Here is a 58,220-nt window from a genome sequence, read left to right on the forward strand (position 1 = left end):
TTAAAAAGCCCACTCCTAAGTGACCAGAAGCGCTAGAGAACAGGAGAATTTTGCAAGGGGGTTCTCCAGGTGAAGGAGGAGCAACTGCGTGACCCCTGGGCTGAGTGGCTGCAGTGTGTGTTTGTGGTGTACTTGCTGCTTGACTGAAGTATACCGTGTAGTCTGTTTGTTTGAGGGACTGTATGCCGAGCCTAGCGCTTGAGAGCTTCTTAAGGAAACTTTGATCCCTTTAGCACCCATCACCTTTGAACCAGGGGGTGGGGCTATGCAGGGAGAATAAAGCTTTAAAATGCCCCCTCTTAAGAAACCAGAGGAGCTAGAGAATACGCCAGAGAAATTATTTAAGGTTATTTAAGGCTCCGATTGAAAGAAACTATACAACAAATCAACCTTGCTAGAGAAATTAGTTTCTCTATTTTTTATAACCACAATGCTCTCCGAGGGGAGGTGCACCATTTCTGGAGGCACTGTATTCTCGGCCAATGGGAGCTGCTGTGGGCGCTGCCTCAAGCAACAGCAACACACAGCCGCTCTGCCCCCACCCCCACGTTCTAGCCCAGACGTGCACCAGGATAGGGCGCGGTGGCTGCAAGGGACTCACGGGCCGCAGATAATAACCCCACGGGCCGCATGTTTGAAACCCCTGGGTTAGCTGCTCCTGTTCTCTAGCTCTTCTGGTTGCTGAGGAGCAGGCTTTGTAAAGCCTTGTTCTCCCTGAGGAGCCCCACCCCCTGGTTAGGGGTTGATTAGGTGCTAAAGGGCTTGGCCATCACAGCCACCTTAAGAAGCTCTCAGCTTTTCTAGCAGGCCTTTAGGCGCAGCACAGGGTCCCTCAAAGGAACAGACCACACTGTATACTTCAGTCAAGCAGCAAGCACACACCAGACACAAGCTACAGCCCATAGGTGCTGACTCCCTGGGTGCTCAGGACCCAGGAGCCAGAGCTTGAGTGTGGAATGTGATGAGTTTGAGCAGGGGGTTGGACTAGATGACCTCCTGAGGTCCCTTCCAACCCAGATAGTCAATTATTCTATTCTATGAATTCTGTGCTGCTAACAACTTCTGCCCTTTGGGCAGGGAGTTTGTTTGTAAACAGAGACAGGGGGATTAAGATAACAAAAAGGCTTGTTATTAAATTAATGATCATTAGATCATGAAAGCATTACCAGGCACTCAAGTAAAAGATAGGAATAAATGGTCCATTTTCAGAATGGAGAGAAGTAAATAGTGGTGTCCCTGAGGGGCTTGTACTGGGACCAGTCCTAGCCAACCTATTCATAAGTGATCTGCAAAAAGGGGTAAACAGTGAGGTGGCAAAATTTGCAGATGAGAACTATCTTAAGTAGTTTTGTAAGTCCCAAGCAGACTGCAAAGAGCTACAAAAGGATCTCACAAAACTGGGTGACCTGGCAACAAAATGGCAGATGAAATTCAATGTTAAATGCCAAGTACAGGCGAGTTACATCATATGAGCATTTAACTTAAGTGAATTCAACTATACGCGCTCGGCAAAAAAAACGAACAAGATACCTGTAAATAGTGCGGGCGATTCCACCCAATGAGCTTTTATGCCCCGGAGTGAGCGTGAGGTGGGAGACGTGAATCTGCTGTTCCTCAATCGGTCTCAGTTCCCGCGTGCCTCTCATAGGGTGAGCGGCTCGCTGCACAGAGTGCGAGTCTAGTGTTTAAAGATACTTATTTTTTGTACAATGTGGCCCCTAAATGCAAGCCAACTACTTCATCTGGTGCTCAACCGAAGAAACCGCGATCTGTTTCAACGCTGAAGGAAAAACTGGCTGTGTTGGACTTCTTGAGAGACGGTATGTCGGTCTCCAACGCGGCGTGTAAATATGGCCGCAACGAATCTAGCATCCGTGTCATCAAGATTCGAGAGAGAAATTCGTCAAGCAGTGGCATCAAGTGCTCCAATAACGGCTAAGGTGACGAGCCAGGTGCGTGATAAGACTTTAGTGAAGACTGAACAGGTATAAAACTTATGACTGGAAGACCTGAATCTTAAACGTGTGCCTATTGATGGCAACACGTTGCGAGAAAAGGCTCTTAGCTTCTACGCGCTGTTCAAACCTCCTGCCAGAGAGGGACAGCCTTCTGATGAGAAGGAATTCAAAGCCAGCCAAGGTTGGCTTAACAGTTTTAGGAACCGCTTCAACCTCAAAAATGTGCAGACTACTGGTGAAGCTGCATCTGCCAATGAAGAGGCAGCAAAAGCCTATCCCGAACGATTAAAGAAAATCATAGAAGAAGAAAAGGGCTGTCTTCCGGAACAAGTTTTTAATGCTGACGAGACTGGGCTCTTCTGGAAAAAAATGCCCAACCGCACTTACATTTCGAAATCAGAAAAACAAGCCCCTGGCTTCAAAGCAGCTAAAGACCATGCGACTGTGTTGTTTTGTGGCAATGCGGCTGGGCATTTAATAAAGCCGGGCTTGCTCCACACGGGTGCAAATCCCCGTGCCCTAAAAGGCAAGAACAAAAATCTCCTGCTTGTGTTCTGGCAATCAAATAAAAAGGCTTGGGTGACGGCAGTATTATTTCTGGATTGGTTCCACAAGTGTTTCATTCCAGAAGTCAAACGGTACCTCGAAGAGAAAGGACTTGACTTTAAAGTGTTACTGATTGTAGACAATGCTCCTGGCCACCCTGCGGCACTCCGGTTTGCACGTAATGACGTTGAAGTCGTCTTCCTCCCCCCCAGGCCAATACCACCTCCATCCTCCAACCTCTCAACCAAGGCGTGATTCCCTGTTTCAAGGCCACCTACAGGAGGCTTACGTTATCATGGATACATAGCACTATGGATGCTGATCCCAATCTTAATGTGATGCAGTGTTGGAAGTCCTTCAACATTGCTGATTGCAACACTTATATTAAACAGGCAATGGATGCAATCAAGCCTGAAACAGTCAAAGCATGTTGGCGAAACCTATGGAAAGAATGTGTGAATGATTTTCAGGGTTTCTCGACCATTGACAAAGAAGTGAAACGCATTGTTCAGGTGACCAGGCAAGTGGGTGCTGATGGCTTCGTTGACATCCTTGAGGAAGAAATTGAAGAATTAATTGAGAGCCATAGAGAAGCATTAACTCTTCTGAAGAAGTGAGGTTTTTACCCAGGAAAGCTTATGCCCAAATAAATCTGTTAGTCCTTAAGGTGCCACCAGACTCCTTGTTGTTTTTATTGACTGTTTGTTAGTCAGAGGAACTGATAAAATAGTCTACAAAAGACTATGACGACGACTAACAGGAAGAGCCAGCAAGTTGGAATCTTCACAAATTTCCTGAGGAGTTCCAAGCAGCAAAACCCTTGAATGATTTAATTTCTGAATACGATCCCTCTATGGAACGAAGCTTCAAAAATCACACATAGTATTACGGACCATTTGAGACCGTATCAAGAAATGTTTGAGTAGCTCAAGAGACAACAGCGACCGTTACCGATCACCATGTTTTTCAAGGAAAAACAGCCAGCAGCAGATGAGCCTACGCAATCAACTTCTCGAGCTGAACCAGAGCCAACCACTTCGTCTACGACTCGCTCTCCGTCACCCAAGTTCAGTCACCTCCGTTTCCTGGATCAGCATCTAGCCCTGATGACCCCCTGTAATTAAAAAGACAGTACTGTAAACTTATTTTGCATATGTACTCATATACTGTACATTACTGTATACATATTACTGTACTGGGGTGTATACACAACCCTGTACAGTATACTGTACTTTATGGGGGATTTAAGGGTAATTTTGACTATACACGATTTTCGCCTTACGCGCTGACTTTAGAACCTAACCCCCGCATAAAATGTGACTCCACTGTAATGCACATGGCAAAATATAATCCCAACTATAATATATATATATACACACACACACACACACACACACACACACACACACACACACACACACACACAAAACGATGGTGCCTAAATTTAGCTGTTACCCATCAAGAAAGATCTTGGAGTCATTTGCAGTACTCGAAAAGCACTATGTTTCCAGCCTACTGCAAATGTGTAAAAAGCCTTCTCGCTATGCCTGTATCATCCTGAATTCATTCTTCAGCTTCAGAAGACTTAAAAATTATCTCCAGTCATCAATTGGACAGACAACGGAATAACGTAGCTGACCTTAACATACATCAAAACAATACCAAGGGACCTGGATGTAAAGAAGATTGCTGACAGTTTCATCCAGAAAGCTAGTGATATAGAATATCTCTAAACTGGGATGTTAGTGAAGACAGCTTTTAAGTAATTACAATGATTTTATTATACTGCCATTCATAATAATGTAATTGTCGTTCAAAACAATTTAACTTTTAAAATAGCAAAGATAACAATGATCAACACATTCAGTAATTAGAATATGAAAGAAGGGTGCCCTATAAATGCTGACAATTGCCTTCCTCCCAGGGACGGCTCCAGGAACCAGCACACAAAGCACATGCCTGGGGCAGCAAGCTGCGGGCGGGGGCGGCCTGCTGGTCACCGCAAGGGCAGCAGGCAGGCTGCCTTCCGCGGCTTGCCTGTGGGAGGTCTGCCGGTCCTGCGGTTTCGGTGGCAGGTACGCCGGAGCCACAGGACCGTGGACCTCCCTCAGGCCTGCCGCCGAAAGCAGCCTGCCCTCCGTGCTTCGGGGTGGCAAAATGCATAGAGCCGCCCCTACTCCCCCCAAACCTGGCAAAGGCAGTGCCCCCTTCATCCACCCCCATCCCCAAACACACCCCTCTTCGAAAGCACCCACCAGCAAAAAAAAAAAAAAAAAAAAAAAAAATCAGCACCTATGCTAAAGACAATAAACTCACCCAAAGGGTGCCGTATTCGCTCCTACTTCACCTGGAGAACTCCCTCGCAAAACTCTCCTGTTTGCTAGCTCCTCTGGTCACTTAAGAGCTGGCTTTTTAAAGCCTTGTTCTCCATGATTAGCTCCAACCCCTGGTTAAGGCTTGGGGATGAAAGCCTCCTCAACATGCTCTCAGCCTTGCATAGCAGGCCGCGAGGCTCAGCACACGGTCCCTCAAACAAACGGAGCGCACTATATACTTCAGTCAAGGAGTAAGCACACCACAACACACACACCACCCACGGGCTATGTTTTCTGTAAGCTGCGCAGCTGCATGGCCACGGAGCAGCCCATTTAGGGCCGCACAGGCACTCAGGGAACACTGGCCACAGAGCTGCCCAGGCCATGGCCTGGATCTGCGGGGGCTAGGCGCATATCCTGCACCTCAGCCCGAGAGCTGCTGTGATGGGGAGAGGTGTTTCTCCCCCCCGCTGCCCAGGTACTGCCGTAGCCCCCCCCTGCACCCTCAAACCCCTCATCCCCAGCCCTGAGCCCCCTCCCCCTCTCCAAACCCCTTGTCCCTACCCCCACCACATGAATTTTGTTATGTGCACTGATATGACATGTGTCATATCACCTCCATATTGGTGCACATAAAATTCATTCCACACATGGGTGAGAAATTAGAGAGAACACTGCTCACAGGTCACATAGTTGCTCTTCCTTCACCTGGAGCACTCCCTCACAAAACTCACGTTAGCAGCTCCTGTACCCTAGCATCTCTCAACCCTTAGCAGCGTACTTTTTAAAGCCTTGTTCTCCCTGAGTAGCCCCAAACCCTGCTACGGGTTGATGGGTGCTAAAGGGCTTGGCCTCCAAAGCCTCATTAAAAAGCTCTCAACTTGCCTGGCAGGCCACTAGGCTCAGCACAAGTCCCCTCAAACAAACAGACCATACTATATAATTCAGTCAAGCAGCAACCAAACTACACCACACACAACAAACTCACCCCAAGGCTCACAGAGTTGCTCCTTCACCTGGTTAACTGCCTCGCAAAACTCACATTAGCCACTCCTGTTCCCTAGCTTCTCTCTGTCCCTTAGGACAGTGGTCTCCAAACTTTTTTGATCACGCACCCCTGTCAGTACACAAGTTTTGAGCATGCACCCCCCTGCCCCGCCGCAGGGCTGGCTCTACCATTTTTGCTGCCCCAAGTCCCCCCCAAAAAAACATGCTCAGACCCCCACCCAAACTGGTGAACACCACTGCCTTAGAAGGGGCCTTTTTAAAGCCTTGTTCTCCCTCAGGAGCCCCAACCCCTGGCTAGGGGTTGATAGGTGCTAAAGGTCTTGGCCATCAAAGCCTCATTAAGAAGCTCTCAAGGTTCCTAGTAGGCCTCTAGGCTTAGCACGGAGTCCCTCAAAGGAACAGACAACATTGTATACTTCAGTTAAGTAACAAGCACACACCAGACAAGCTACAGACCATAGGTGCTGACTCTGTGCTAAAAATAAAACAGAAAAGGAAAGAGCTGCAGAAGTAAAGAGACTGCAGGCAGAAGTCCAGCACCAGAGTGGGGGCTATCCAGTTTATTGCACTGAATGCAGCATGCAGGATTAGCTGGCAGGTGACGTGTGTGTATTCGGTGCAAGGAGCTCCTGGCTCTCAGAGACCATGTACGGGCTTCAGAGACCAGAGTGGCTGAACTGGAGGAGCTAAGGGAGACAGAGGTACATTGATGCGACTTTCTGGGACACAGTTGAATGGTCCTACTCCCATTCTGACAGCCTAGGCACTCTTGAGGAGTTATGAATAAGTTTTGAAGGCAAGGTCAGAGTTTTACCAGCAGCAGCTGGCCCACAAAATGCTGCCTTAGGAGACTGATAGCACACTCATGCGTAGAAATACTCATTTTACAAGTGCAATTATCTTGATTTTTCTCAGCCCTGGCCTCCTGCCTATTGATAATGAACAATTAGTGAAGGGTAGAGGTAGGGTATGGGTATGCGTATTTGTGTAGCCAGATGTATATTTTTGTCATATTTGAATAAAAGTGTCTATATTTAGAGAGAATCTTCTTTTTCCTGTATCTCCTTTATTTATCAACCGATTTTGATAATATTTGAAATGGAGTCCGTTTTTTGGTTTGTTTGTTTGTTTGTTTTTTAAGAGACTCCTCAGAGTGCGAGGCCCCAACCTGTAGCTTAGTTAATATATGCCTTAATCCAATGATTCTCAAACTTCTGTACTGGTGACCCCTTTCACATAGAAAGCCTCTGAGTGCAACATCCCCCCCTCCCCCCCAATACATTAAAAACATTCTTTCAATATATTTAACACCATTATCAATGCTGGAGGCGAAGCGGGATTTGAGGTGGAGGCTGACAGCGCATGACCCCCCTGTAATTACCCTGCAACCCCCAGTTTGAGAGCCCCCGCCTTAATCCAACCCTCACCGCTGCGCTATACGGTAGCCCCAATGCTCTTTTCTGCTCTCACATAACTATCTCAAACACAGTCAATCATACATAAGGTACTTACAGTTTCTTGCAATACCAGTGTTACCCCTGCACAAACACCCTACCCAGACCTGACTCCCTACTCCAGTGCTCAACTCAGGCAAACAAGAATTAAGAGGTAAGCTGTGCAGGCAAATCATATTGAGGAGCCCCACCACCTGGTAAGGGTCATTGGGTGCTAAAGGGCTTGGCCACCAAAGCCTCATTAAAAAGCTCTCAGCTTGCCTGGCAGGCCACTAGGCTCAGCACAAGTTCCCTCCAAGGATCAAACCACACTGTATAATTCAGTCAAGCAGCAACCACACTACACCACACACAACAAACTCACCCCAAGGGTCACAGAGTTGCTCCTTCACCTGGTTAACTACCTCGTACAACTCACAGTAACCACTCCTGTTCCCTAGCTTCTCCCATCCCTTAGGAGAGGGCTTTTTAAAGCCTTGTTCTCCCTGAGTAGCCTCACCCCCTGGTTAGGGGTTGATGGGTGGTAAAGGGCTTGGGAATGAAAGCCTCCTTATGCAGCTCTCCACTTGCCTAGCAGGCTGCTAGCCTCAGCACAAGGTCCCTCAAACAGACCACACTATATACTTTAATCAAGTATCAGAGGGGTAGCCGTGTTAGTCTGAATCTGTAAAAAGCAACAGAGGGTCCTGTGGCACCTTTGAGACTAACAGAAGCATCTGAAGAAGTGAGGTTCTTACCCACGAAAGCTTATGCTACCAATACTTCTGTTAGTCTCAAAGGTGCCACAGGACCCTCTGTTGCTTTTTTCAATCAAGTAGTAAGCACACCACAAACACACAACAGGCTCACCCCAAAGGTCCCCTAGTTGTTTCTCCTTCACCTGGAGAATTCCTTCATAAAACTCTCCTGTTCTCTAGCTCCTCTGGTCACTTAGGAGCAGGCTTTTTAAAGCCATGTTCTACCTGAGTAGCCCCACCCTTAGGGTGACCAGACAGCAAGTGTGAAAAATCAGGACAGGGGGTGGGGGGTAATAGGAGCCTATATAAGACCCAAAAATCGGGACATCTGGTCACCCTACCCACCCTAGGGTTGCCAACTTTCTACTTGCATAAAACCGAACAGCTATGTCTGACCCAGTATGGCCAGTCTGCTGGTCTTATGAAAAGTTATACTAGGAGTAGCTTGTGAAAAGTAAATTACCCCTCAGTAATCAGGAATTTAGTCCCTGAATAAATACGGTCAATTAAAGAAGTATTTTGGTTACTTACCTGTCTTGGCTTCTCATTGAAACTGTAGCTCATTTCTCCTGGTATTGCCCATGTCTGGTGATACGTTCTAAATAAATGTCCCTTGACCACCTGATGAAATACCAGGAGAAATGAGCTACAGTGCCAATGGGACTGAAATTCTTCTCTAGTGGATCATATTTACTCACAGACAACCTACTTTCAATTCCCAGTTACTGAGGGACAACGTATTTATTCTCTGCACGTTGCCCCTAGTAGAACTTCCTGTGAGGGATGGATCTGAATATTTGAATCCTGATATTTAAATTGTACTATGAAATGTATTAACCCCAATTTGGAAGATTGGCATGATTTTTGAACTCTTGGCGAGTTTTGAGGTTGTCCTGGGCATCCTGCCCCAAGTGACTAGTGAGGAGACATTCCTGTACCCCAACTATTCCTTCCCCAATTTCCTCCTCTGGGCCCCCTCCTTCGTCTGCAGAACTCTGCCAGCTAACAACTGGGACAGTTTCCTTAATAACTGGACAACACCTCCACTCCACACATGGGTGAGAAATTAGAGGGAACACTGCTTACAGGTCACATAGTTGCTCTTCCTTCACCTGGAGCACTCCCTCACAAAACTCACAATAGCTGCTCCTGTACCCTAGCATCTCTCATCCCTTAGCAGCGTGCTTTTTAAAGCCTTGTTCTCCCTGAGTAGCCCCAAACCCTGCTATGGGTTGATGGGTGCTAAAGGGCTTGTCCACCAAAGCCCCATTAAAAAGCTCTCAACTTGCCTGGCAGGCCACTAGGCTCAGCACAAGTCCCCTCAAACGAACAGACCACACTATATAATTCAGTCAAGCAGCAACCACACTACACCACACACAACAAACTCACCCCAAGGGTCACGGATATGCTCCTGCACCTGGTTAACTGCCTCGCAAAACTCACATTAGCCAGTCCTGTTCCCTAGCTTCTCTCTGTCCCTTAGGACAGCGGTCTCCAAACTTTTTTCATCGCGCACCCCTATCAAACAATTTTTGAGCATGCACGCCCCTGCCATGCCGCAGGGCTGGCTCTACCATTTTTGCCGCCCCAGCCCCCCCCAAAAAAAAGCTCAGACCCCCACCCAAACTGGTGAAGACCAGTGCCTTAGCAGGGGCCTTTTTAAAGCCTTGTTCTCCCTGAATAGCCCCACCCCCTGGTTAGGGGTTGATGGTTGGTAAAGGGCTTGGGGATGAAAACCTCCTTATGCAGCTCTCCACTTGCATAGCAGGCCCCATCCATGCCCTGACGAGGTGTGAACTGCCTTTCTGTTCTTGGAGAAAGCAACAGAGGGTCCTGTGGCACCTTTGAGACTAACAGAAGTACTGGGAGCATAAGCTTTCGTGGGTAAGAACCTCACTTCTTGCATCTGCCACAGGACCCTCTGTTGCTTTTTACAGATTCAGACTAACACGACTACCCCTCTGATACTGTTCTTGGAGAGTTTTTGCATGGCCTGCTTTAAGCCATGAGGATACTAACCATTACAGTAACATCACCATAACAGCCATGCTCAGTGCATTACCAGCCTTCCAGAGACACCCAACATGACAAACTTTGCATTGGATACCACGCAATCATTTTATAAAGCCGAACATGGCGTGTAGGGTGTTCCCCTGAGGTACAGAGCGTCACACCTCCCCTCTTAGTTTACTGCAAGACGGTTAGTCACTGACTATCTCGAACTCAGTTTGTTGTTATAGTTCTCTTAGCATTCAGACATTAAGGCCATGAGGCTGCATGCCTCAGTTTCCCCATTCACACACACAATCCAGGGTTTTTTTATGGTTTCTCTGCTGTGATAAGGTTTAAACCTGTTTACAGGTATTAACTGAAAAGTAGCATTAGCATAAGATTTAACTTCTGTGTCGAAATTCTTATCCCCAAATCTTAACATTAATACCAATTTTTTTTTTTTAATCAAACATGGGTGTTGACAAGTATCGTTGATACCATGCCCTGTGTTCAATTAGTGTAGTTTGAGGTTAGTTTGTTCATTACCCATTGTGTCCTTTGACTCTCTCCCATTGTTAGCCAAATGGGCTCGTTTCCCCCTGGAGCTGCCCAATTACCCCAAGGAGGCACGGGAGTCTAGAAGACGGCTTCAAGTTCTTTATTGATCAGTCAGCTGAGCGGGTGTCCCCCTCGACTCATGCCAGAGGGAGGAACACACCTTACAAGCGTAGAGCAAGCCTTTTTATACCCAGTAACAAATGACTTAACGTGCATACATTCTGCTGACCTAAGGAATTTTTAAATTCCCTTCTAGGGGTATATAGGATACATCTGTTGGGGCCCCCTTGACTGATTGCTTTTCCAGGGGTAGGGGTAATGGGATACATCTGCTGGGCCTCCTTGCTGTTGGGCCTCTTTGATTGGTTGTCTTGCTATACATTTATATACGGGAAATGGAGCTGTGGCCTTGGGGAATAGCGAGTATTTGGCCTTTGTTCTAACAAGGTTCTCCCCCCTTAAAAGCATTTTGAGAGCCCTATGGCCCCCAATCCTCAACTTTAACCGGTTGATATAGTGCCATCATGCGTTGGCGTACAATTTGATTAGCCATTCGTCGAACTAATGCAACTACACAGGGAGCCACTCTTGAGCCCCCCACTTTTGGGAGCTTCCAGCAGTCAATGTGGAATCAACGGACCGCCTCTCCCTAATCAAGTCGTCATATACCTTAATTCCTAATTTATTTCCCTGGATTTGGGGTAGTAGAAAGAATAAGGGCCTAATGTACCCAACATAACAAATTCCTGACCAATTTGGAGGCAATCTTCGATAAGCATATTGCCCACATATCCAGTAATGGCCTTTTAGGGCCCATTGTCCATTTGCAAAAGGGCCATCCCAGGTTTCGGGATAGTCCTTGGGGCCCGGTTCTTCGTAATACAAAGAGTTACCCATCTCCAGGGGTCCCCCTAATACAATAGATGTACCGTCAGGATTACAATAGTCACATTTCCAAGCCCCAGCCCCTTCCTTCCAAGCGCAATTACAACCAAATTTAGGGCTATTGGTAGTAGACCAAAAATGATTAAAATGGGTTACCCGAGTTCCATTAGAATGTTGCCATGCCCACTGATACCAGCGTACCACGTGATCCTTACTGTTGGTATTATCTCGCTGGCAACTTAGAAAGAGGGCATCAAAGAACCCATCTTGTCCAACTGCCTTACAGCCTTCGCCAGTATGCTGTTGGTAGGAACATGGTACCCAGCTATGATTAGTGAGTTTTACGTGGGTATGGTTCCACCGTCCTTGATATTTAGAACAGTCATACGTATGGCAACTAGAGTGATCATAGCAGTCAAGTCCTAGAGATAGAGTCCAGTCACATTGGCTTTTGCCCACATACACCCCTTCTGGTTTTGTTCGGTTGAGACAAAGGATCCCTATTTCAGAGGAATAGAGTCGCCAAGGGCTACTATCCTCAGTCCAAACTTCGTTCCTTTGTGGACTATACTTAAATTACTAATCCACCATTTAGCTTGCACGGGCTGGGCTACCCAAGGCCATTCATCTAATTCCCCTGGGCCTCAGCATACCCAACAGTTACTGAGGTTAAAGGATCCTGCTATTGTCTCCCCTAGCTGTAAAAACCTATTCTCCCAACCATAATAGTGGTGGAAGCATATAAACAAGGATATTAGCAGCAATTTCATTATCTTTTTCTAAACAGTCCCTTTAATCCGTCCAAGTACTGGTACTCCCAGGTAGAGTCTTCACCTGTGCCACCCCGGGCGTCCGGAGCCGGGGCGGGCAGAGGGCCGGTGTCCTCTTCTGCTAGTTCAGTCTCCGGGCTAGGGCTCAGAAACCGCTTTACCCGTGTATGGTGTGTCCATTTGTCGCTCCCGAGAACTTTGACTGCAGTTTGGCTGATGAGCGAGACAGTGTGCGGGCCGTCCCACCGTGGTGTAAGGGGGTCACGCCTCCATTTCTTGACAAGGACCTGATCACCGATCTGGAACGGATGCACGGGCTGGTCCAGGGGAAGGGCTTGGAAAGGCACCGCGTACCGATGCAGCTGTAACAAAACAGATTGCAACCCGGAGACCTGCTTCCATAAGGAGTCCTTTCCCATTTCCCAGTTTACATCTTCCCGGAACCCTGGGATCAGGATTCGGGGAGGGAACCCAAAGACCAGTTCAAATGGTGAGAGCTTAAGACCCTTACGGGGGGCCCTTCGAATGCGGGTAAGGGCAAGTGGTAACGCATCAAGCCATTTTAGACTAGACTCTGTGCATAGTTTAGTGAGGGTATCCTTGAGAGTCCTATTCATTCTTTCCACCTGGCCTGAGCTCTGCGGCCTCCAGGGGGTATGCAACCTCCATTGTATACCGAGTGCCTGGGACACCTGTTGGACCACTTGTGAGGTAAAGTGGCTTCCCTGATCAGATTCAATCGTTTCGGGGAGATGGAATCGGGGAAGTATTTCATGCAACAGGGCCTTAGTAACCGCCCGGGCCTGGCAATGCCGGGTGGGGTAACACTCTACCCATCCCGTAAGCTGATCCACAAATACGAGCAGGTATTTATAGCCCCTGCAAGGGGGCATTTCTGCGAAGTCAACCTGCCATCTCTGAAAAGGGTACGTGGCCCAGGGCCGGCCTCCCATTGGGGCGGGAGGGCCACACCCCTTTTGGTTAGTTCGTTGGCAGACGGGGCAATTACTAACTATTCTCTGGGCTTCCATGTGCATACCCAGCCCCTTAAGGGATCGGGTGGCCAAATCAACCATTGCTCCTGACCCCATATGCCCTTCTTTATGCATGTGCTGGAGAATTTCCTGAAGTATCGGCCGGGGGACAAAAATTTCCCCCCCCGGTAATTTCCACCATCCCGGGGGAACCTGCCGGGCCCCCGCAGCCTGTGCGTGGCGTGCCTCCTCGGCTGTATATTGGGGAGGGGGGGTTTTAGCTTCTGTATCTTGGACCAAGAAGACCCATGAGGCCCCTTCCCGTGCGGCCTCCTTTGCGGCCTGATCGGCCAATTGATTATATTTACGTTGTTCAGCCTCCGGGGCCCTTCCATGGGCACGCACATGTATCACGGCAACCCGGAGGGGAAGCATCAAAGCCTCAAGGAGTGTCTTGATGAGACTCCCATGTGCAATTCTTTGGCCTGACGCTGTGATAAATCCCCTTTCTCTCCACAGGGCCCCGTGAGCATGTACCACCATATAGGCATAGCGGCTATCAGTATACAGGTTAATAGTTTTTCCAGCTCCCAACCGGAGAGCCTCGATAAGGGCCACTAACTCCGCCGCTTGAGCGGACAAATTAGGGCTGAGTTTAAACTTGTATATTCCTTTGTCCTTAATTACTACTGCGGCTCCGGTAAACCGCTTGCCATCTATCACATAGCTGGACCCGTCAACGTACCCCTCAATTTCAGGGTTGGATCACGGCAAGTCTGAGAGATCAGGGCGGGGTTTGGTTTCCTGTTGCAAAACTTCAATACAGTCATGAGTGGGGCTAGTCTCATGGGAAACCTCAGGATCGGGCAGCAGGGTAGCTGGGTTTATGGAGCTAACTGTCCTAAAGGTTAAGTTAGGGGCTAGCAAGAGCCCTACTTCATATCTGGTATGTCGACTGGGATTTAAATGCTTTTCCCCAGCACCTGTCCCCAGTATTTGAGGCACCCCGTGGGGAACCACAACCTCAGTGTCTCCTCCCAGGGTCAATTTCTCAGCCTCCTGTACGAGGAGAGCGGTCGCTGCAACGGCCCGTAAACAGGCAGGCCACCCCTTGGCGACAGGGTCCAACACCTTTGAGTAGTATCCAATGGGTCGCCAGGTTGGTCCCGACCTTTGGCATAGAACTCCAGCAGCCACCCCTCCCCTCTCATGAACGTATAAAGTGAACGGCCTCCGAGGGTCGGGGAGGGCTAGAGCGGGAGGCTGAACCAAGGCTTCTTTTAGCTCTCGAAATGCTTTTTCCATCTCTTTGGTCCACGTCCAATGGAGCAGACCCTCTTTAGTTAAGGATTCATATAATGGTTTGGCTCTTCCCCCGTAGTCAGGGATCCAGAGTCGACAAAACCCAGTCAACCCCAGGAAAGCCCTCAACTCTCGGGGGTTTTGAGGTCGAGGGTTATTGAGTATCACCTGGATTCTTTCTTTACCTAGACTACGACTTCCCTGGCACAAATGATACCCAAGAAAAGTGACCTGTCGCCTAACCAATTGTGCTTTTTCCTTTGAAACCTTATACCCCTGTGCCCCAAGGTAATTAAGGAGCTCTACAGTTTTCTCCTTGCAGACTGTCTCTGTTTCAGTACTCAAGAACAGATCATTACAGTACTGAACTATGTTACATGAAGGGTGTTTAGCCAGGAATGGGGTGAGGTCCCTTTTTAACTGGCTGCCAAAAATCTCGGGTGCACAGGTAAGTCCTTGTGGGACAACGGTCCAAAGGTATTGAGCTTTGTAGTGGGTATCTGGGTCCTCCCACTCAAAGGCAAACAGTCTCTGCTATTAACTTGTTAATTTGTCTTAGATCCTGGACCAACCAATACTGCCCATTAGGCTTAGGCACCCCCATTATTGGAGTATTGTATGGGGACGTGTCTTCCTTTAACCACCCGCACTGCAAGAACTTTTGAATCAGGGGTTTTAACCCGATCCGAGTGGTTAACTTAAGGGGGTATTGGCGAATTCGGACTGGGCTGCTTCCCTCCTTAAGGGAAATATGCACTGGTGTAGCATTCCTGGCTCGGGCCACGCCTCCTTCCTCCGCCCAGACCTTGGGATTTACCCCCCCTCTCTCCCCCCCCTCCCCCGGCAGCTGGCTTCCATCACTTCCCTTACATTCCAGGGAGTGATCTCTAGCATTTATGAGAGCCATCTGGTAATTAGAGGCTTGTTGCTTAGGGATTCTGACTTCCATTGTCCCGTTATCGAATGAGATCTCCGCCTGTAATTTAGTGAGGATATCTCGTCCGAGCAGCACTATGGGGCAGGAGGGACTGCAAACAAACTGATGGGAAATTTGACGGTCCCCTATTTTTTACTAGGAGAGGCAAAGTTTTTTTTTTTTTTTTTTTTTTTTTTCCCAAAGCTGTAGTTTGTCCCTCTATCCCCTGGACTATGGCACGTCCCCGAGCTCTATCTCGGGGGGCCTTATTAAGGGGGAGCAAACTAAGAGTGGCCCCAGTATCAATAAGGGCTTCAATTAGGCGGCCCTCCACTTTAATTTTTACCGTGGGATCCAGGCTGGCAGCTTGTGCTGTCAGGAGGGGCCGCTGGGTCCCTCGGCTTCTCTATGGGGAAGATCCCTCCCCTGAACGTCCCGTGTTGTTGTAAAGGAGGGGAAGGACCGGGGGCATTCATTCTTCCAGTGCCCCTCTTCCCTACAGATAGCGCACTGGTTTCGACCCAGGCGGGGGTCCCGTCCCCTCCCAGGTGGCCCTGGCTTCTCCTTAACCTTGTCCCCCCTTTCTGCATATCCTTCTCTCAGGGCCATGGCCAAAACGCGGGCCCCTTTCTTTCGCTCCTCATCATCCCTCCAATCATAAACCTTCATGGCTATTTCTAAAAGTTCCTCTATATTTTTGCCCGAAGCCCCTTCCAATTATATAGCTCACTAGTGGTAAAGGGAACATATACCATAGTGAGATTACCCTCAGGGGCTACAGTTTCCCGCAGTGGACACAAATAATTCTGTTGCAGGGGCCCTTGGAGTACCGGGCCACCCTTGCTCCTGGTGTGGTTAGACACCGTGGAGCTCAGAGAGATCGGAGGGGGCTCCCGTTTGGAAAAATCCTGGTTGCTTGGCTCACCCCTTTCAGCTGAGGCATTATCCTCAGAGATGTGGGGGGGGATTTCAATTGAGGGTACCGGAGCCGGGAGGCCAGGATACAAAGGGGGAGGGGGCATAGGATCAGGGGCAGAGGGAATCACAGCCCGCAGACAAGATTTCTTAACAGGGAAACAGGGTTTCCTAACAGGGGCACGGGCCATTAAGGTTTTAATAGTTTGTGATCTACATTTTTGCAACCATGGGGGATGATTGGCCACAAGGTCCTGCCAAATATCTATATAGGGATATTGGTCCCAATGCCCATCCCAGGTCACAATGCTATGTACTGCTTGTACAACCCCTGGTTTGAGCGTCCCTCCCTCGGGCCATTCCACCCCGAATGTCATCCATTCAAGAGTACAGAATTTTACAAGCTTGTCTTTACATAATACAATTCCATAATTAGCCTGGCGTCTAAATGCCTTCCAGTTATCCAGCATACATCCCAGGGGTGTCCAGGAGAAGGTGCTTTGTCCGGACCCCATTATGCTTTACCCAGAGTTTTCCGAGACAGAGATATCAAGAGGGGGAAGAGGTATAGATCTAGTTCTAACTCAGATATCCGCTGGGTCACGAGGTTCGGCTGACCCCCCTTGCAATCAAGATATCCTGGTCACCGGGTTTCCCCTCGCAGGAGTCTTGGGGCGGCTGAAGTCAGCTTAAGCCTCAGACCTGTCAGCAGCACTCATTCATCTTTCACACAGATCCTTTAATCAGTTACAATCTCGGTTTCCAACACACCATTAAGAGGAGAAACAAGATTACCCTTCCTATAAACAAGAGTAATCCCTGAGGTTGCTCCAAGTCCCAATAATTGATAAAAACGGCCCATGGACTTGTGGAGTTAGTTACGTTACTCATTGGCCGTTATTTGCTTACCCTTTAACCAAAAACACAACAAGACATTTACAAAGCTACAATAATGTTAACATACCTTCCCGTATACAGGCTGCCTAGGGGATTTCCACCGTCCAACCCACACCTCGGGGGCGTTATTCCTCAAACCCAGGAGGTAAACGCACTTACCGCCCGAAGTGGCCGCGTCCGGCAGTCAGACTTCCCCTTCTTCTGAAGCCATCTTGCTTCCGTGTCCTTCGGAGTTCTCTTTAGAGAGGACACAGCCGCCCCGGCCGATTGTGACGATCCGAGGCCCGAGCAAAGCAACAGCTCGAGGTGGCCACTCCTCGGAATCGCCCTCGGCCGTCGGTCAGTGCCCTCTACAGGGAGAGAAGTCCCTTCGTGGTCGCCATTTGTTAGCCAAATGGGCTCGTTTCCCCCTGGAGCTGCCCAATTACCCCAAGGAGGCACGGGAGTCTAGAAGACGGCTTCAAGTTCTTTATTGATCAGTCAGCTGAGCGGGTGTCCCCCTCGACTCATGCCAGAGGGAGGAACACACCTTACAAGCGTAGAGCAAGCCTTTTTATACCCAGTAACAAATGACTTAACGTGCATACATTCTGCTGACCTAAGGAATTTTTAAATTCCCTTCTAGGGGTATATAGGATACATCTGTTGGGGCCCCCTTGACTGATTGCTTTTCCAGGGGTAGGGGTAATGGGATACATCTGCTGGGCCTCCTTGCTGTTGGGCCTCTTTGATTGGTTGTCTTGCTATACATTTATATACGGGAAATGGAGCTGTGGCCTTGGGGAATAGCGAGTATTTGGCCTTTGTTCTAACACCATGTAATCATTCACATTTGTGGGCTCTTAATTTCATCCTATTTCTGGCATTTTGATAGGGTCTGGCAAGATAAGGGTCTAGGGGGATCCTGCACATTGGCTGGCCCTTTGGGGAGCCGTCTCCCAACTCCAGGACTGTACATGGATAGGAAATCCAATTCCCCTTTTGGGGTTACCCTGTGTTTCCCCCTCCCTGCACTGAGTCCTTCCCTGTCCCCTAGAGGGCTGTGAGCTGTGCTCTCTGGGATAGGTGTGCCCACCCTTTGATCAGCTGCACCTCTTCCCATCAGCTTTCCCAGAACTGCTCCCTGTCTCTCACCACCCTGGGGGAAAACACCCCCCTTCTCTGTCAGTTGGGTCATTTCTATTCGGACAGACTACCACCTGGCAATTTCCTGGTCTCAACTCCCCTGCTGTTACAGGGGTTGGAACTGCATCTTGATGTAAAGAGACAGAGTTACTTTCCAAAAACTTCTCAGAAATAGCATCCTGAAAAATTGGGACCTGGATTGGGGTACCCTCTGCCACCCCTTTCTCTGTCCCTGAGAAGTCAGCTGTGTGACTGCTCCCCTCCAGGAGGAGAATTTGCACGGTTCCTTCTCAAAACCTGGGTCACAGGCTGAGTGCCTGGGTGTAGAGATGCTGACCCAGCCATCCTCCTAGTGTCCTGGGCATCCTGCCCCAAGTGACTAGTGAGGAGACATTTCTGTACCCCAACTATTCCTTCCCCAGTTTCCTCCTCTGGGCCCCCTCCTTCAGCTGCAGAATTCTGCCAGCTAACAACTGGGACAGTTTCCTTAATCAATGGACAACACCCCTCCTGGCCCTGAGGGCATGTTGCCTTCTGCTGGAAAGGAGCTAGTCTCAGCCCCTCCCATACTTGGAAGCACTCTGCTTCCCTGTTCTAGGAGTCACAGGAATCCTCACCCACCTCAGTGGTTTCTGTGGGACATTTCACTCTGTTCCCTAGAGCCGGGTTTGTCTCTGGTTCAGCTGCGACCTGAACAGTTCTCTCCCTGGCAGGCATTACACCCTCATCCCTTCCTGATGTGGTGTTGCCTCCAGCTGCAGTGTAGGAGTTGGTCTCAACCACCCTCCCAGCTGGAAGCATGTGGCTTTCCCCCAGCTGCAGAAGAATCAAGGAGACTCTCTCCCATTCTCTCAGCAGTTCCTGAGACCTTACCCTTTCCCACAGGGGGTCCCAGCATAAAATTCGCTCCTGCTGCAGGCAAATGCTTTAACCTGAGCTAGACAGAAAAAATCATTACCCAAGAGCAGGTCAAATTACCCCCCCCGCCCCCCCCCCCCGAGAAAAAACACTTTCCAAACCACATGGATTTTAGCAAGCGGTATGAAGAATCTGCTTTCACCCACCCCCACAACCACTGCCATTTGGCCAGGCAACATATTGGCCTTTGGGACCACACTCTGCTTAACCAGAGAGACTTGGGGCAGAGAGATGCAGGGGCCCAGATATTACCCACCAGCAATTTAGACAGCCTTAACATGCTCCATATCTGATTCTGCAGAGGCTAACCTCACAGAACCAATGTGATCGGTTTCAATTGCTTGGGGGGGGGGGGGGTTTCTGTGTTGAGGACAGCAGAACTAAGGAGCTATTGTTTGCCTGCTTCCTCCTAGCACAGGGCATTTATTCCTCAGATGATCAGTGGAATTACACTGATAGCACCGTCTGGGCTCTAGGGTCCCAGCCCCCTTCTGTCTTCCCAGGGACCTTCCCTTCCCCCCAGTTTTAAACCCCTCTTTCTGTGGCCTGCCCTCAATAGATGCCTGATTCTGTTTGAAGGCATCAGCTAAAACAAGCCATCTCATCCACAGACTTGACATCTTTGTCCCATAGACACTGCTTCACATCAGCCTTACGTAGGCTTACATTGCACCACAAACACACACTACAGACACACTCACCCCAGGGGTCATGTCCTTGCTCCTGCTTCACCTGGAGAACCCCCTCACAGAACTCAGGTGAGCTGCTCCTGTTCTCTAGCTCCTCTGGCTGCTTAGGAACAGGCTTTTTAAAGCCTTGTTCTCCCTGAGGAGCCCCACCCCCTGGCTAGGGGTTGATAGGTGCTAAAGGGCTTGGCCATTAAAGCCTCATTAAGAAGCTCTCAAGGTTCCTAGCAGGCCTCTAGACTTAGCACAGAGTCCCTCAAAGGAACAGACAACACTGTATACTTCAGTTAAGTAACAAGCACACACCAGACACAAGCTACAGACCATAGGTGCTGACTCTGTGATAAAAATAAAACCACAAAAAAGGAAAGAGCTGCAGAAGTAAAGAGACTGCAGGCAGAAGTCCAGCACCAGAGTGGGGGCTATCCAGTTTATTGCACTGAATGCAGCATGCATGATTAGCTGGTCAAGGTGAGGTGTGTGAACTCGGTGCAAGGAGCTCCTGGTGCTCAGAGACCATGTACGGGCTTCGGAGACCAGAGTGGCTGAACTGGAGGAGCTAAGGGAGACAGAGGTACATTGATGCGACTTTCTGGGACACAGTTGAATGGTCCTACTCCCATTCTGACAGCCTAGGCACTCTTGAGGAGTTATGAGTAAGTTCTGAAGGCAAGGTCAGAATTTTACCAGCAGCAACTGGCCAACAAAATGATGCCTTAGGAGACCGATAGCACACTCATGCGTAGAAATACTCATTTTACAAGTGCAATTATCTTTTTTTTCCTCAGCCCTGGCCTCCCGCCTCTTGATAATGAACAATTAGTGAAGGGTAGAGGTAGGGCATGTGTATGGGTATTTCTGTAGCCAGATGTATATATTTTTGTCATATTTGAATAAAAATGTCTATATTTAGAGAGAATCTTCTTTCTCCTGTATCTCCTTTATTTATCAACCGCTTTTGATAATATTTGAAATGGAGTCCGTTTTTTGTTTGTTTTTTAAGAGACTCCTCATAGTGCAAGGCCCCAACCTGTAGCTTAGTTAGTATATGCCTTAATCCAATGATTCTCAAATTTATGTACTGCTGACCCCTTTCACATAGCAAGCCTCTGAGTGCGACACCCCCCCTTATAAATTAAAAACATGTTTTCAATATATTTAACACCCTTATAAATGCTGGAAGCAAAGCAGAGTTTGGGGTGGAGGCTGACAGCGCATGACCCCCATGTAATTACCTCACAACCCCCAGTTTGAGAGCCCCCACCTTAATCCAACCCTCACCCCTGCGCTATACGGTAGCCCCAATGCTCTTTTCTGCTCTCACATAACTATCTCAAACATAGTCAGTCACACATACTTACAGTTTCTTGCAATACCAGTCCAGTTCCTTGCATTACTGCTGCACAAACACCCTACCCAGACCTGACTCCCTACTCCAGTGCTCAACTCAAGCAAACAAGAATTAAGAGGTAAGCTGTGCAGGCAAATCATATTGAGGAGCCCCACCACCTGCTAAGGGTCATTGGGTGCTAAAGGGCTTGGCCACCAAAGCCTCATTAAAAAGCTCTCAGCTTGCCTGGCAGGCCACTAGGCTCAGCACAAGTTCCCTCCAAGGATAAGACCACACTGTATAATTCAGTCAAGCAGCAACAAACTCACCCCAAGGGTCACGGAGTTGCTCCTTCACCTGGTTAACGGCCTCGCAAAACTCACATTAACCACTCCTGTTCCCTAGCTTCTCTCATCCCTTAGGAGAGGGCTTTTTAAAGCCTTGTTCTCCCTGAGTAGCCTCACCCCCTGGTTGGGGTTGATGGGTGGTAAAGGGCTTGGGAATGAAAGCCTCCTTATGCAGCTCTCCACTTGCATAGCAGGCTGCTAGCCTCAGCACAAGGTCCCTCAAACAGACCACACTATATACTTCAATTAAGTAGTAAGCACACCACAAACACACTACAGACAATTGGCTCACCCCAAAGGTCACCTAGTTGTTTCTCCTTCACCTGGAGAATTCCCTCGTAAAACTCACCTGTTCTCTAGCTCCTCTGGTCTCTTAGGAGCAGGCTTTTCAAAGCCTTGTTCTTCCTGAGGAGCCCCACCCCCTCCATTTCTTCCCCAGTTTCCTCCTCTGGGCCCCCTCCTTCAGCTACAGAACTCTGCCAGCTAACAACTGGGACAGCTTCCTTAATCAATGGACAACACCTCTCCTGGCCCTGAGGGCATATTGCCTTCTGCTAGAAAGAAGCTAGTCTCAGCCCCTCCCATACTTGGAAGCACCCTGCTTCTCTGTGCTAGGAGTCACAGGAATCCTAACCCACCTCAGTGGTTTCTGAGATTCCCTGCCCCTTCTCTGGGCTCTCCTCTGGGACATTTCACTCTGTTCCCTAGAGCTGGGTTTGTCTCTGGTTCACCTGCAACCTGAACAGTTCTCTCCCTGGCAGGCATTACACCCCCCATCCCTTCCTGATGTGGTGTTGCCTCCAGCTGCAGTGTAGGAGTTGGTCTCAACCACCCTCCCACCTGGAAGCATGTGGCTTTCCCCCAGCTGCAGAAGAATCAAGGAGACTCTCTCCCATTCTCTCAGCAGTTCCTGAGACCTTACCCTTTCCCTCAGCGGGTCCCAGCATAAAATTGCCTCCTGCTGCAGGCAAATGCTTTAACCTGAGCTAGACGGAAAAAATCATTGACCCAGGAGCAGGTCAAATAGGAGGTGTTCCATTACCTCCCCCCCCGCCCCCAGTCAAAACACTTTCCAAACCACATAGATTTTAGCTAGTGGTATGAGGAATCTGCTTTCGCCCACCCCCACAACCATTGCCATTTGGCCAGGCAACATACTGGCCTTTGGGACCACACTCTGCTTAACCAGAGAGATCTGGGCCCCTGAATCCCTCTGCCCCAAGTATTAACCGCCATCAGTTTAGACAGCCTTAACATGCTCCATATCTGAGTCTGCAGAGGCTAACCTCATGGCTAAGATCATGCATAGTATGTGTTCTTATCAGTTTAATCTTTTTTATTTGATGAGCTGCTATACCAATACACTGTATCTACTACTCTACAAGAGCTAATGATACCCCGAGATGCATCCTGCTGCCCCTAAAACGCAGCACTGCCCCAAGACACTGACCACTGCCCCAGCACGCCCTACTGCTCTGCACAGGCTCCCAGTCAGAGCCACACCAAGCGCGTGCCTGGGGCGGCAAGTCTGCGGGAGGTCTGCCGGTCCTGCAGTTGTGGCAGTCGGTACGCCAGAGCCGCAGGACCGGCGGACCTCCCGTAGGCATGCCGCCGAAAGCGGCCTCCCTGCCGTTCTTGGGGGTGGCAAATTGCATAGAGCCGCCCCTGCTCCCCCCAAAACTGGCAGAGTATCCCTTCAGCCCCCCCCACCCATCCCCAAACACACACACACACACACACCCCTCTTCAAAAGCAACCACCGGCCAAAAAAAAAAGTCAGCACCTATGCTAAAGACAACTCACTCACCCAAAGGGTGCCGTAGTCGCTCCTCCTTCACTGGAGAACTCCCTTGCAAAACTCTCCTGTTTGCTAGCTCCTCTGGTCACTTAAGAGTGGGCTTTTTAAAGCCTTGTTCTCCATGATTAGGTCCAACCCCTGGTTAAGGCTTGGCAGGTCCTAAAGGGCTTGAGGATGAAAGCCTCCTCAACATGCTCTCAGCCTTGCATAGCAGGCCGCTAGGCTCAGCTCACGGTCCCTCAAACAAACGGAGCACACTATATACCTCACTCAAGGAGTAAGCACACCACAAACACACACACCACCCACGGGCTAAGTTTCCTGTAAACTGCACAGCTGCATGGCCACGGAGCAGCCCATTTAGGGCCGCACAGGCACTCAGGGAACACGGGCCACAGCGCTGCCCAAGCCATGGCCTGGACCTGCGGGGGCTAGGCGCATATCCTGCAGCCTCAGCCCCAGAGCTGCTGTGATGGGGAGAGGTGCTTCTCCCCCTGCTGCCCAGGTACTGCTGCAGGCAGACAGCAGGGGGAGTCCTCTCTCCCTGCTGTAGCCCCCCCTGCACTCCCAACCCCTCATCCCCAGCCCCACCCCAGAGCTCTCCCCCCACCCCCCAAACCCTCTGCCCCAGCCCTGAGCCCCGTCCCCCACTCCAAACCCCTTGGCCCTACCCCCACCACATGAATTTTGTTATGTGCAGTGATATGACATGTGTCATATCACCTCCATATCGGTGCACATAAAATTCATTCCACACATGGGTGAGAAAGTAGAGGAAACACTGCTCACGGGTCACATAGTTGCTCTTCCTTCACCTGGAGCACTCCCTCACAAAACTCACGTTAGCAGCTCCTGTACCCTAGCATCTCTCATCCCTTAGCAGCACGCTTTTTAAAGCCTTGTTCTCCCTGAGTAGCCCCAAACCCTACTACGGGTTGATGGGTGCTAAAGGGCTTGGCCTCCAAAGCCTCATTAAAAAGCTCTCAACTTGCCTGGCAGGCCACTAGGCTCAGCACAAGTCCCCTCAAACAAACAGACCATACTATATAATTCAGTCAAACAGCAACCAAACTACACCACACACAACAAACTCACCCCAAGGCTCACAGAGTTGCTCCTTCACCTGGTTAACTGCCTCGCAAAACTCACATTAGCCACTCCTGTTCCCTAGCTTCTCTCATCCCTTAGGACAGTGGTCTCCAAACTTTTTTGATCACGCACCCCTATCAGTACACAATTTTTGAGCATGCACCCCCCTGCCCCGCCGCAGAGCTGGCTCTACCATTTTTGCCACCCCAAGCCAAAGGAAAAAAATAAAATAAAGAAGGCACTCGGACCCCCACCCAAACTGCAGAAGACCACTGCCTTAGGAGGGGGCTTTGTAAAGCCTTGTTCTCCCTGAATAGCCCCACCCCCTGGTTAGGGGTTGATGGGTGGTAAAGGGCTTGGGGATGAAAGCCTCCTTATGCAGCTCTTCACTTGCATAGCAGGCCCCATCCATGCCCTGACGAGGTGTAAACTGCCTCTCTGTTCTTGGAGAGTTTTTGCATGGGCTTGCTTTAAGCCATGAGGATACATTTTCAGCCTCATAAATATAGACATGAAATTATAACCTATAACACTACTCTAACAATTACAGTAACATCACCATAACAGCCATGCTCAGTGCATTACGAGCCTTCCAGAGACACCCAACATGACAAACTTGGCATTGGATACCACACAATCATTTTCTAAGCCGAACATGGTGTGTAGGGTGTTCCCCTGAGGTACAGAGCGTCACACCTCCCCTCTTAGTCAGTGACTAACCCTCTTGCAGTAAACTATTTCGAAGGCAGTTTGTTGTTATAGTTCTCTTGGCATCCAGCCATTAAGGCCATGAGGCTGCGTGCCTCAGTTTCCCCATTCACACACAGCAATCCAGGGTTTTTTTTCTAATGGTTTCTCTGCTGTGATAAGGTTTAAACCTGTTTACAGGTGTTAACTGAAAAGTAGCATTTTCATAAGGTTTAACTTCTGTATCAAGATTCTTATCCCCAAATCTTAACATTAATACCAATTTTTTTTAACCAAATATGGGTGTTTACAAGTATCGTTGATACCATGCCCTGTGTTCAATTAGTGTAGTTTGAGGTTAGTTTGTTCATTACCCATGGTGTCCTTTGACTCTCTCCCATGTAATCAGTCACTTTGTGTGGGCTCTTAATTCCATCCTATTTCTGGCATTTTGATAGGGTCTGGCAAGATAAGGGTCTAGGGGGATCCTGCACATTGGCTGGCTCTTTGGGGAGCCGTCTCCCAACCCCAGAACTGTACATATGTAGGAAATCCTACTCCCCTTTCGGGGTTACCCTGTGTTTCCCCCTGCCTGCACTGAGTCCTTCCCTGCCCCCTAGAGGGCTGTGATCTGGGCTAGATGTGTTTACCCTTTGAAGATGTGTTTACCCTGCACTTCTTCCCAGCAGCTTTCCCAGAACTGCTCCCTGTCTTCCACGAGCATGGGGGAAAAACACCCCCCTTCTTGGTCAGTTGGGTCATTTCTATTCAGGCAGACTACCACCTGGCAATTTCCTGGTCTCAACTCCATCTTGATGTAAAGAAAGAGTTACTTTCCAAAAACTTCTCAGAAATAGCATCCTGAAAAATTGGGACCTGGATTGGGGTACCCTCTGCCACCCCTTTCTCTGTCCCTGAGAAGTCAGCTGTGTGACTGCTCCCCTCCAGGAGGAGAGTTGCACGGTTCCTTCTCAAAACCTGGGTCACAGGCTGAGTGCCTGGGTAAACAGATGCTGACCCAGCCATCCTCCTAGTGTCCTGGGCATCCTGCCCCAAGTGACTAGTGAGGAGACATTCCTGTACCCCGACTATTCCTTCCCCAGTTTCCTCCTCTGGGCCCCCTCCTTCAGCTGCAGAACTCTACCAGCTAACAACTGGGACAGTTTCCTTAATCAATGGACAACACCCCTCCTGGCCCTGAGGGCATGTTGCCTTCTGCTGGAAAGGAGCTAGTCTCAGCCCCTCCCATACTTGGAAGCACCCTGCTTCTCTGTGCTAGGAGTCACAGGAATCCTCACCCACCTCAGTGGTTTCTGAGATTCCCTGCCCCTTCTCTGGGATCTCCTCTGGGACATTTCACTCTGTTCCCTAGAGCCGGGTTTGTCTCTGGTTCAGCTGCAATCTGAACAGTTCTCTCCCTGGCAAGCATTACACCCCCATCCCTTCCTGATGTGCTGTTGCCTCCAGCTGCAGTGTAGGAGTTGGTCTCAACCACCCTCCCACCTGGAAGCATGTGGCTTTCCCCCAGCTGCAGAAGAATCAAGGAGACTCTCTCCCATTCTCTCAGCAGTTCCTAAGACCTTACCCTTTCCCACAGGGGGTCCCAGCATAAAATTGCCTCCTGCTGCAGGCAAATGCTTTAACCTGAGCTAGATGGAAAAAATCATTACCCAGGAGCAGATCAAATAGGAGGTGTTCCATTACCTCCCCCCCGCCCCCAGTCAAAACACTTTCCAAACCACATGGATTTTAGCAAGCGGTATGAGGAATCTGCTTTCACCCACCCCCACAACCACTGCCATTTGGCCAGGCAACATATTGGCCTTTGGGACCACAGTCTGCTTAACCAGAGAGACTTGGAGCAGAGAGATGCAGGGGCCCAGATATTACCCACCAGCAATTTAGACAGCCTTAACATGCTCCATATCCGATTCTACAGAGGCTAACCTCACAGAACCAATGTGATAGGTTTCAATTGGTTGTGGGGGTTCTGTGTTGAGGACAGCAGAACTAAGGAGCTATTGTTTGCCTGCTTCCTCCTAGCACAGGGCATTTATTCCTCAGGTGATCAGTGGAATTACACTGATAGCACCTTCTGGGCTCTAGGGTCCCAGCTCCCTTCTCTCTTCCCAGGGTCGAAATGGGATCCTCCCTTCCCCCCAGTTTTAAACCCCTCTTTCTGTGGCCTGCCCTCAATAGATGCCTGATTCTGTTTGAAGGCATCAGCTAAAAAAAGCTCTTTCATCCACAGACTTAACATCTTTGTCCCATAAACACTACTTCATATCAGCCTTACGTAGGCTTACATTGCACCACAAACACACACTACAGACACACTCACCCCAGGGGTCATGTCCTTGCTCCTGCTTCACCTGGAGAACCCCCTCACAGAACTCAGGTGAGCTGCTCCTGTTCTCTAGCTCCTCTGGCTGCTTAGGAACAGGCTTTTTTGAAGCCTTGTTCTCCCTGAGGAGCCCCACCCCCTGGCTAGGGGTTGATAGGTGCTAAAGGGCTTGGCCATTAAAGCCTCATTAAGCAGCTCTCAAGGTTCCTAGCAGGCCTCTAGGCTTAGCACAGTGTCCCTTAAAGTAACAGACAACATTGTATACTTCTGGTTTCAGAGTAGCAGCCGTGTTAGTCTGTATCCGCAAAAAGAACAGGAGTACTTGTGGCACCTTAGTCTCTAAGGTGCCACAAGTACTCCTGCTTTTTTATTGTATACTTCAGTTAATAGCAAACACACACCAGACACCAGCTACAGACCATAGGTGCTGACTCTCTGGAGCATTAGCTGTTCTCTAGCTCCAAGTTTTACAAGGGTTTCCTCCAGGTGAAGGAGGAGCAACTGGGGTCAGTTTGGTTTCTGTAGTGGGTGTTTGTGGTTTGCTTACTGTTCGACTAAAGTCTAGAGTGTGGTCTGTCTGTCTGATGGACCTTGTGCTCAGCTTGGGGCCTGCTAGGCATGGCTGAGAGCTTCTTAAGGAGGCTTTGATGGCCAAGTCCTTTAGCACTTAACCAGGGGGTGGGGGCTACTCAGGGAGAACCAGTATTTAAAACCCGGCTCCTAAGCCACCAGGGGAGCTAGGGAACAGGAGAGTTTTGAGGGAGATTATAGGTGGGAGTGTGGGGGGGAGACAGATAAACTTCCTTGATGTTCCTTAAACTTAAGGCAATAAAAAAAACCCTGATAAAAATAAAACCACAAGAAAGGAAAGAGCGGCAGGAGTAAAAAGAGACTGCAGGCAGAAGTCCAGCACCAGAGTGGGAGCTATCCAGTTTATTGCACTGAATGCAGCATGCATGATTAGCTGGCCTACGGGCAGGTGGCATATGTATGAATTCAGTACAAGGAGCTCCTGGCGCTCAGAGACCATGTACGGGCTTCGGAGACCAGGGTGGCTGAACTGGAGGAGCTAAGGGAAACAGAGAGGTACATTGATGAGACTTTCTGGGACACAGTTGAATGGTCCTACTCCCATTCTGACAGCCTAGGCACTCTTGAGGAGTTATGAATAAGTTCTGAAGGCAAGGTCAGAATTTTACCAGCAGCACCTGGCCCACAAAATGCTGCCTTAGGAGACTGATAGCACACTCATGCCTAGAAATACTCATTTTACAAGTACAATTATCTTGATTTTTCTCAGCCCTGGCCTCCTGCCTGTCAATAATGAACAATTAGTGAAGGGTAGAGGTAGGGTATGGGTATGGGTATTTGTGTAGTCAGATGTATATATTTGTCATATTTGAATAAAAATGTCTATATTTAGAGAGAATCTTCTTTTTCCTGTATCTCCTTTATTTATCAACCAATTTTGATAATATTTGAAATGGAGTCCGGTTTTTTGTTTGTTAGTTTTTTAAGAGACTCCTCAGAGTGCGAGGCCCCAACCTGTAGCTTAGTTAGTATATGCCTTAATCCAATGATTCTCAAACTTCTGTACTGGTGACCCCTTTCACTAGGGTTACCATTCGTCCGGATTTACCCGGACATGTCCTCCTTTTTGTACTAAAAATAGCGTCCGGGGGGAATTTGTAAATAACTCAAAATGTCCGGGATTTCCCCCCTCCCCCGGCAGAGCAGAGCGAGCGGCTGGGAGGGCTGCAGGAAAGTCCCGGGCTGGACTGGCTCAAAGGGTAGCTCCTCTGGTCTCAAAGGGTACGTCTTCACTTACCGGAGGGTCTGGCGGCAGGCAATAGATGTTCTGGGATCGATCCCGGAAGTGCTCGCCGTCGACGCCGGTACTCCAGCTCGGCGAGAGGAGTACGCGGCATCGACGGGGGAGCCTCCCTGCAGCGTCTGGACCTGCGGTAAGTTCGGACTAAGGTACTTCGAATTCAGCTACGTTATTAACGGAGCTGAATTTGCGTACCTTAGTCCGAAGTGGGGGCTTAGTGGGGACCAGGCCTTAGGAGCAGGCTTTTTAAAGCCTTGTTCTCCCTGAGTAGCCCCACCCTAGGGTTGCCAACTTTCTACTTGCATAAAACCGAACAGTTATGTCTTACCCAGTATGGCCAGTCTGCTGGTCTTATGAAAAGTTATACTAGGAGTAGCTTGTGAAAAGTAAATGTCATGAGTGTAAATTACCCCTCAGTAATCAGGAATTTAGTCCCTGAATAAATACGGTCAATTAAAGAAGTATTTTGGCTACTTACCTGTCTTGGCTTCTCATTGAAACTGTAGCTCATTTCTCCTGGTATTGCCCATGTCTGGTGATGCGTTCTAAATAAATGTCCCTTGACCACCACATGAAATACCAGGAGAAATGAGCTACAGTGCCCATAGGACTGAAATTCTTCTCTAGTGGATCATATTTACTCACAGACAACCTACTTTCAATTCCCAGTTACTGAGGGACAACGTATTTATTCTCTGCAAGTTGCCCCTAGTAGAACTTCCTGTGAGGGATGGATCTGAATCTTTGAATCCTGATATTTAAATTGTACTATGAAATGTATTAACCCCAATTTGGGAGATTCGCATGATTTTTGAACTCTTGGCGAGTTTTGAGGTTGGTGAGACTGTAGGAACCATGACAACAGCTCTGTGACCCTTGAGGCTCCTCTACTGGGTGAGTCTGTAAGGAACCAAATGGGGTCAAGAGGCCTAAGCAATTGCTCTGGCACACACAATACTCACTTTCTCACGCGCACACAGTTTATTTCCCCAGCCAATATCACAGATAACTAAGTTGGAATAAGACCTTGCCCCCTCAGCCCCCAGACTCCACACTAACAGCACTAAATGGCACCTTTCTCCCCTGAGGATACAAAACCCATGTTCACTGCTCTTGTCACTGTGGCCTCATAGTCTTTTGGCATAGGAGGGATTATAATGTCACAATCTGGCCTTATGACTCCACTTATAGCTCAAGGAGAAACCATAACTATGGGAGGGAGCACTGCTTGTAGGGAGACAAATAGGTCATTTGTTACACAGGCAGGAAAGAAGCTGGTGAGAAATGAATGCGACATGGGTGAAAGGGTCCCTCCCAGTGGAAATTTGCCTTTCAAGTAGTTGGTGATGGTTTTTTCCCTCTAGGAAAAACTATTTGCTGGCTCTGACTAGTTCATCTAAGACCGGGGGCTGTTCTTCCAATAATAAGGCTTAGCACAACTATAAATGCTTTACATTTTCAAAGCACCTTAGGCCCTAATGAGCTCACACAACACGCCTGCAGGTATTATCCCCGTTTTATTACTAGTTGTATATTGTGCTGGCATTGTCCAGAGTGTATTTTCTCTTTCTAAAGAGCTGGAGCCTGAGTCGGATTCCTGTGACACCAGTGTAAATGAGGAGTGACTCCAGTGACGCGTAAACCTAGTTAGTGTGAGAGCAGCATCGGAACCACAGCCCCCGCGCTGAGACGCTTTCACTTTACAGTGGGAGACAAGGCACAGAGACATAACTGACTTGTTCAAGGCCAAACAGCTAGTCAGTGGCAGAGCCTGGAATAGAACTAACATATCCATGGGTCTTAGCTCCATGGCAGGCTGGTAATTGTAGTCATTTCTGAGTCGCTGCAGTCCAGATTCCTACACTGAAACCCAATATTTTAAAAATGTCAGGGCACTAGACTCACCCACGGCCAAAGGGGCTCCTGCTGCTACATCCATGTTGAGGCAAAGCAGACATTTATGATTTATAGGAAGTGGCTGGCAAGAGGCAGATTTTTTTTTATTTTTTTTGCGCAAAGCAGGGGAGGGCGGAGTTGATCCTGGCTCAGTCATTCATTATAATCACTTCTGCTAAAACTAGTGTCAGATGGATGCCGGTGCAATAGAGGAGCAGCTGCTCTCCGTACGCATACTGGTTTGTTGCATTTTGGCTTGATTTGAAGTCAGCCAAGCAGGGAGCAGTTTGGGCAGGAGAGTAAAGGGTTTGGGGTGCTGTTTTCATTTAGAACAGCCTTGGGATCTAGTTATGCAGCTGGAAATTCTGGTCAGCCACCCCAACACCTGAGTGCTGGGCTAAGAGTCCATGAGGTGACAGGAGGGCTTGTTTTGGGAGGAGCTCTTTTATTAACACCATTGTATGTTTAGATGGGCTCATCTACACCAGAAAAGCGACTCAGTTTAAAGGTGTGATTTATAAACCTCTGCAAAAGCGGGAGTGGTTGTTGCCATTCAGCCGATTAGGAAGAGGTTTAAGATAAGAACATCTTATTTTGGTTTAAGTCTCCACACAGGGTGATTGTGGTTTAAAAAAATAATTTTAAAGATAAAAATGATGCAACTTTCTCATGTAGACAAGGACTAAAGCCCATTTCCGACCGAAGGGTTTCACTGTTTGAGACATGACACCACTGTAACAGCCAGTGCCCTGCAGAAGGAAGAGACCTTTTGCCCAAACAAACAGGGACACGTTTCTAATCTTACCAAAAAAGCAAGGGGTCTTTCCCAGCTGCACAGGGGATGTAGCATCTCCCTCCTTCCTGGCTCATGCTGAAGACACAGAGCAAACTGTGTGGTATTCCACTCATCACCCCTGCAGTATTTGTCAAGCCTGAAGCTCAATCCAACAGATCAGCCCGTCTGGGTTTAAAAATGTGTTTGGTACCATTCGTAATAGGTTGGTTACCAAATTCTCATCCGTGGCAAACACAAGCCTCTGGTTCTTCCTGAAGCCTGTGTGGCATCTGGGCTCAATCCCTGGATATCATGAGGTAAATATTCAGAGCTTGGGGCCTGCTCGTCTTAATCCTCAGCTTCAAACTGATCTTGTACATGCTGCACCTGTGCGTGTGGTGTCTTGACGTGCCTGGAGCCGGTTGTTACTGGGGTTAGATGGGGGTGAGAGAACGTTTGCCAGACATCGCATTAGAAATCTCAGTCAAGGCAGTGTTCAGTAGGGGCATTATTTATTGAACTCCATTTGTGTGTTTAGTGGGCAGTATGTAGAGAAAGTCACAGCTCATATTCCAGAAGAAACACCCCTGGACTTGTCCTACAATACCTATTGTACTGGACATGCCTTGCCGCAGTTCAGATTCTTTATGTAACCCAGCTCCAGGCAGGGACTGACAAAGCGTGCAGGTCGAATCACCCCCAGCCCCATTAGCTAGTAGCCCCAGCCTTCAGCACAAATAGCAGGAGACAACTAGTAGCCTCCCTCCTCTCTGGAAGGCCCCACCTAACCTCAAAGGCCGATTGGCCCTAGGGTGTGGCAACGCCAGCGTATTGTGCTGAGAAGGATGAAGTGAGTGTGGCAGGATTCACGTCTGCTTATTGCACAAGTGACAGTTTCAGTTTTACATCTCTGCCCTGTCCAGGCTACGGCCGAAACCCTACTAATAAACACCCCCCTCCTCAGCTCTTGCCAGTGTGGCCTTTGGTTTCTCCATCGTGGAAGGCAAGAGGAGCTACAGATGATGGATGCTTTGAACCATTTCCACAAGCCTAGAAATGACTGGAACCAAGTCAAGTGAAAATAACGGTAAAATTTTATTAGCATAATCACAGGGATTTTAAACGGAAAAAGCAGAGTTAGAAGTTTACAAGGGAAACCAAATGAAGTAACTGTCGACCCAGAGGGAAATCCCCCCAAGCTATTCGGGGCGTGATTTGATTGAGACCCACCTTGTCTGATAGCTCTTTGATTGCACTGCCAGAGTTCATCAGTTTAGGAGATCATTGTAAACAGAGCACTGAGGCCTTTCAAGACAACATTATAGTAACCCTAACACAAAACCTTTCAAAGAAACAGGGGTGTAGCTAGAGCTTAACTTGCCTCTGAATGGGCAGCTGCCAGGCCTCTGCATGCAGTCTTGTAGCTCCTCAGAGTCTGTGTACTGTACACACCTGCCTCCTGTGTCCAGTTTAAGCCTGAATTACCCATCTCAGCCTTCCAAAAGCACATTCTCGCCTAACCCCTCTCCCCAACCACTCCTTGGGACACGTCCCACTACCTGCAACAGTGCAGTAGTACAACTTGCTGGTCTGCACTTTAGCACCATCAGTATCTGTGAAGTATGCTTGCTAATCACCCAGGGCAATCTTAACACATCCCTTTCCCCAGTTTGCTCTGTACAGCATTTCAAATGTTCCAGTCTAAACTGTACTTGAACTTAGGACATTTAAAATGGGTATTTCTGACCCTCCTACTGGCAGCAGCCATCTTGAGGGAAAGTAACATTTGGAGGCAGCAATGAGCATAGGACCCATCCCCAAACCAGTTTAAATCCCAATTGATCAGGAAAACTCTCAACATTTTGCTAAGGCAGTACTGGTCATGGAGACTATGAAACCATTATTAAAAGGGGATGAAACGGTTTTGCTCTGACACTGGGATACTGTAACAAGATTTTCCCCTTTTACAGCACCTTCCCTCCAAGGGTCTCAAAGCCCTTCAGAAATATCCGTGAATTAAGCCTCAACACCCCAGTGAGGTAGGTTAAGTATTATCCCCATTTTACAGATAAGGAAACTGAGGCACAGAAGGTTATAAACTCGCTCAGTATCACACAAAAATGCAGTGGCAGAGACACTCCCAGTCCTGTGCACTGGACACAGGACCGTTCTCCCAACCAGCGGGGTCAGAACAAGTGTCAGCTTCAGCAGGAAGCTCAGAAATCCCAATTTTAACTCCAAAATGACCATTTAGACAGTTTCTTGCCTTGGGAACCTCCCAAAAGCTGTGCTCTGCCCAGTTGGAGTAGCTTTTTGTTTTACCACTTGTTCCCCAAAACCCTGCTTTCACAACCACAGACTGAGGCTCATTTGTATGGGAAACCAGTGAAAAACAGTTCCACTTATTCAAGGGAGGTAGTGAAGCATCGAGCTAAGGTTATTTAAAATAGTAAGCTAGGATCCCTCTGTTAAAGTGAGGGTTTGTTTCTTACACAGTTAATCCCAGAACTCCCTATGCCTTTTCCATTTTGAGCATTTTGTAGCCACCCCAATGTGCCATGCCCTAATAACCAAAGATCTAGAATCTTCTAGAGTCATATTTTAAAACCCTCTTCTCACTGCACCACTTTCACCATTAGTGTAGAACACTGTAGGGTTGTTTCTAACACAATCCTTTGTCCTTCTACAGCACCCTCCTTCTGAAGATCTGAAAGTGCCTTTGACAAATACGAACTCAACCTCAAAATCCTACAAGGCGGGAATATTGCCCCATTTTGCAGATGAGGCACAGAGTGGCTAAGTGACCGGCCTAAGGTTACACAGCAAGTCTGTGGCAGAATCAAGCACAGATTCCAGATCTCCTGACTCCCAGCCCTTTTTTTCAGCCCCAGGACCATCCTTCCCACCTAAGGGGAGAACTCCCCTTCCCGAGTTAACCCTCTGCTCTCATTTCTGATGGTTGAAGAGGAATAAAACTATGAGGGTGGACTTTGGGTTCTCCATCTCTGCAGCATGTGGCACTGAATTAAGACTCACTTTGTTACCCTGGAAGTCGGGCTTTGGAGAAAGCAGGTAAGTCAAATACAGCAGTTTACAGGTTACAAAATAAACGTTCCAGGTGATCTGAGATAATTAAAAGAGCTATTCACAGCTCACCTGCTTGTGCTAGAAAACAATACCAGTCACATTCCCTTCCCCTGCAAAACCCAGAGCCCTCCCAACCCCCGATAAAAAGAAAATACTTCATGTTAATAGTTTGTTCGACCCAAGCATTGAGGTTACAGATGCAGTAACCAGCACAACTGGTACCCTGCCTAGAACAGCACAGTGTGAGAAATAAAAGTAGCTTTCTTAAAATCACTTCAAAACCAATTTCTGTAGAAGAGGATTAAAAGTAAATTAGTTCTGAACTCAAACCTCAGTGTAGAAATCCACAGTTTTTATCAAAGCATACAGTATTCAGTTCCATAGCAAAACTCCAAGGGTCAGATACACCAGACCTCGGGGACTTGTTAGACCAGTAACAGTCAATATCAAAGGTTATTGCTCTAGAGAGTCTCAGTAGAACGTGTTTCTCAAGAGCAAGGAACAGACAGTATCAAAGAAGAGGGACTGCCGGCCTGATTAGCAAAGAGCAGAGAAGAAGATGAACAAGGAATACGAAGTCTATAGCTTTACTTTGTCCTTGCTTTTTAAAAAAAACCTAGAGAGGCTTTTCAGGCCCTTCCCTTAGTAAAATGCAGGCCAGACACACAGCATAAGCCACATTCGCTCAGAGGGGAGGGCTGGGCCCTCAACTTTCTCTGCATTTTCTTTTAAAATTAATTGGTGCCAGTCTCCTCCTCCTCTCCGAGGAGCAGCAGAATTAGGAGCATTTGCCCTACCCACTCCTGGGGAGTTGGGGGTGTCCAGCACAAAATGGGACACTCCATTCAGGAGGGGGAGAGAATCACAAGCTAGAAAAACAGAGTAGCCCCCTACTTCCCCTTTCTAAAAAATAAGTGGCATCAATTCCCTGCAGTGTTACTGAACTGGAAAGACTCCACTGCAGGGTCTTTACAGCTTCTGGGGCTGCTGCTGTAATCGTAGTAAATCCCGTGTGCCCCAGGACTCGACCGTGCACAGCCCGGGCAATGCAGAGGTCAGAGCATGGCCCTTGCTGTGCAGCAGCAGAGCTACTGCTTGGGTCACACAGCGCTTAACTGCCCCAGCGAGAGAGAAGTGTCACCAAAGCCAAGGACGTTTGGCTTGGAAGTGTCACATGTCGGCTCAGGGAGAGTTGACTCAAGGCTTTATCCAGCCCTCTCCTTGAGAAAGGCATCTCCTCGCTAGCACTTTAGACTCGTCTCGGCTGTCAACAATCATACAACACTTTAATGATGGCGCTCAGCATCTCCCCACTGAAACACAGCATGGGCATTTCCAGTTTAATGGTCCATCTCGTCTTTCTGGAGCAGCACTTAGCACCCCCCTTCCCCGTCTCCCCCCTCCCCCGGCAAGGTTTCTAAATCACAGTAATGCTCAGAGAGACTCGGCTGCCTAGTGAGGTGGCAGAAAGATGCTCCGTTCCCAGCTAGGATGCGTCTAGCAGAAGAGTTTGAGGAAGCAGTTCTGACAGTAGGGCTTGTCATTCTGTTCCTTGAAGGTTCCTTTGTTGAGCTGCTTGAGGCAGAAGGCACAGACAAAGTGTTCTGGGTGAAATTTCTTGGCCATGGCGGTGATGCAGCGTCCCGTGATGGGCTTCTGGCAGCCGGAACACAGCGAGCCGCGGCATTCGTGATAATGCACCTCACAGTAGGGCTGCCCATTGTGCTCAAAGAAGCTGCCATTGATGAACGGCGTGAAACATTCCTGCAGGAGGTGGAAGCAAAAGGGAACAGATTGATATGGCAAGCTGGGGACACAGGCAACTCCACAATCCATGCCTTCGCCTGCCATGCCCCTAGCTGCCTCCTGCAGGAAGTGGGCAGGGTGAATCATCTTCATCCAGCAGAAAGGGGCTGCAGAAGTACTGCTGCAAAGATGATGGGTGCCCAGCAGACACAGGGTTACTGAGCATAAGCAGGCAGATGCAGCAACTGGGAGGGAAAATAAAGCCCTCAACTATACTTCATGTCCCTTTACTCCAGGCTGGCTTTATTAACACAAAGAAAATCCAAACCCAAGAGCAAAACTACTGAGAACACTTGATAAGCAACACCAGAGCCTCTCCTGCTTCCAATAAGCTGGGAGGGAAGAGAACACCCCCATCCACAGAGACAGCTGCCACCATAACAGCTTTTATAGCCCATCCACCCCAGCTCACCCAGGTGATAGGCAGGGAAGAATTCCTTATGTTCCAGGGCATCAGGAGCACCTTTTACCTTGTCACAATGGGCTGGTTTTCATTTCTTTAGCTGTATCTGTCCTGCTTACGCTCATATCAGTGAAAAAGAAGGTGACGGCCAGTAGGGTTTTTTTTTAAATTACCCATTTAGAATGCCAGATATTATGCATATTCCCTGGGACAGCACCCTCCTTGACTCATCCCAAACTATACACATACAAGAGTCACTTCACCACTGAAATACAGTGGCAGGCAGAAGGTGACAGCCACTGGAGAAACGTGGAGGGGGAGAAAGTTTGGGCAAGGACCCTGGGGGACAAGTCCATACCCTTACAAAAGCGATACTGGTCTTTAATGTCTATGAAAAGAAGCTGTTAAGAGACCAGTTTTTTAAGAGGCACCCATCTCTCTATAATGGTTATCACGGTCTAAGCCCCACGCAGGTATTAATGGCTGTACCTTCACTACAGTCATGGGAAGTTAGGAGGAATACCCCCCCCATTTTACAGGTGGGGAAACTGAGGTATAGAGCCATTAAGGGACTTGCCCAGGGTCACACGGGTCAGCAGCAAAGTCAAGAACAGAAGCCAGATGTCCTGAGTGCTAGTTTTGTACTTGAATGTCCAGCCCATCCTTCCTCCCTAGGGACACGCACACTACCACAACTGCACGCATGGTTGGACATCTACTTAGTCACAGGCAGATGCAAACTGAGCCCTGCGTGCAGGCATCCAGCAGGGTGCAGCCACAGTAAGTGCATATCCAGGCATGTTCTCACACAGGGAACTGCAAGGAACTCCAGTTGCCTGCAGCATTGAAAGGCAGCAGGCTCCTGGGAGCCTGACGCTGAGACTACTAAGCCATCCACCTCCATTAGAAAACAAACACTGGAAATTGGCCTGACTAACAACAGAAAGACAGAATCTGCCCAAAAGTTGCTGCCCCCACTAACAGGCAGCAGCGTGAAGAATGCCCAGCAACATCTCCTGAGCAGAAGAGCCTAAAGCCAGGTCCAGGCAAGGATGAAGCTGGTCAGCTGCTCACAAGAGACTGCCAGAATTTCTATTCACAGGGTGCTGAGGCGGAGTGCTTAGAAAGCTTAGCTCACTATTACTAAGAAACCACTGGAAAAATTCTGTGCTTATCAGTGAACTGCTGCAGAAGCCCATAACTGTGGCTATGGGGCAGGGGGAGGGAATTAAGCCCCTAGAGAACTGAATGGAAACAGGCAGAGAAGCAAGAGGGTGCGTGGTCACTATCACACTATGTAGTTTGTGGGGCTGGCTGTCCTGTGCTGGCACAGACCCCTTGTTCTGATTGAGGGAACCACCAGACACCCACCTAGGGGACTTGGGAGAGGGGTCAGGTGCCAGTGGGCAGCACAGGCTCTCTTACCCGACAGACAAAGCACTCAGGGTGCCATAGGGTATTCAAGGCAGAGATGTAATTTTCCAGGATGGCCCGGGCGCAGCCCCCACACTTCGGAGCGAACATGTCGAAGTAATCCTTGCGGCAATAGGCTTTGCCATCCTTCTCATGAAACCCTGCCAAGGACACAAGGGAAAAAACAGAGCCAGACAGCATCAGCTTGTGACCTTCCTTCATGGGAATACCCAGCCAGACTCCATGGGGCTAACAGGGTGGCTGGGATCCCCAGTCACAGACCAGAGGTATCCCTTATTCTGCTATAGGAGGAGCACATGCTACACCTCCTGTAGTCTCCATGTGGAAATAGGAATCACTGTTAGCTTCCCATCCACTAAGTAACACCACAGTCCCTCTCAACCGCACACCCCTCGTTTTCTACATCACTTGCTCTAGGACAGTAGTCCCCACACTTTTCATGTCGTGCCCCCCCTTAACCCTGTCCGCGCCCCACTCCCCGAAGCTGCGGTCGGGAGCAGGGCCGTAACTCCTGGGGGGGAGGCACGGACAGGCTAAGGGGGGCGAGGATGTGGCTGGAGCCCGGGTCGGGAATGGAGTTGCAGCCGGAGCTGCTGTCAGGTTCAGAGCCGCAGCCAGGCCAAGCGCCAGAGGACAGGGCCACAGCTGGGAGCAGAGCGGGGCTGAGGGGCACTTCCTCTCCACCCCCTACGGGGGCTAGACCGGGCCCTGCGCTCCCCCCAAACGTGCCCCACAGTTTGGGGACCACTGCTCTATGGAAAGGACCCATCACAGCCCCTTATGTTGCCTCCCTTACTTGCTTCACCAGAGTGGCTTCTCTCTGCAAAAACCAATAGTAACTTCAGGTCCAAAGAAAGCGCCACACTGCGCACAAAAGAAGTGTTCTGGGTGCCATGTCCTGTCCAGGGCTGTCACCACTTTCTGTTTGGGAGAAACCACAAACAGTGAGCGCAGCAAACATCAACTGTGCTTAAAGAGCTGAGCCAAGCCCCCTCCTTGGGGATTCAATCCCCCCCACTCCCCTTTACCCTAACAAGGTCAGACACACCACTCCTTTCCTCTAGACCCAGGGGAGAAGGGGACACAGTCCCATGCAGTACTCTGAAACTCAGCAGGAATGCCTCCTATGTAGATAAATCTCTGATGATTTTCATGTGACTTTGCGTTGTGCCTCTTCATGTGGCCTTGTGATGGGTCTACCCACGTGTGACCTGTGTTTTCATGGGACTTTGTGTCAAGGCCTCATTTAGAAACTTTGCATTGCTCTTGTATAATGTTATAGCCCCTAAGGATAGAATAAGATAGAAGAAAATTTTCTTTTTGCTAGCAGTAGAACAAGAGCTCCCCCCCCCCCCGCACTCTTAATCAATTGCCCTGTTGAATGAATGAGGTGTGGATGAGCAAGGCATGGAAGGCAGCACCTCCAGACAGCCTCAACTGTTGGAGAGGGGCTGGGAGCCAGACCCAGGAACAATACAACCTGTCAAGTGGGCTCATTAAAGACAAGCAGACATACCAAGGGCCTCGGGGGTTAGAAGCAAGCATCTTCTTTTGGAAACACCCTCTTTGCAGCATTGGGACAACACTCAAAAGAAAGCAGCACAAAGGACCAATGGACACAGACACAGAGTTTGAATCTGGTATAGATTTGCATAAGAGGAAAGCTGCTATAAAAGTGAGGTGTCTTGCAAAGGACCCCGGGTCTCGTCTTGTCAACATGGGAGCATCGATCTGGATCGGCAGAAGCCCAGCTCCACCCCCTCCCCCATCTAACTCACCTGGCCAGTGAACTTAAGGGGAGCAACTAATTGGTAACAACAAGACGGAGTGTGAGTGTAAGTGTAATATATTATATGCATATGATACAGTGTTAATAAATACATGTATTACTAATAAATATGGCGTTTTGTCTTATTCCCCCTGAAAAGATCCTGTGCAGTACTTTAAGTACAACACCTACCATGGTATCCCACTGGGGAAAATCAGGAGATCCTTACTGCAGTGAAGATAGCTAGATCCTAATACTGAGTTCAGTAGAGTTGCAATGGGGCAAATTTAGTTCAGTAGAACCTGCCCTCTCATTGCAGGACCCTACAGCAGATGGAGGGAGATAGCTGCACTGGGTCCAATTATTTCCCCTACAGCACTAGGGTGAAGGACGAATAGGGATCCCAAAACTACAAGAGAAGAGTTATTGGGGTAGATGGATGTGCGCTTTTCTACTCGACAGTACGGCACCAGACTCCCCCGTGCATGGCCAAGGGAGACTCCTACTGACACGCGCTGGCTCAGGGACTCACATCGAGGATGGGCCCATTGCAGTAGTAGCAGCGGGGGGAGAAGAGATTATGATAGTCCTTCTCACAGTAGGGCTGACCATCACGTTCAAAAAAGTTGTGTGACCCGATTTCTTCCTGGCAGTGGGTGCAAACGAAGTGCTCTGGGTGCCAGGTTTTCCCCATGGCTGTGACAACCTATAGGGAAGATGGAGCAGTTATGGGGGACAACTCTACTGCTTTGTTGTGGCAACTCACGTGACAACACACCAGGTAGAGTTTGGCACTAACTACACGTTCTACTACTCAAGTGAGCCCTGGACTGGGGTAGCATGAAAACTGAATTACCTATCATCTCAGGAGAGGGCAGTCCCTCAAGGGCAGGGTAGAGGTCACTGGAGGAGCTTACAGCGTACCTGGCCAGTGGATAAATAGAGTACTTCAGTTTCTTCAGCATCGCCAGTCCCTTCAGCCTCATGATACAGCCCTCCCAGTTACTCCTTGCTGTAGCCAAGATGCTGCCTTAGACTCACCTGTCCAGCAATTGGTTTCTTGCAGGCTCCACAAACACCTTTGGCAACGGTAGCTACTCCCAGTTTGTTCAGGTCAGACTGGAGGCTTCCCAACATACTGTCCAACTGGCTGCCAGGTTTTGGGGGTGCAGACGGAGGGGAGCTGCCCCCAGCTTTCCCCTGGGCCATGAACTGCAAAGAAAAAACCCAGAGACTGTAAGGCAAGCCCTGTTCAGCTCCTCAGGGATTTCTGCAGTCTCTGAACGTAAGAACAGCCATACTGGGTCAGACCAAAGGTCCATCTAGTCCAGTATCCTGTCTTTCGACTCAGTTTGAAAAAGAAAACTATCAGATAGGATAGAGGTCTATAAAATCACAAATGGTGGGGAAAAAGCGAATAAAGCTGTGTTTTTACCCTTTTACATAGCACATGAACCAGGTACCCCTTAATGAATTTAAGTCAGCAGGTTTAACACACACATAAGGAAATACTTCTTCGCACAACACACAGTCAACCTGTGGAACTTGTTGCCAGGGTATGTTGTGAGGGCCAAAAGCATAACTGGGTTCAAAACAGAGTTAGATAACTTCATGGAAGATAGGTCCATCAATGGCTATTAGCCAAAATGGTCAGGGATGCAACCCCATGCTCTGGATGTCTCTAAACTTCTGACTGCTAGGAGTTGGGACTGGATGACAGTGGATGGATCACTCAATAAATTGCCATGTTCTGTTCACTCCCTCTGAAGCATTTGGCACCAGCCACTGTAGGAAGACAGGATACCAGACTAGACGAGCCATTGATCTAACCCAGTATGGCCATTCTCATAATGGAAATAAAGAGAAATAGATATGGAGATGTTTATGCAGTCTCGACACCACTGGAGTAGCTGTAAGTTTCAGATACGCAGCCCCCCCATCAGCTTCCCATTCCCCTAAGTTCCCTGTGCGGCAGCCCCCGAGCAGGTTATCAATTGCCGGCAGTTCAGCTGTCCCTCCCCCCACTGCCGTGTGCTGCTCCTGCCCTCTGCCTTGGAGCTGCTCCTTGGAGCCTCCTGCTTGCTGTGTGCAGGGGGGTGGGAGCTGATGTCAGGGTGTCCCCCTCCCCCGGCTCCTGTACCCCACCACCACAGAGCGGGCGGGGGGGGAGGGAGAGGACCTAGGGAGCTTGCTGGCAGCAGCTGCTGTCTCAACTTGCTGATCTGGAGGGGCCGGGGAAGTGAGCTGGGGGCGGGGTGGAGAGCTGCAGCGCGAGGCCCTCTTGGCGCGGGGCCCAATTCAGCCAAATCGGCTGAATCGGCCTAAAGCTGGCTCTGTGTGTGTGTGTGTGCGCACACACACACACACACACACAGTCTTGTCTGGCGAAAAAAAATTCCCTAGAACCTAACCCCACCTCATTTACATTAATTCTTATGGGGAAATTGGATTCGTTTAACATCATTTTGCTTAAAGTAACATTTTTCAGGAACACAACTGCAACTTTAAGCAAGGAGTTACTGTATTTATGAAACCAAAATTATTTAAAAAACAAAACCAAACAGTCCCTAACCCTTGCTGTCGAGGGTAACTTCGGAAACCCAAATGCACGGTCCAAATTTTCTGGTTTGCTCCCTGGGCTCAGCCACCAACACAGCTAGGAAACAAGCAAGGGGGACAAGAGTATTCGGAGACTAACAGCCCAGCCAAACACCACCCATCCTGCCAGGCAGCTTTTACTAGTGCTCTGATCTTTAGTCTCCCAGCCTTTCCAATGACTGTAAGACAGTCGAGCCCCCAGGCTTACAGACTCCCGACCCCAAGTGCCTCTTCTGGAGAAGAGACACAAAAGGCTGGAAAGCTGACGTCCTTAGGCTGCAGGAGGACGTTTCTCAGCCATCAAGAGTCCGCTTGTGTATACCTGTGCTTAGTGCCAGTAGCCACAATGAGATTTTATTTGCTAAACATTGACAATGTCATGAACATATGGCTGCTGAACAGGTTATCCTGCAGCTTCTAAGTCACCTGTCTCTGGCTTGAATAATAGACTTGGGGCTATCAAAGAGGGAATTCTTTTCTACCCTAACTGCACAGTTGAATAAACTGTCAATTTTCAACATACAGAAGGTTAATATGCTCTGGACTAGAGATGTTATCGTTTAATATATTATTGATGTGAGAACAAAAGGTGAACAGCCAAGTGACAAAATCTGCAGGTGATGCAAGATTAAGTTAGTCAAGACTAGAGAAGACTCTGAGGAACTTCATAAGATCCTAACAAAACTAGGTGATTGGGCCACATGATAGCCGATTAAATTCATTGCAACAAATGCAAAATAATGTAAATTATTCCTTCCAAATGTAAAGTCCTCACACCCATTTCTGGTTTCTAAATTAACTGTAAACACTTAAGAGAAACAGGCAGCTCAATGAAAGCCTTTGCTCCATACATAGAATCACAGAATATCAGGGTTGGAAGGGACCTCAAGAGGTCATTTAGTCCAACCCCCTGCTCAAACCAGGACCAATCCCCAGACAGATTTTTACCCCAGTTCCCTAAATGGCCCCCTCAAGGATTGAACTCACAACCCTGGATTTAGCAGGCCAGTGCTCAAACCACTGAGCTATCCGTCCCCCCCATAGCAGCAGTCAAAAAAGCAAATGATGTTAGGGTGCACAAGGAATGAAAACACTGAAAATCTAATGTCATAAATCCATGGTACCCTCTCCCCCATTCTGGAATATTTTCTTGAGCTCTGGTTGCCCATCTAAAAACAAATACAGTGGGAACAGAGGGCATTCAGGTGACAAAAATGGTCAGAGGCCTGGAGAAGCTTTCATATGAAAACAGATTGAAAAGATTGGGACTTTACTGGATTAGGGGGGGAAAAAAAGACTTAAGGGGGGATATGGTAGAAATACACAAAATAGTGAGTGTTATAAAGAGGGTAAGTCAGGCACTCCTACTTTACCCTCACTCATAATAGAAGAGAGATTCAATTCAAGTAAAATCCAAAATATTAAAAATCATATAATGGAATCTTTTAGTAATCTTGCTAAGATTGTGGCATAAATGATATCATGTGGCAATGAGTTCCACAGGTTAGCTATGCATGGTAAGAAAAAGTATTATACATCTGAAAGGATGAGACCATCCAATGTTTGTGTGAGCATGTGTGATATCTATATAAAAATCTTATGTAAGGGATACAAACCCTCTCACTCCAGGTCATAAGGTAACCACTAACTGAGGAAGCAACTTCCCTCATGGGCAGGTTATTCTCCCCCCCTCCCCCTTCAACCTTCCTCTCAACCAGCTGGTACTAGCCAGTGAAATAGCTGGATCATTGGTCTGATCCAGTATGAAAATTCGCATGTTCCAGCAGATGTGTTGATGCAGCACGTCCCATCCTCCTGCCCCAAAAGGCTTAGACGTCAACCCCATTTTTACCTGAACCCAACTCTGGACATTTCTTGCCCTTTGAGATGAAATCTTTACTGCCCAAATCATCTGCCTGGAAGTCTCAAAAATCATCTCCCATCTTCCTGATTGGGAAAAATCAAGGGCAACAAAGGAGATATCCTCTAGAGCAGCAGAGGCTGGTCTTTGCCAGTAAATAGATGGGTTCCTCTTATTAAATTACAACCCACCAAAATGGACTCTACATTTAGAAGAACTCAGCTCCTATCTGTTGCCAACAAAGCATTTCACTTCACCGTGAATCACACACTGTCACACTCCTCCCTATCCCCCACAAAAGATATCCCCACCGTACAAATTGGTGTTGCTGGGCAACATAGGTGCAGTTAATCATTATATCAATGAAGTGTTTTTCCTGAATCAGAACAAAAAAGTGGGCACTACACCAGCTGGGATTTCCCCTCATGATGTTGACAGAGATAGGCATTGCCTTGATCCAGTGCTTGGCATGGGGAGAAACACCCCTGAATGCTAGCTAAGCACTTGGGACGACACAGCAGCAGTTACATCAGAAAATCCTCCCTGCTTCCAAGAGACTTCTGGACATTATGAGACCTGCACTTGGCATCAGCATATCCTATCTATTGCTCACCACTTCAGAAGATTAGCCTAGTCCCTTTGAATGCTACACTAGGGCAAACCCTGACAGATCTTAATTTACAAGTCTCTGCATTATCCACACCAGATATGAGACTTCATCACACCAATCACACCTGCAGCAGCACTTTGACAGCACTAATACGCCACCGAGAATTGACTGGTACAAGGAGTAACGGTTGCAGTGGGTGATCTGAGGAGAGGAGGCGGTCAGTAGAAATGGACGACAGACAAGTGAGTGGAGAACACAAGATCAGAAGTTATTACGGTTGGGCACCTTGAAGTCCGAGAGAGATGCCATCAGCTCATCCAGTTCTCTTGTGGCTGAAGAAGCAGATATGCGAGTCTGCTGCTGGCTGGAGGTGACCCGCTGTGGGCTGCTCACCTCACTCTGGTTCACAGTGATGGCAGGGCTGATAAAAAAACAAAACAAAACCACACACATTACATTTGAACATGGTGGTGGTGAAAAATCCCAGGCGGACAGCCTCAGCTCTTGGGATTCTGTTTATTCCCAGGACAGGTACAGCAAGGAAAACAGCACAGCCAGATTCCCCACACTTGGACCCCAAATATGCCTCAACAGGCCTTCCAGGAAATCTGCTTTTGTGGCACTTCCAACCCTTTGCTCTTGCTAGGAGACTGCCAAAGATGCCAATTAGTGCAGTTGTGGTAGTTTGTGATACGAACAACCATCCATTAGGCACTAGACTGAGACCCACCCAGTTTATTTGGTCAGATGGTGACAATTTTCAGTCAGCATAACTGGGTTCAAAACAGAATGAGATAAGTTCATGGAGGACAGGTCCATCTGGATTTGAACATGTATCCGCAAATGGTAAAGTGACCCATTATACGCTTCTCTGTTTTTCCAACGTTAGCAGCTTCTGACTCAATGGCAGTTGCAGTAAATCTGAGCCCAAAAAAGAAGCAGACATGGCCACAATCTTCAACTTCCTCCTTGACCTTCCCCAGTTTGGAGAGAGCAAATCCCCTCATTACCAAGGAAACAGGAGGCCATCTGCCCAGCCAGTACTGCACTCTCCTAACTGCGGTCATTAAACTGTGTGGAGTCACTAACCCCTCTCTGCCCCAACGCCCCCGGCACCCAAGGGAACAGTAGCTGGGTCAGTACTCACACTGGACTTGGCACAGAGCTCTCCAGTTCATCCAAAAGGCTCTCCACACTGGGACGCACATCCTCAATCCCACGCCCTCCGTTCCGCTTTGGCTTCTCTTTTGTAGGGGGTGCTGCCTTCACCCCCAAAGAGCTAGTGCTCTCTGGGACAACATAGTGAGGTCCAGTCCCACTGGGCAGGGAGGGGCTCCTGCTGGCTTCATCTTACAGGAAAAGAAACAGAGTCAATAGACCCTCACTTACAGTGGAAAGAGAGGCAGGTACAATATGGGGAGGGCAAAAAGGAGGCTGAACTGGGCAGGGGAGAAAAAAAAAAAAAAGAGTTACAGGGAGATTTATACATGGAGGGAGGTGTGAGATCCAGGCATCAACATACCTAGCACTGACACATGGGTCATCACTTCCTACCTGTTGGGAAGCCACTAGGGGGATTGTGCTGAACAGCGTTCAGTTCTAGGAGTAGTCGGTCCAGTTCTGACAGGTTGCTGCCCAATGAAGAGCTCATCATGGTGGGAGATGGTTCTGCAGACTTCTGCTTGTTGGGAAAACTGGGTTGAGAGGGAAAAGAGGAGTGTAAAACTGGAGTCACCCCCCTTTGGGGTGAAAGATAAAGCATGGTGGGGTCTGGGGAAAGCTTTGTAACAAGAGCCCCACAGGCACCTTGTCAGGAACCCAAGACATTTAACGTACACACTAAAAATACAATCAATAAATGCACTCAGCACAGTATCAGCTGGTGCTCATTGTTGGCGCACATTAGCAACAAAGCAGCTGATCAGCTGTGTCCTCCCTCTGCAATAGCAGCAATGAACAAAGATTTCTATGGCTGCACATAGCACAGGGTTAACAAACTGCAGATCAGGGATATGCAGAAGAGAAGCAGAACCATTAGCCAGCATAGAAGAAAGTCATTTGTTTCCACTGACATCACAAAAGCAAGAAAGAAATTCCCTCCTTGAGGAAGAGGTGAAGCATGGCTGGTTTAGAGGAAGAGAAGGCAACTGAAGTACATTCCCCACCCAGCATTCTGCTGTCTAGCCCAGGGATGGGCAAACTTTTTGGGCCGAGGGCCACATCTGGGTGGGGTTAGGGTGCAGGAGGGAGTGCCGTGTGTGGGAGGGGGTGCGGTGTGCAGGAAGCGGCTCAGGGCAAGATATTGGGGCAGAGGAAGGGTGCAGGGTGTATGAGGGGGCTCTGGGAAGGGGGTTGGGGTGTATGAGGGGGCTCTGGGAAGGGGGTTGGGATGCCGGAGGGGTGCGGAGTGCAAAGGGGGCTCAGGGCAGAGGTGCAGGAGGGATGTGGACTGCGGGAGAGGGCTCAAGGCAGGGGTTGGAGTGCAGGTGGGGTGCAAGGTGCAGACAGGGAGCTTAGGGCAGGGAGTTGGGGGGCGGGGTGCAGGTGAGGTTTGGGCTCTGGCCCAGTGCCGCTTACCTAAAGCAGCTCCAGGGTGGCAGCGGTGCACACTGGGGCCACGTCAGGCTCCCTCCCTGCCTGTCCTGTCCCCGGCCCCATGCTGCTCCAGGAAGTGCTGCAGGGAGCGGGGGCGGAGGGCTTCGCATGTGCTGCCCTTGCCACCCCTCCAGGTACCTCCTCTGAAGCTCCCATTGGCCGCAGTTCCCCATTCCCGGCCAATGGGAGCTGTGGGGGGTGCTGCCTGGAGGCAAGGGCAATGCACAGAGCCCTCTGCCCCCCAGTCCGGGGGCCGCAGGGAAGTGGTGCCAGCCGCTTCTGAGAACAGCGCGGGGCCTGCAGCGCCACCGGAGGCAGTCCTGCAGGCTGGATCCAAAGCCCTGAGGGGCCGGATCCAGCCTGCAGGCCGTAGTTTGTCCACCCCTGGTCTAGCCTCCTTAACTACTAAGTGATAAAACAGCATACAGCAGGGTACATGGTGACAGAAACCCACCAGCAAGGCATAAGGTCTCTCTTTAAGCCCCAATAAACTGCTACACAATCCTTCACCTTCTAGGGTGCTACTCCACTTAAACAATTTTTAATGACCATCATAACACCACATTAAATATGGACATTTAATGTTATTTTAATATAGAACTGTGTGTGATGTTTGTTTTAGATACTACTTATCCCTTAGGGATATTCTGCACCCCCCACTCCCCATTTTCATACCAATACTTAGCACTTGAAGTGCTTTGCATCTTCAGAGTGCTGTAGACATGAATCTTTGCAACCACTCTGGGAGGGAAATAAGTTTACCACAGTTTATCAGATAGGAAAAATTGAGGCACAGAGAGAAGTGATTTCTTTAATGTCACAAAACAAATTAGTTTTCAATCTGGATTAGAAATCAACACTTCCTGGCTGCCAGTCCTGTGACCGACAATCACACCCACTATCTATCTCCCTGCCATATCAGAATGGTATTGTTACAGGCTTTAGGACTCCACAAAGCCTACAGTACAAATGACAACCCTGGAGTTCCAGAATATGACCAGTGGCTACCCCCATCTTGAATCTGAAGGTGAAGTCCACCGATGTAGTAGTCCCAGTATGCAATGTGTCAGCTTGATCCACGCAGCCAGGCTGCACCTCTTGCTGGGACCCGCCAGCCATGCCCCGAGATTAACAAACAAGGGAAGCTGCAAACTGCTCCATTTTGTGCCATTTGCATGCAGTCCTCATGCCCCTGGCAACTGCCATTACTGCTTGAGTTGGGAAAGGTTTGGGCATCCATGTTTGGGTGTGTCTACACTGCAATGTAGACCAGGATGAGTAGAACTCAGGTTAACAGATCCTGGGTTTGTTCATCTAGGGCTTCAGCTCTTGTAACCTCAGGTTAGGAATGGCTGAACCCTGGGTGCCAACCTGGGGCTCCACTGTCTACACTGCATTACACAGGACTGAGTCCAGCCACCCAAATCCCAGACTTCCTAGCGCCCTCCCAAAATGTGGCCCTTTGTTCATGATGCACTGTGGGAAAACTGGACTATCCACCAAAAATATCAGCCATAGGATTGTGGGATACTTTTGGCAGACTGCCAGAGCATGAGTCCAGTGGGGCTGCATCAACACAGCAAACCAACAGGGCTTGAACCCTGGGTCCCAGCTTGACTCAGGTTTGGACCTTTCAGCCCTGTAGGGCCCTGGGACCTTGGGTTAGTGCAATCTGTGTGTAGATGGAAGGGGATTACAGCTGAGCCCGAGTCTGAACCCTGGGTTTACATTGCTTACCCTTAGGGTATGTCTACACTGCACTAAAACACCCGCGGCTGGACCATGTCAGCAGATTTGGGCTCGCTTGGCTATCAAGCCTGAGCCTGAACATCTGCACTGCAGTTTAAGCCTGGGCTCTGGGGTCCTGGCCCAAGCGTCTACCCTGCAATTTTATAGCCCAAGGCCCACAAACCCCGGTCAGCTGACAGGGGACAGCTCAGGTGGTTTAGTGCAGCGTAGATGTACCTTTAATGGCTTTAACCAGAATGAGGACTGTCAGGCTGCTGCTGAACTAATTCAAGAACCAGCTTTCATTGTGATCAGCAGAAAGAACGGACGTGGTTAGAACTGGTCATGGATCAGGAAAAAGTCACAGCTGCAGCAACTTAAAAGGGACTGTGCAGTTTGGGGAGGCGGCTGGAAGCAGCTCTCGGGCTCCTAGAGCTGCAGGGGGAGTTCTATTAACTTGAGAAAGAAAGTAACAGCAGCAGAAATCGGAACACTGAAAAAGCCGTCTCCCTGTTCTTGCTACTTTTCCACAGTCGGCTAATATGAGAGTGCGGGCGGTATTTGTGGCCGTAAATAGTTCTGACTACTACTTCTATCTCGCCTCTAACAAACTGCATCTAGGACGCTTAACATGGGATACAGGACACTATCCTTTGCATTTTTATGGAGCTGTTTTCTGATTCTCTGGTGCCCTATTCACTGGATCATGTTGCCTCCTACCCTGCCTATGGAGGGATTAAACCAGCTTTCCCATCTCAAAGTCATTTCCACAAGGCTACATTAACAATGACCTCCATGGAAAAGGAGTTCTCAGAACTCCTGAGAGCCCTGAGCAGTAAAAACCGAAACAGGATGGGGTGGGGTCAGTATCTGTCTCCCTTCTAAAAAAAAAAAAAAAAAAAAAAAACACACATCCACAGAGAATGTTCAGTGTTACACTCTCTCCTTCCTTCAGATCAGGCCCCAAGACCCCCCTAGTAGACGCACTATAACAGTGTCCTCCTCCCTTACCTTGTTAGCCAACAGCATGTCCCTGATCTCAGTCAGATCCCTCCTTGGTGAGCCCAAAGCCCACATTCCCATGGATATGAGGCAACAGCCTGGGGGAAAGACAGCACCATTCAGTTTCACTCCTTCAGGGAACATACAGTCTTCCCCAGGAAACAGAGTGTGGAATCACAGTATTTTACTCACTTTTCCAAAGCAGGGTTATTCTCCAGATGACCACGGATAGCCTTGCGCATCATGGTGTTCTTCCCCATCAGCACAACAGCCTTCCCACGCAGGAACATGCGGATCGACTGCATCTGTTTGGATCCTACATTGTCTGCTCCCACGATGAAGCATTTTGGATAATCATCCAGGAGTTGCTACAGAAAGAACAAATGAGTTTTACAAAGCAACCGTCTCTTGTTTACGGTCCAGCACGCTCAGTCATATAATGTTTTTCTTCATTTTAAGTGTTCGTGGGTTTTCTTCTTTTGATCTGTATAGGTACAATTGTGTACTTTAGTGCACACGCTGCTTCACATGACTGAGTTTGCAGGTGATCGTCTTATGGACTTGGGTCGAGCGGATCTTGTTTTGGCTTCCCTCCATCAGTTTCGGGAAACTTCACAGTAAATATCACCGAGTGCTGACGAAAGGATAGAGGGTTTTGAGAGAAGCGAAGGAAGATCTATCGATCTATCAATCAATCGAAATATTCTGAGAACTTGGTGAGCAACTGATTTCAAACTATGCGCATCTATGATTTGTAGGCTATTAAAGCCTAGAATAGTTATTTTTTCTTGAATATAGGCTAGAATTGTGTGTGGAGTTCTTGCTTTGAATTATTACATTGGAGTCATTTGGGGGAGTGATTGTCACTTAAGCGTTTCCTAGTTGTCCAAGTCTCCTTGATGGCATTTGGTCCCTGTCTGGGAGTCCTCGTGGCGATGTAGAAAGCTGTGGCGGAGGTACGGCTGTCTCATTTTGCAGCATATTACAGCTTCCTGGCTCTCTGAGCTAAGGTCAAGCGTAGGTAGTCTCTTGGTGTATCCAAGGCCATGATCAAGTGTCTTGATGTTTCTGGTCTTTTGGCCTTGAGACGAAAACCTTGTCTTTGCTTCTGGGACCTTGAAGTGAAAAAACTTTTCTGCCTTTTGGCTAAGAGACCAGTAGACTTTCTCTGTTGGAGCCTATCCTCTGAGCCCACCGAACTGAACCAAACTCCATCATGCGAGGGTCACCCATGCCCATTACCTGGCCCGCTTAATTATATACCCACAACTGCCTGTACTTTTTGTATGAGTGATGTACCCTCACTACTTGCTGACTGTATCTTGATCTCACCCACCGTAACCCCCCAATCGGGGACATTGCAGACTGTATATGTTATGTGCTGTCCAATACCAAAATACTAGCATCCCCCTATACTCTGTATGTTACCCCCTGTCATAACTATAAAGGGAAGGGTAACAGCTCTCCTGTGTACAGTACTATAAAATCCCTCCTGGCCAGAGAGACTCCAAAATCCTTTTACCTGTAAAGGGTTAAGAAGCTCAGGTAACCTGGCTGGCATCTGACCCAAAGGACCAATAAGGGGACAAGATACTTTCAAATCTTGGGGGGAGGGAAGGCTTTTGTTTGTGCTCTTTGTTTTGGGAAGTTATTCGCTCTTGGGACTAAGAGGGACCAGACATCAATCCAGGCTCTCCAAATCTTTCTGAACAAGTCTCTCCTATTTCAAACTTGTAAGTAAACATCCAGGCAAGGCGTGTTAGTTTCTCTTTGTTTTCTCAACTTGTAAAGGTATCTTTTGCTAGAGTGTTTCTCTGTTTGCTGTACTTTGAACCTAAGGCTAGAAGGGGGTCCTCTGAGGTCTTTAAGTCTGATTACCCTGTAAAGTTATTTTCCATCCTGATTTTACAGAGATGATTTTTACCTTTTTCTTTAATTAAAAGCCTGCTTTAAGAACCTGATTGATTTTTCCTTGTTTGGATCTGTATTCACCAGGGAATTGGTGAAGCGACTCTCAAGGCTACCCAGGGAAGGGAATTAGCCTTGGGATGGTGGCAGCGAACCAGATCTAAGCTGGTAGTTAAGCTTAGAAGTTTTCATGCAGGCCCCCACATTTGTACCCTAAAGTTCAAAAGTGGGGAAGCAGCCTTAACACCCCCAATGACCAATAACTGACGTTCCAAACTCTCTGTATCATACTCTCTGTATCATCTGTTTTTAAACATTTTCTAATAAAATTTTATCTGTTCTTATCAGTTTAATCATCTTTTTTATGATAAGCTGCTACACCACTGTATCTGCTACTCCACAAGAGCTAATGGTGCCCCGAGATGCATCCTGCTGCCCCTAAAACACAGCCCAAGACACTGCCCCAGCACGCCCGACTGCTCTGCACAGGCTCCCGGCCACTGCCCTCGGGGACATGGCGAACCAGCAGATCCAGAGGGAAGAACGAGAACAGGAAGGATCTGCCCCCCAGATGCTGCCGCAAGCAGCTCCCACATCTCGAGACCAGCCTGCTGAGACATCACCAAGAGGAGGAACATACACCCCCCTCTCCAGCCGCCGGGGGGCTGCCCCGCCGTGCTCCAGCCGCGGGAAGAATCGCCCGCTAATCGCCAGCAGCCGCAACCGCTGAGAGACTGCCCCCCCCCTCCCCTGCCGCCGGAGAGATCCACTGCCGCCCAGCTGCTGCTACCGCCAGGAGTCTGTCCCCACATGTCCCAGCTGCCGGAAAAAACCCCCGCTGCCCAGCTGTCGCTCCCGGCGCCAGGTAACTGCCCCGCTGACCCCCAGCATCTACCCCCCCAGGAGACTCTGCTGCGGCTTCCCCACCGCCCATGCCACCGGGGGGCTGCCCCCGCCCACACCCTGGCCGCCGCCCATGCCACTGGGGGGCTACCACCACGTGCCCCAGCCGCTGCTGCCCCGCGCCCTGTCCCCCGCTGCCTGTGCGGCCTGGGGAGCCCCGCCACGTGCCCCAGCCGCTACTGCCTGAGCCGCCAGGGGATTCCCGCTGCTGCCCGAGCCGCCGGGGGATCCCGGCCCTGCGCCCCAGCCGCTGCTGCTAATGCAACCTGGGGGCCCCCCGCCACATGCCCCAACCCCTACTGCTCAGGCCGCCGGGGGATTGCTGCCCTGCACCCCGGCTGCCTGTGCGGCCCAGGGAGCCCAGCCACGTGCCCGAGCCCCTGCTGCCTGAGCCGCCGGGGCTCTCCTGCCCTGCGCCCCAGCACCCGCCGCCGCTCAGGGTGCCTGCGGAGCTTTCTGATGTGCTCCAGCAGGCAAGGCTCCGACCTGCCGCCCACCGGCAGCTCCAGCCACCGGGAGACTACCCCGCCACGTGCCAGCTGCCCCAAAGGCAGAGAGATGCCCCCACTGCACTCCAGCCGCAAAGGGACTCCCCCGCTGCTCACCAGCAGCCAAGGGTCAGCCGCGCCACGTGTGAGCTGCCCCAGATGCCAAGCCCCACTGCCTTCTAGCCACAGAGGGGTTCTCCCACCGCCTACCAGCAACCCCAGCCACCGGGGGACTGCCCCCCCCACAGACGAGCAGCTCCACCGAGAGACCTGCCCGCCGATCACCAGACGCTCCAGCTGCCGACAGATTCCCCAGCTGCCCACCAGCCGCTCCAGCCACCAGGGGACCTCCCCAGCCACTCTCCTGCTGCCCCAACTGCTGGGGGTCCCCCCCCCCACTGCTCCAGCCAGCGAGAGACCCCCCCGCCCCACCGCTCCACAGCAGCTGCAACTATTGAGGGACCCCCCTGCTATCCCCCAGCTACCAAGAGACCCCCGCTATACACCCCAGCAGCCCCAGCCGCCACGAGATGGCTCCCCTGTCCTCCAGCAGACACCAGACACACCCCCTGCTCTTCAGCAGCCCCCGCCACCGAGGGACAACTCCCCTGACCAGCAACAGGTCACCCCCACTGCCTCCCAAGAGCTGCAGCCACCGGGAAGCATCCCCAGTGCTCCTGAGGCGCAGCTACCGCTGAGGGATGCCGCCGCCGCCGCCACCACCACCAGCCGTGCAGCCAGGAGGGCCCCAGCACCCCACAAGATGGCTGCTCAGCCCCAGACACCAACCGGAGGGACCCCAGGACTCTACCAGATGCCTACCTAGCCAGACCACCCTCCCCCATTCCCCCCAGGGGAAACAAATGAGCTGGAGAAACCTCTGCTGCCGCTGGAACCCCGGCTCCACAGGGGACCGACAACAACCTCAACTACCTGAAATACCCCTTTGCCGCAGATGCGCTCATCTGCCCCATCTGCTTGCCGCCCTGACGCTTCCATCTCCTCGGAGGGGTCACCAGGCACCTGAAGAGGTGCCACAACAAATCCACCGCCTTCAGCTGTGCCCTCTGCAGCCTGCCCTTCGAGTCCCAGAAGAGACGTAAGACGCACCAGGCCACCTGCAAGAAAGCCCGCACAGCAGCAGCTCCGGCTCCAGCCCCCTGCCCTCCTGTGCCCCTTCCGCTCCTGCGCCGCAAGGAAACAGGGCGCCCCCGCCAGCCGCTGCCCAGAAACCCACTCCGACCTCCGAGCCGGTGGACCAGGGCCCCACCGTCAGGACGACACCTACTGCAGCGGGAAACGTTGACCGAGCCTCTGTTAGCAGGAGATTTGTCACATCTTCCCAGGTTGCCCAGAAGCTCTGAGCTGAGACATCTCAGTGTCCTCCCGACGCCCAACCAGCGTGACCCCACCTCAAGAAGGATCAGTGCCCCGCCACACGTGGACACCCGAGATCCTGCCTCCGAAGGAACTGACATCAGCCCTCAGACCACCCTGCAAACCGCAAGAGGAGCCAACGCGACTCCTCAGCCCGCACGGCGAACACCACCCGCCGGGGGAATGGGGACGACCCCCCAGACCGCTCCTCAAACTTCTACCATCAGAGAAGTCAGCGCCACAGCCAGACCACAGCGCCAGCCCCCCATCGCCAAACAGTCCAATACAGCCCCAGAAGCCACCAGGCCAATCCCTACCACCAGAAGGTCGAACGCTCCCGCAGCGACCCCTCGGACAACACCCACGCACGGAGGATCTGCCATCACCCCCGCCGACCCAATCCAGATTCCACCAACGACTAACAACGACACCACTCCACCGGCGACTACACCCCAGGACCCAGCCAAAAGGTCCCCCGATCCACAAGCAGGACATCCCATTGACCACGCAGCCAACACGCTGCCCACGCCGACTGAGGACCAGCGACCGACAGCTAGGCCAGCCACACCCTGGCACGCCGCCTGGATCGAGGAACTCCAAACACCAGCCTCCTTCGCGGAATTCGACTCGCTCATCGACAGGCTCACCCATGAGCTGGCCACAGAGATCGCCTTCCGGAGGACGCCGAACCGGGAGACCACCTGGCCTGCTCCCAGACGGCCCACCCCTCACCGTGACACCAACACTAGGGGAATTAGAAGGAGGAACACCAGCCGCCATGACCCAGCAGCGGCCTCGAGGATCCAGAAGCTGTACCGGACAAGGCCGTGAGAGAGGTCCTCGACGGGCGCCCGTCCTACTGCACGATTCCGCCCGAACGCCTCCACAACTACTTCCACGGAGTGTTCGGCGGCGTGCCCAGGAACGACGCGCTGCGCCCGGAGTGCCTCCACCCCCTGCCCTGCATTACCGACTCAGATGACCTGGAGGCCGACTTCACCCCCAAAGAGGTGACGGCCAGGCTCTCTAGAACCAAGAATACAGCACCTGGAAGAGACAGCATGCCCTACAGTCTCTTAAAAAAGCGTGACCCTGGCTGCCTTGTGCTCTCCAACATCTTCAACCTCTGCAAGCAATTCGGCCAAACCCCCACCTCCTGGAAGAAGGCCATGACCGTCCTGATATACAAGAAAGGAGAGCGCAACGACCCCAGCAACTGGAGACCCATCTCCCTGTGCTCCACAATGTATAAGCTATAAGCCAGCTGCCTGGCGGCCAGTATCACAGAGTGGGCGACATCCGGAGGAGCCATCAGCCTCGCCCAGAAGGGCTTCATGCCATCAGAGGGGTGCTACGAGCACAACTTCCTGCTCCAGACTGTCATCCAGACGGGTGCGGAAGCAGTGCACGATAGCGTGGCTCGACCCTGGCCAACGCCTTTGGGTCCATCCCCCACATCTTCGACACACTCCGGGAGTTCGGAATGCCAGAGACCTTCCTTCGCCTTATGTATGAAGGCTGCAGCACCACCATCCGCTCAGTAGAAGGGGAAACCGCCGAGATACCAATCCACAGCGGCGTGAAGCAGGGCTGCCCCGTCAGTCCGATCGTCTTCAACCTCGCCATGGAGCCACTCCTGCGGGCGATCTCCGACGGCTTCGACCTGCATGGCGAGAGGGCGAACGTCTTCGCCTACGCGGATGACCTGGTCCTGATCGCAGACAACCACGAGAGGCTCCAGGGCATGCTCGACACCCTTGGGAGAGTTGCGGACTAGGCGGGACTCCGCTTCAATGCCAAGAAGTGCGCGTCCCTCCACGTCGACTGGAGCGTAAGGGACTCGGTACTGGCGACGGAATTCCTCATTCAGGGCGAGCCCGTCATCCCCCTAGCAGAGGGGCAGGCGTACCAGCACCTCGGGACGGCGACGGGCTTCCGCGTCCAGCAGACCCCCGAGGACACCATCCGAGAGATCCTGCAGGACGCCACCAAGATAGACACATCCCTGCTGGCCCCACAGCAGAAAATCAACACCCTCAACACTTTCCTGATCCCCCGCATCGCCTTCGTCTTGAGAGGATCCTCCGTGGCAAAGGTGCCTCTCAACAGGGCGGACAACACCATCCGGCAGCTGGTCAAGAGCTGGCTGTCCCTGCCCCAGAGAGCCAGCAACGAGCTCATCTACATCACGCACAGGCACGGTGGCGCCAACGTCCCCCGCATGGGAGACCTGTGCGACATCGCGGTCATCACGCACGCCTTCTGCCTCCTGACGTGCCCTGATGCCAAGGTGAGGACCGTCGCGACGACTGCCCTGCGCGCCATTGTTGAGAAACGAATCGGCAGACCTCCCTCTGACCGAGACATGGCCACCTTCCTGAGCGGCTCCTTAGACGGCGAGTTGGCCCGGGACGGAGGCGACATCGCCTCGCTGTGGTCCCGCGCCCGCAATGCCACACGCCGACTGGGGAAACGACTGGGCTGTCTCTGGGTATGGAATGAGGAACAACGGGAGCTGGGAATACTGGTGCCGCGGATCGAGTCAGAGGACATCACCACCACCCCCAGAGCCAGAGGCATGGTAGAGAGATCCCTG

General features: G+C 50.1%; 1 protein-coding gene and 1 long non-coding RNA gene across 2 annotated transcripts; both read right to left on the reverse strand.

Moving 5' to 3' along the window:
- Nucleotides 1–10,655: 10,655 nt before the first annotated feature.
- Nucleotides 10,656–18,123, reverse strand: LOC135975737 (uncharacterized). The gene is made up of 2 exons (XR_010592746.1): nucleotides 17,390–18,123; nucleotides 10,656–12,588 (listed from the first exon to the last, which is right to left on the reverse strand). It is a non-coding gene; the product is annotated as an uncharacterized LOC135975737 (long non-coding RNA).
- A 15,009-nt stretch (nucleotides 18,124–33,132) lies between these two features.
- On the reverse strand, nucleotides 33,133–48,409 carry LOC135975736 (paxillin-like). Its single transcript, XM_065567840.1, has 9 exons — nucleotides 48,201–48,409; nucleotides 47,178–47,317; nucleotides 46,771–46,972; nucleotides 45,909–46,044; nucleotides 41,596–41,766; nucleotides 41,087–41,260; nucleotides 39,617–39,707; nucleotides 38,778–38,926; nucleotides 33,133–36,907 (listed from the first exon to the last, which is right to left on the reverse strand). The coding sequence occupies exons 1-9, from the start codon at nucleotides 48,389–48,391 to the stop codon at nucleotides 36,641–36,643; spliced, it is 1,521 nt and encodes a 506-aa protein (XP_065423912.1). The 5' UTR covers nucleotides 48,392–48,409; the 3' UTR covers nucleotides 33,133–36,640.
- Between the last annotated feature and the right edge of the window lie 9,811 nt (nucleotides 48,410–58,220).

Source organism: Chrysemys picta, chromosome 15 (assembly GCF_011386835.1).
Source record: "Chrysemys picta bellii isolate R12L10 chromosome 15, ASM1138683v2, whole genome shotgun sequence".
Lineage (NCBI taxonomy): Eukaryota > Metazoa > Chordata > Testudines > Emydidae > Chrysemys > Chrysemys picta.

What these genes read in the sequence shown, in the direction of transcription:
- LOC135975736 (XM_065567840.1), bottom strand. Translation starts at nt 48,391, where the DNA reads ATGGGGAACTGCGGCCAATGGGAGCTTCAGAGGAGGTACCTGGAGGGG. An exon ending in AGAAACCAATTGCTGGACAG is followed by an intron (nt 41,261 to 41,595) that starts GTGAGTCTAAGG and finishes TCTTCCCTATAG; the next exon opens with GTTGTCACAGCCATGGGGAA. An exon ending in TGGACCTGAAGTTACTATTG is followed by an intron (nt 38,927 to 39,616) that starts GTTTTTGCAGAG and finishes TGTCCTTGGCAG; the next exon opens with GGTTTCATGAGAAGGATGGC.